The sequence below is a fragment of the Hyperoodon ampullatus genome (genome assembly GCF_949752795.1).
Source record: "Hyperoodon ampullatus genome assembly, chromosome: 2".
Classification (NCBI taxonomy): Eukaryota; Metazoa; Chordata; class Mammalia; order Artiodactyla; family Ziphiidae; genus Hyperoodon; species Hyperoodon ampullatus.
Window position 1 is genome coordinate 144,637,479 of NC_136915.1, and position 64,676 is coordinate 144,702,154.

A 64,676-nucleotide genomic window follows, 5' to 3' on the forward strand; every position below is an offset into this window, starting at 1 on the left:
ACAGTGGATTCTGTGATGTCAGCTGTGCCACAGTCTGAGACCCAGTGTCCAGGCAAGGGCAGCCCCACCTCACACGCATGCTCAGCGCCAACAGCAGTTGGCTTCCATCTGGCTTCCACTCCTTTCTGGCTTTGCCCCTCAGGGCCATGGCTCAAAGTCAGACTATGGTCTGGGAAGCTCTCCTTCACTAGCCCCCTATTCTTTCTGTTTTTTGTTTGTTTGTTTGTTTTTTGCGGTACGCGGGCCACTCACTGTTGTGGCCTCTCCCGTCACGGAGCACAGGCTCCGGACGAGCAGGCCCAGCGGCCATGGCTCACGGGCCCAGCCGCTCCGCGGCATGTGGGACCTACCAGGACCGGGGCACGAACTCATGTTCCCTGCATCCTCAGGTGGACTCTCAACCACTGCGCCACCAGGGAATCCCCCCTATTCTTTTTATAAACGCTTATTCCCCCTGAAGGTCTGTAAACAGAGCCAGAACAGGACTCATGTCCCCTCGGGCTATTCAGTGGACAGAAATAAGGGCGGCAGTATTAGCTAGCAATCAGAACAGCAAGCACTCTCATCTAGACTTAGCCGTTCCCTGCCCAGGTATATACCCTGGAGAAACACATATGTTCTAAGAAACAACTCTGAGAATGTTTAGAGCAAAAATAACTTAACAGCAAAAGACGGGAAACAGCCCAAATTTCCATCAGCAGAATTCATACAGCAGGATAGGATGAGATTGGAATATTCAATAGTGAAAAATAAATAAGCTACACACATTAGCATAGATCAACTTCTCATGATTTTTAAAAACATCAAAAGAATGGGATACAGTTCCACTCATGGAACCATTCTGAAACAAGCTCAAACAACAGATTGCATAGGGTACGTGTTTAAAACAACGGTAGCTAAAAATGAGGGAAGAGTAAACACAAAATTGAGGACAGTTTTCTCTAGGGTGGAAAGGCTAGGTCAAGGAGGTGGACACAAGGCTGTTAGTGCTGCTGGGAATTGTTCTGTCTCTTAAGCAAGATGGTAGGTACACAGGTGTTGTATTTTTCACATTTTACTAACTCTGAAATCAGGATGGTCCTACAATCACCGTGGCAGTTGTGAGGAAGTTATTGCCAATGCCTTTCTCTTTCTTTCACTTTTATTTATGCACAAAAGTGATGTCAGAAAGGCTTGGCATCTTTAAAGTACCTTTATTTAAGGTAAAGTACAAGAACACTTGTTTGGTTATTAGGAAAAGAAGGAACGATATGCCTATTTTACAGATGAGAACACTGAGGCTCAGAGAAGGTAACCTGCTCCAGTCGCACAATGGGATCTTTGCAGAACAGTGATCCACCAGCCCACTTCTCTATGCAAAGCCCTGTCTGTAGTTTGAGAAGGAAGCAAGCAAACAAGCCCGAGATAGGACCAGCACAAGAACCCGAGGCACCACCATTCTTACCATCATGTTCCAAAACTACAGAGATGAGCATCAATTTTACTAGATTGAGGGGAGGGAGGGGTGGGGGCTGGGAGCCGGTTTTCGAACTTCAGTGAGCTCACAGCTCTTAGCTGGCCTTTTCTCGAGAGCATCCAGTCCACCCTTGAGCTGTGTCTGGCTCCCAGGCTTCTACCTCTAGCCTCTGGCATGACCCGGGCTGCGGCCAGAAACAGGCTCCCACCTGGAATTCCAGCGTTCACTCCTGGAACGTCCAGCGTCCAGTCCTCCTCCAGCCACTAATTCAACTTTTCAATGCCCTGCTCAGAAGGGTTTCTCCACACCAAATCTGCAGGCACTTTTTTCTTCTGGGGCTCCAAAACCAAATCCTTAAACCTCACATGAGGGAGAGTATTTGTTAGGTCAGAGCATCCTTGTTGATTGGACCTCCAGTTTGTGACTTCCACAGACCTCATCACGGGAGGCTGGGGAGAGGTCTCTTCTGTTGGTGGACGGAATGGTGGGCACTTGGTGGGGAGCACTGCTGAGAAAGGGAGCCAGCCCAAGACCTACACATGTGCACTGTTTCCCCTGGCCAAACAAGGTTCCTGACCCCAGAATTAACCCAGAGTTTCCGAGAAGACTAGGAGCTGCAGGGAGCCGCAATTAATGCTTTACTCTCCACCAGCTTTTCCTTGGACCCAAGGAGGAGAAGTTACAAAAAGATCACATCACACTCCTTTGATCTTATGACTTCCACACAGGCAAGTGCAGGGAAACACTAGTCTGAAGGAAGAAAATGCATTAAAAACACGTGCATAGGGACTTCGCTGGTGGCGCAGTGGTTAAGAATCCGCCTGCCGACGCAGGGGACCCGGGTTCGAGCCCTGGTCCAGGAAGATCCCACATGCCACGGAGCAACTAAGCCCGTGCGCCACAACTACCGAGGCCCGCACGCCTAGAGCCCGTGCTCCCCAACAAGAGAAGCCAAAAATAAATAATAAAATAAATTTACAGAAAAAAGAAAACAAAAAAAACACGTGCATAGCCCTTAGCTGTTTATAAAGTTCTTGAATGTGTGTGCCCCCTTCTGATTCTCACGTCTTTCCATTTTGCAGATAAGCAAACGGAAGTTCAGAGCATTTAAAGGACTGGCTCAAGGTGGCAGGTGATGGTGCAGAGAGGGAGCTACCTCGGTGCAACAACTTTCAGACAGTGTGCCACCCCGGTCCCGCACAGAGGTACACAGATGGTGGAGGAGACAGGACAGCACGAGTAATGATCACAACTCTGAGTGACAAATACAATGAGAGGCGTGTGTTTGGGGACTGGATCTATTCAGAGGAGGGGGTCTGGGGCATGGGAAGGAGTTCTGGGTTAGGGAAGGCTTCACAGGGGAATTGGCACTCACCATCGTCCACGTTTACTGAGATTTTATGAAAGGACAGACTAAGGACCGCCACTGCCAACTCTGCCTTATTCGATACAATTAAACCACGAGCTTAAATGGTTCAAATTGATCCCATCATCTTACATTCCTATAGATTTCATCCAGTAGCTGAATTTGGGGGAGGAAAAGAAAAAGGACCCACACAAAACTTTCCCACTTGAAGACATTTTTATTTTGGTAACGCACCTGAGTCCCTGGCAGGATGGGCCTGTCCTCCGCGGGGGCAGTGGGGTGTTTGGGAGAGGATGGGGGCCCTGCCCTGAGGGGGCAGCTGGGGGATGAGGCAAAGGGCTTTGTGACAGTGATAGGTCACAAAGGGCTTTGTGACACTGATAGGTCACAAAGGGCATCAGAGGATAAATAGGCTGTGCCAGGGGGTTAGGCTGACAAAGTGGTTACTTCTCTCGCTAGGACGGAAGTTCACCACGGCCTCTTGGGGAGATAAAAACCCAGAAGCAGAAGTGAGGTGAGGCGGAGGGGGAGCCTACCGTACCTCTCGACACACTTGAAGAGAGTCAGCCTGGGCTCCAGGCGCCCTACAGCGTCCCCACTGTGATCATCTGTGCCCCTACTCACACCCCGGCCTCTGGGAGACCCTGAGGCAAACGTGGGGGCCTGTGGGGCGGGCTTGGAAGACCTGCCGTAGGGCCGCCTGTGTGACGCAGGAGCATCGCGGCTCGCTCTTCGGCCAGTGAGGCCGAGGGAGGGAAGAGCCAGGGACCCGCCTTAACCGCGCTGCCTGTCGTGATCAAAGACAGCCATGAGTGGGGACTCTCTGCTCCCGTATCACACGGCCCGGAGCAGCACCTGGGTGGACCTGTTCAACACCACCACGGGGAAGCTGCAGCAGCAACTGCACAAGGGCGAATACCACATATTCAAGTACGCAGCAATATTCGAGAGCGACTTCATCCAGGTCACGAAGAGGGGAGAAGCGATTGACGTGCACAACTGGGGTGGCATGGTGACCATGGGCATCACATCCACCAGCCCCGTCCTCCCGCTCCCAGACATCATGCTGCTGGCCCGACGGGCCACCGGCTGTGAAAAGCACGCCGAGCGCAGCCCGGCCACCAAGGGCAAGAGCCACAAGGCTGCAAAGACCTTAGAGCTCACCAGGCTCCTTCCCTTGGAGTTCGTGAGGATCTCCACTCACAATCGTGAGAAACAACAGCTGCGCGTGAAGCTTGCCACTGGCCGCTGCTTCTACCTGCAGCTGTGTCCCCCTCTGGACGCGCGGGAAGACCTCTTCGCCGAGTGGGAACAGCTGATTGACCTCCTGCGACCACCAGTGGACAGTGAAAGCAACACCTATGCCGTTCCCGTCTGGGACATGACCTGCGTGCCTGTGTTCGAGGAGGAGGAGGACGGGAGGAGCCCGGCCGTGGAGGATTTCCAAGGAAAGGGGCGTCAGGACCAGGTGAGCGTCAGCAGCCTCCACACGTGCCCTGAGGTGGCCGGGGCCACGTCTGCAGCTTTTGCGGGGGGCGAAGGGATCCAACTGGACTCCCACAAGCCCGATACCATGCCCGATGTGGCCACTGCGAAAGCAAAACCTACTACAGGGCTTGACAAAGCGTCCGCATCGCGGGCAACGACAAAGGTGGAGACAGCAGGGGTGGCAGGAGGCACCGCAGCGGGTGCTTTGAGCTCGGCAGTGATCAAGTCTCCTGCCGCTGAAGAGCAGAGCACGGCCATAGCAGCCACAGCCAGCGACGGGCCTGGAGGAAGCAAAACCAACATAGCCACTGGGGACACTGCCAGAACATCCCTGAGGAGCGGGAAAACGGCCTTGGCAGGTGCTGAGAACAATCCACAGTATGCTTCCAGCACGTCCACCAGCCTCTCCCCAGGGGCCGGCATGACTGTGGTCGGAGCAGAACCTACCAGCAAGACTGTCAAAGGAAGAGCCGACAAGGACGATGACGGGACCCTCGTCTCAAGCTTGCCACAGGAAGGCAAAGTGAGCGAACAGGATGGCAGCTCACAGAGAGTGTCCCAGGCCCACAAGGGAAGAAGGGAGAGGAGGGAGCACTGGGGAGAGGACAGAGCTCTTACGAGCCCCTCGCTCTGCAGTTCCGTGGAAAGCCACCACAAGGCAGCGGGGAGCAAGACAATCCCCAAAGCAGCTGGCCCAGGCTCAGGCGGCCGCAGAGCCACTACAGATGACCAAAAGGCCAAAGGCCACGGCAGCCCGGGGGGCAGCGAGCAGGGCACTGCTCCCAAAGGCATCAGCCGTGCTCCCATCACCAGTGAGTCCAAGACCTCGCACAGATCGGGCAGGAGCTTATCTCCAGCGCGTTCGGGTCCCACCACCAACATACTCAGCAGGATCAGCTCTTGCTTCAGGAATATGAGAGCCAGACTCACAAAAAAGACAGTGGCCTCGTCACGAAATAAACATGGGAGCATCCTGGCGAAGCCAGTGGAAGGGACCCGAATGGAGGCCATCACAGAGACAGCAGAGAGTGGCCAGGGGCTGGAAATCACTGGTGTGACATCTGAGACCATGGAGCCAGTGACCGTTGAAGCCCATCAATAGGACCTAGAGCTGGGAGCTGCAAAGGGGACCAGGGCTCTGGGAAATACCCCTGGAGAGCCCATTTCAGCTTCCTTACTGCAATTTAAATAAAAAAACATACAGTCTGAGAATGCACGCAGTGTTTTGTCTGAAGTTCTAGGTCCCGAAGCACAGCCGTAGCCTCACAGTGGATTCTGTGATGTCAGCTGTGCCACAGTCTGAGACCCAGTGTCCAGGCAAGGGCAGCCCCACCTCACACGCATGCTCAGCGCCAACAGCAGTTGGCTTCCATCTGGCTTCCACTCCTTTCTGGCTTTGCCCCTCAGGGCCATGGCTCAAAGTCAGACTATGGTCTGGGAAGCTCTCCTTCACTAGCCCCCTATTCTTTCTGTTTTTTGTTTGTTTGTTTGTTTTTTGCGGTACGCGGGCCACTCACTGTTGTGGCCTCTCCCGTCACGGAGCACAGGCTCCGGACGAGCAGGCCCAGCGGCCATGGCTCACGGGCCCAGCCGCTCCGCGGCATGTGGGACCTACCAGGACCGGGGCACGAACTCATGTTCCCTGCATCCTCAGGTGGACTCTCAACCACTGCGCCACCAGGGAATCCCCCCTATTCTTTTTATAAACGCTTATTCCCCCTGAAGGTCTGTAAACAGAGCCAGAACAGGACTCATGTCCCCTCGGGCTATTCAGTGGACAGAAATAAGGGCGGCAGTATTAGCTAGCAATCAGAACAGCAAGCACTCTCATCTAGACTTAGCCGTTCCCTGCCCACGTATATACCCTGGAGAAACACACATGTTCTAAGAAACAACTCTGAGAATGTTTAGAGCAAAAATAACTTAACAGCAAAACACGGGAAACAGCCCAAATTTCCATCAGCAGAATTCATACAGCAGGATAGGATGAGATTGGAATATTCAATAGTGAAAAATAAATGAGCTACACACATTAGCATAGATCAACTTCTCATGATTTTTAAAAACATCAAAAGAATGGGATACAGTTCCACTCATGGAACCATTCTGAAACAAGCTCAAACAACAGATTGCATAGGGTACGTGTTTAAAACAACGGTAGCTAAAAATGAGGGAAGAGTAAACACAAAATTGAGGACAGTTTTCTCTAGGGTGGAAAGGCTAGGTCAAGGAGGTGGACACAAGGCTGTTAGTGCTGCTGGGAATTGTTCTGTCTCTTAAGCAAGATGGTAGGTACACAGGTGTTGTATTTTTCACATTTTACTAACTCTGAAATCAGGATGGTCCTACAATCACCGTGGCAGTTGTGAGGAAGTTATTGCCAATGCCTTTCTCTTTCTTTCACTTTTATTTATGCACAAAAGTGATGTCAGAAAGGCTTGGCATCTTTAAAGTACCTTTATTTAAGGTAAAGTACAAGAACACTTGTTTGGTTATTAGGAAAAGAAGGAACGAGATGCCTATTTGACAGATGAGAACACTGAGGCTCAGAGAAGGTAACCTGCTCCAGTCGCACAATGGGATCTTTGCAGAACAGTGATCCACCAGCCCACTTCTCTATGCAAAGCCCTGTCTGTAGTTTGAGAAGGAAGCAAGCAAACAAGCCCGAGATAGGACCAGCACAAGAACCCGAGGCACCACCATTCTTACCATCATGTTCCAAAACTACAGAGATGAGCATCAATTTTACTAGATTGAGGGGAGGGAGGGGTGGGGGCTGGGAGCCGGTTTTCGAACTTCAGTGAGCTCACAGCTCTTAGCTGGCCTTTTCTCGAGAGCATCCAGTCCACCCTTGAGCTGTGTCTGGCTCCCAGGCTTCTACCTCTAGCCTCTGGCATGACCCGGGCTGCGGCCAGAAACAGGCTCCCACCTGGAATTCCAGCGTTCACTCCTGGAACGTCCAGCGTCCAGTCCTCCTCCAGCCACTAATTCAACTTTTCAATGCCCTGCTCAGAAGGGTTTCTCCACACCAAATCTGCAGGCACTTTTTTCTTCTGGGGCTCCAAAACCAAATCCTTAAACCTCACATGAGGGAGAGTATTTGTTAGGTCAGAGCATCCTTGTTGATTGGACCTCCAGTTTGTGACTTCCACAGACCTCATCACGGGAGGCTGGGGAGAGGTCTCTTCTGTTGGTGGACGGAATGGTGGGCACTTGGTGGGGAGCACTGCTGAGAAAGGGAGCCAGCCCAAGACCTACACATGTGCACTGTTTCCCCTGGCCAAACAAGGTTCCTGACCCCAGAATTAACCCAGAGTTTCCGAGAAGACTAGGAGCTGCAGGGAGCCGCAATTAATGCTTTACTCTCCACCAGCTTTTCCTTGGACCCAAGGAGGAGAAGTTACAAAAAGATCACATCACACTCCTTTGATCTTATGACTTCCACACAGGCAAGTGCAGGGAAACACTAGTCTGAAGGAAGAAAATGCATTAAAAACACGTGCATAGGGACTCCGCTGGTGGCGCAGTGGTTAAGAATCCGCCTGCCGACGCAGGGGACCCGGGTTCGAGCCCTGGTCCAGGAAGATCCCACATGCCACGGAGCAACTAAGCCCGTGCGCCACAACTACCGAGGCCCGCACGCCTAGAGCCCGTGCTCCCCAACAAGAGAAGCCAAAAATAAATAATAAAATAAATTTACAGAAAACAAAAAACAAAAAAACACGTGCATAGCCCTTAGCTGTTTATAAAGTTCTTGAATGTGTGTGCCCCCTTCCGATTCTCACGTCTTTCCATTTTGCAGATAAGCAAACGGAAGTTCAGAGCATTTAAAGGACTGGCTCAAGGTGGCAGGTGATGGTGCAGAGAGGGAGCTACCTCGGTGCAACAACTTTCAGACAGTGTGCCACCCCGGTCCCGCACAGAGGTACACAGATGGTGGAGGAGACAGGACAGCACGAGTAATGATCACAACTCTGAGTGACAAATACAATGAGAGGCGTGTGTTTGGGGACTGGATCTATTCAGAGGAGGGGGTCTGGGGCATGGGAAGGAGTTCTGGGTTAGGGAAGGCTTCACAGGGGAATTGGCACTCACCATCGTCCACGTTTACTGAGATTTTATGAAAGGACAGACTAAGGACCGCCACTGCCAACTCTGCCTTATTCGATACAATTAAACCACGAGCTTAAATGGTTCAAATTGATCCCATCATCTTACATTCCTATAGATTTCATCCAGTAGCTGAATTTGGGGGAGGAAAAGAAAAAGGACCCACACAAAACTTTCCCACTTGAAGACATTTTTATTTTGGTAACGCACCTGAGTCCCTGGCAGGATGGGCCTGTCCTCCGCGGGGGCAGTGGGGTGTTTGGGAGAGGATGGGGGCCCTGCCCTGAGGGGGCAGCTGGGGGATGAGGCAAAGGGCTTTGTGACAGTGATAGGTCACAAAGGGCTTTGTGACACTGATAGGTCACAAAGGGCATCAGAGGATAAATAGGCTGTGCCAGGGGGTTAGGCTGACAAAGTGGTTACTTCTCTCGCTAGGACGGAAGTTCACCACGGCCTCTTGGGGAGATAAAAACCCAGAAGCAGAAGTGAGGTGAGGCGGAGGGGGAGCCTACCGTACCTCTCGACACACTTGAAGAGAGTCAGCCTGGGCTCCAGGCGCCCTACAGCGTCCCCACTGTGATCATCTGTGCCCCTACTCACACCCCGGCCTCTGGGAGACCCTGAGGCAAACGTGGGGGCCTGTGGGGCGGGCTTGGAAGACCTGCCGTAGGGCCGCCTGTGTGACGCAGGAGCATCGCGGCTCGCTCTTCGGCCAGTGAGGCCGAGGGAGGGAAGAGCCAGGGACCCGCCTTAACCGCGCTGCCTGTCGTGATCAAAGACAGCCATGAGTGGGGACTCTCTGCTCCCGTATCACACGGCCCGGAGCAGCACCTGGGTGGACCTGTTCAACACCACCACGGGGAAGCTGCAGCAGCAACTGCACAAGGGCGAATACCACATATTCAAGTACGCAGCAATATTCGAGAGCGACTTCATCCAGGTCACGAAGAGGGGAGAAGCGATTGACGTGCACAACTGGGGCGGCATGGTGACCATGGGCATCACATCCACCAGCCCCGTCCTCCCGCTCCCAGACATCATGCTGCTGGCCCGACGGGCCACCGGCTGTGAAAAGCACGCCGAGCGCAGCCCGGCCACCAAGGGCAAGAGCCACAAGGCTGCAAAGACCTTAGAGCTCACCAGGCTCCTTCCCTTGGAGTTCGTGAGGATCTCCACTCACAATCGTGAGAAACAACAGCTGCGCGTGAAGCTTGCCACTGGCCGCTGCTTCTACCTGCAGCTGTGTCCCCCTCTGGACGCGCGGGAAGACCTCTTCGCCGAGTGGGAACAGCTGATTGACCTCCTGCGACCACCAGTGGACAGTGAAAGCAACACCTATGCCGTTCCCGTCTGGGACATGACCTGCGTGCCTGTGTTCGAGGAGGAGGAGGACGGGAGGAGCCCGGCCGTGGAGGATTTCCAAGGAAAGGGGCGTCAGGACCAGGTGAGCGTCAGCAGCCTCCACACGTGCCCTGAGGTGGCCGGGGCCACGTCTGCAGCTTTTGCGGGGGGCGAAGGGATCCAACTGGACTCCCACAAGCCCGATACCATGCCCGATGTGGCCACTGCGAAAGCAAAACCTACTACAGGGCTTGACAAAGCGTCCGCATCGCGGGCAACGACAAAGGTGGAGACAGCAGGGGTGGCAGGAGGCACCGCAGCGGGTGCTTTGAGCTCGGCAGTGATCAAGTCTCCTGCCGCTGAAGAGCAGAGCACGGCCATAGCAGCCACAGCCAGCGACGGGCCTGGAGGAAGCAAAACCAACATAGCCACTGGGGACACTGCCAGAACATCCCTGAGGAGCGGGAAAACGGCCTTGGCAGGTGCTGAGAACAATCCACAGTATGCTTCCAGCACGTCCACCAGCCTCTCCCCAGGGGCCGGCATGACTGTGGTCGGAGCAGAACCTACCAGCAAGACTGTCAAAGGAAGAGCCGACAAGGACGATGACGGGACCCTCGTCTCAAGCTTGCCACAGGAAGGCAAAGTGAGCGAACAGGATGGCAGCTCACAGAGAGTGTCCCAGGCCCACAAGGGAAGAAGGGAGAGGAGGGAGCACTGGGGAGAGGACAGAGCTCTTACGAGCCCCTCGCTCTGCAGTTCCGTGGAAAGCCACCACAAGGCAGCGGGGAGCAAGACAATCCCCAAAGCAGCTGGCCCAGGCTCAGGCGGCCGCAGAGCCACTAGAGATGACCAAAAGGCCAAAGGCCACGGCAGCCCGGGGGGCAGCGAGCAGGGCACTGCTCCCAAAGGCATCAGCCGTGCTCCCATCACCAGTGAATCCAAGACCTCGCACAGATCGGGCAGGAGCTTATCTCCAGCGCGTTCGGGTCCCACCACCAACATACTCAGCAGGATCAGCTCTTGCTTCAGGAATATGAGAGCCAGACTCACAAAAAAAACAGTGGCCTCGTCACGAAATAAACATGGGAGCATCCTGGCGAAGCCAGTGGAAGGGACCCGAATGGAGGCCATCACAGAGACAGCAGAGAGTGGCCAGGGGCTGGAAATCACTGGTGTGACATCTGAGACCATGGAGCCAGTGACCGTTGAAGCCCATCAATAGGACCTAGAGCTGGGAGCTGCAAAGGGGACCAGGGCTCTGGGAAATACCCCTGGAGAGCCCATTTCAGCTTCCTTACTGCAATTTAAATAAAAAAACATACAGTCTGAGAATGCACGCAGTGTTTTGTCTGAAGTTCTAGGTCCCGAAGCACAGCCGTAGCCTCACAGTGGATTCTGTGATGTCAGCTGTGCCACAGTCTGAGACCCAGTGTCCAGGCAAGGGCAGCCCCACCTCACACGCATGCTCAGCGCCAACAGCAGTTGGCTTCCATCTGGCTTCCACTCCTTTCTGGCTTTGCCCCTCAGGGCCATGGCTCAAAGTCAGACTATGGTCTGGGAAGCTCTCCTTCACTAGCCCCCTATTCTTTCTGTTTTTTGTTTGTTTGTTTGTTTTTTGCGGTACGCGGGCCACTCACTGTTGTGGCCTCTCCCGTCACGGAGCACAGGCTCCGGACGAGCAGGCCCAGCGGCCATGGCTCACGGGCCCAGCCGCTCCGCGGCATGTGGGACCTACCAGGACCGGGGCACGAACTCATGTTCCCTGCATCCTCAGGTGGACTCTCAACCACTGCGCCACCAGGGAATCCCCCCTATTCTTTTTATAAACGCTTATTCCCCCTGAAGGTCTGTAAACAGAGCCAGAACAGGACTCATGTCCCCTCGGGCTATTCAGTGGACAGAAATAAGGGCGGCAGTATTAGCTAGCAATCAGAACAGCAAGCACTCTCATCTAGACTTAGCCGTTCCCTGCCCACGTATATACCCTGGAGAAACACATATGTTCTAAGAAACAACTCTGAGAATGTTTAGAGCAAAAATAACTTAACAGCAAAACACGGGAAACAGCCCAAATTTCCATCAGCAGAATTCATACAGCAGGATAGGATGAGATTGGAATATTCAATAGTGAAAAATAAATGAGCTACACACATTAGCATAGATCAACTTCTCATGATTTTTAAAAACATCAAAAGAATGGGATACAGTTCCACTCATGGAACCATTCTGAAACAAGCTCAAACAACAGATTGCATAGGGTACGTGTTTAAAACAACGGTAGCTAAAAATGAGGGAAGAGTAAACACAAAATTGAGGACAGTTTTCTCTAGGGTGGAAAGGCTAGGTCAAGGAGGTGGACACAAGGCTGTTAGTGCTGCTGGGAATTGTTCTGTCTCTTAAGCAAGATGGTAGGTACACAGGTGTTGTATTTTTCACATTTTACTAACTCTGAAATCAGGATGGTCCTACAATCACCGTGGCAGTTGTGAGGAAGTTATTGCCAATGCCTTTCTCTTTCTTTCACTTTTATTTATGCACAAAAGTGATGTCAGAAAGGCTTGGCATCTTTAAAGTACCTTTATTTAAGGTAAAGTACAAGAACACTTGTTTGGTTATTAGGAAAAGAAGGAACGATATGCCTATTTTACAGATGAGAACACTGAGGCTCAGAGAAGGTAACCTGCTCCAGTCGCACAATGGGATCTTTGCAGAACAGTGATCCACCAGCCCACTTCTCTATGCAAAGCCCTGTCTGTAGTTTGAGAAGGAAGCAAGCAAACAAGCCCGAGATAGGACCAGCACAAGAACCCGAGGCACCACCATTCTTACCATCATGTTCCAAAACTACAGAGATGAGCATCAATTTTACTAGATTGAGGGGAGGGAGGGGTGGGGGCTGGGAGCCGGTTTGCGAACTTCAGTGAGCTCACAGCTCTTAGCTGGCCTTTTCTCGAGAGCATCCAGGCCACCCTTGAGCTGTGTCTGGCTCCCAGGCTTCTACCTCTAGCCTCTGGCATGTCCCGGGCTGCGGCCAGAAACAGGCTCCCACCTGGAATTCCAGCGTTCACTCCTGGAACGTCCAGCGTCCAGTCCTCCTCCAGCCACTAATTCAACTTTTCAATGCCCTGCTCAGAAGGGTTTCTCCACACCAAATCTGCAGGCACTTTTTTCTTCTGGGGCTCCAAAACCAAATCCTTAAACCTCACATGAGGGAGAGTATTTGTTAGGTCAGAGCATCCTTGTTGATTGGACCTCCAGTTTGTGACTTCCACAGACCTCATCACGGGAGGCTGGGGAGAGGTCTCTTCTGTTGGTGGACGGAATGGTGGGCACTTGGTGGGGAGCACTGCTGAGAAAGGGAGCCAGCCCAAGACCTACACATGTGCACTGTTTCCCCTGGCCAAACAAGGTTCCTGACCCCAGAATTAACCCAGAGTTTCCGAGAAGACTAGGAGCTGCAGGGAGCCGCAATTAATGCTTTACTCTCCACCAGCTTTTCCTTGGACCCAAGGAGGAGAAGTTACAAAAAGATCACATCACACTCCTTTGATCTTATGACTTCCACACAGGCAAGTGCAGGGAAACACTAGTCTGAAGGAAGAAAATGCATTAAAAACACGTGCATAGGGACTTCGCTGGTGGCGCAGTGGTTAAGAATCCGCCTGCCGACGCAGGGGACCCGGGTTCGAGCCCTGGTCCAGGAAGATCCCACATGCCACGGAGCAACTAAGCCCGTGCGCCACAACTACCGAGGCCCGCACGCCTAGAGCCCGTGCTCCCCAACAAGAGAAGCCAAAAATAAATAATAAAATAAATTTACAGAAAAAAGAAAACAAAAAAAACACGTGCATAGCCCTTAGCTGTTTATAAAGTTCTTGAATGTGTGTGCCCCCTTCCGATTCTCACGTCTTTCCATTTTGCAGATAAGCAAACGGAAGTTCAGAGCATTTAAAGGACTGGCTCAAGGTGGCAGGTGATGGTGCAGAGAGGGAGCTACCTCGGTGCAACAACTTTCAGACAGTGTGCCACCCCGGTCCCGCACAGAGGTACACAGATGGTGGAGGAGACAGGACAGCACGAGTAATGATCACAACTCTGAGTGACAAATACAATGAGAGGCGTGTGTTTGGGGACTGGATCTATTCAGAGGAGGGGGTCTGGGGCATGGGAAGGAGTTCTGGGTTAGGGAAGGCTTCACAGGGGAATTGGCACTCACCATCGTCCACGTTTACTGAGATTTTATGAAAGGACAGACTAAGGACCGCCACTGCCAACTCTGCCTTATTCGATACAATTAAACCACGAGCTTAAATGGTTCAAATTGATCCCATCATCTTACATTCCTATAGATTTCATCCAGTAGCTGAATTTGGGGGAGGAAAAGAAAAAGGACCCACACAAAACTTTCCCACTTGAAGACATTTTTATTTTGGTAACGCACCTGAGTCCCTGGCAGGATGGGCCTGTCCTCCGTGGGGGCAGTGGGGTGTTTGGGAGAGGATGGGGGCCCTGCCCTGAGGGGGCAGCTGGGGGATGAGGCAAAGGGCTTTGTGACAGTGATAGGTCACAAAGGGCTTTGTGACACTGATAGGTCACAAAGGGCATCAGAGGATAAATAGGCTGTGCCAGGGGGTTAGGCTGACAAAGTGGTTACTTCTCTCGCTAGGACGGAAGTTCACCACGGCCTCTTGGGGAGATAAAAACCCAGAAGCAGAAGTGAGGTGAGGCGGAGGGGGAGCCTACCGTACCTCTCGACACACTTGAAGAGAGTCAGCCTGGGCTCCAGGCGCCCTACAGCGTCCCCACTGTGATCATCTGTGCCTCTACTCACACCCCGGCCTCTGGGAGACCCTGAGGCAAACGTGGGGGCCTGTGGGGCGGGCTTGGAAGACCTGCCGTAGGGCCGCCTGTGTGACGCAGGAGCATCGCGGCTCGCTCTTCGGCCAGTGAGGCCGAGGGAGGGAAGAGCCAGGGACCCGCCTTAACCGCGCTGCCTGTCGTGATCAAAGACAGCCATGAGTGGGGACTCTCTGCTCCCGTATCACACGGCCCGGAGCAGCACCTGGGTGGACCTGTTCAACACCACCACGGGGAAGCTGCAGCAGCAACTGCACAAGGGCGAATACCACATATTCAAGTATGCAGCAATATTCGAGAGCGACTTCATCCAGGTCACGAAGAGGGGAGAAGCGATTGACGTGCACAACTGGGGCGGCATGGTGACCATGGGCATCACATCCACCAGCCCCGTCCTCCCGCTCCCAGACATCATGCTGCTGGCCCGACGGGCCACCGGCTGTGAAAAGCACGCCGAGCGCAGCCCGGCCACCAAGGGCAAGAGCCACAAGGCTGCAAAGACCTTAGAGCTCACCGGGCTCCTTCCCTTGGAGTTCGTGAGGATCTCCACTCACAATCGTGAGAAACAACAGCTGCGCGTGAAGCTTGCCACTGGCCGCTGCTTCTACCTGCAGCTGTGTCCCCCTCTGGACGCGCGGGAAGACCTCTTCGCCGAGTGGGAACAGCTGATTGACCTCCTGCGACCACCAGTGGACAGTGAAAGCAACACCTATGCCGTTCCCGTCTGGGACATGACCTGCGTGCCTGTGTTCGAGGAGGAGGAGGACGGGAGGAGCCCGGCCGTGGAGGATTTCCAAGGAAAGGGGCGTCAGGACCAGGTGAGCGTCAGCAGCCTCCACACGTGCCCTGAGGTGGCCGGGGCCACGTCTGCAGCTTTTGCGGGGGGCGAAGGGATCCAACTGGACTCCCACAAGCCCGATACCATGCCCGATGTGGCCACTGCGAAAGCAAAACCTACTACAGGGCTTGACAAAGCGTCCGCATCGCGGGCAACGACAAAGGTGGAGACAGCAGGGGTGGCAGGAGGCACCGCAGCGGGTGCTTTGAGCTCGGCAGTGATCAAGTCTCCTGCCGCTGAAGAGCAGAGCACGGCCATAGCAGCCACAGCCAGCGACGGGCCTGGAGGAAGCAAAACCAACATAGCCACTGGGGACACTGCCAGAACATCCCTGAGGAGCGGGAAAACGGCCTTGGCAGGTGCTGAGAACAATCCACAGTATGCTTCCAGCACGTCCACCAGCCTCTCCCCAGGGGCCGGCATGACTGTGGTCGGAGCAGAACCTACCAGCAAGACTGTCAAAGGAAGAGCCGACAAGGACGATGACGGGACCCTCGTCTCAAGCTTGCCACAGGAAGGCAAAGTGAGCGAACAGGATGGCAGCTCACAGAGAGTGTCCCAGGCCCACAAGGGAAGAAGGGAGAGGAGGGAGCACTGGGGAGAGGACAGAGCTCTTACGAGCCCCTCGCTCTGCAGTTCCGTGGAAAGCCACCACAAGGCAGCGGGGAGCAAGACAATCCCCAAAGCAGCTGGCCCAGGCTCAGGCGGCCGCAGAGCCACTAGAGATGACCAAAAGGCCAAAGGCCACGGCAGCCCGGGGGGCAGCGAGCAGGGCACTGCTCCCAAAGGCATCAGCCATGCTCCCATCACCAGTGAGTCCAAGACCTCGCACAGATCGGGCAGGAGCTTATCTCCAGCGCGTTCGGGTCCCACCACCAACATACTCAGCAGGATCAGCTCTTGCTTCAGGAATATGAGAGCCAGACTCACAAAAAAGACAGTGGCCTCGTCACGAAATAAACATGGGAGCATCCTGGCGAAGCCAGTGGAAGGGACCCGAATGGAGGCCATCACAGAGACAGCAGAGAGTGGCCAGGGGCTGGAAATCACTGGTGTGACATCTGAGACCATGGAGCCAGTGACCGTTGAAGCCCATCAATAGGACCTAGAGCTGGGAGCTGCAAAGGGGACCAGGGCTCTGGGAAATACCCCTGGAGAGCCCATTTCAGCTTCCTTACTGCAATTTAAATAAAAAAACATACAGTCTGAGAATGCACGCAGTGTTTTGTCTGAAGTTCTAGGTCCCGAAGCACAGCCGTAGCCTCACAGTGGATTCTGTGATGTCAGCTGTGCCACAGTCTGAGACCCAGTGTCCAGGCAAGGGCAGCCCCACCTCACACGCATGCTCAGCGCCAACAGCAGTTGGCTTCCATCTGGCTTCCACTCCTTTCTGGCTTTGCCCCTCAGGGCCATGGCTCAAAGTCAGACTATGGTCTGGGAAGCTCTCCTTCACTAGCCCCCTATTCTTTCTGTTTTTTGTTTGTTTGTTTGTTTTTTGCGGTACGCGGGCCACTCACTGTTGTGGCCTCTCCCGTCACGGAGCACAGGCTCCGGACGAGCAGGCCCAGCGGCCATGGCTCACGGGCCCAGCCGCTCCGCGGCATGTGGGATCTACCAGGACCGGGGCACGAACTCATGTTCCCTGCATCCTCAGGTGGACTCTCAACCACTGCGCCACCAGGGAATCCCCCCTATTCTTTTTATAAACGCTTATTCCCCCTGAAGGTCTGTAAACAGAGCCAGAACAGGACTCATGTCCCCTCGGGCTATTCAGTGGACAGAAATAAGGGCGGCAGTATTAGCTAGCAATCAGAACAGCAAGCACTCTCATCTAGACTTAGCCGTTCCCGGCCCAGGTATATACCCTGGAGAAACACATATGTTCTAAGAAACAACTCTGAGAATGTTTAGAGCAAAAATAACTTAACAGCAAAACACGGGAAACAGCCCAAATTTCCATCAGCAGAATTCATACAGCAGGATAGGATGAGATTGGAATATTCAATAGTGAAAAATAAATGAGCTACACACATTAGCATAGATCAACTTCTCATGATTTTTAAAAACATCAAAAGAATGGGATACAGTTCCACTCATGGAACCATTCTGAAACAAGCTCAAACAACAGATTGCATAGGGTACATGTTTAAAACAACGGTAGCTAAAAATGAGGGAAGAGTAAACACAAAATTGAGGACAGTTTTCTCTAGGGTGGAAAGGCTAGGTCAAGGAGGTGGACACAAGGCTGTTAGTGCTGCTGGGAATTGTTCTGTCTCTTAAGCAAGATGGTAGGTACACAGGTGTTGTATTTTTCACATTTTACTAACTCTGAAATCAGGATGGTCCTACAATCACCGTGGCAGTTGTGAGGAAGTTATTGCCAATGCCTTTCTCTTTCTTTCACTTTTATTTATGCACAAAAGTGATGTCAGAAAGGCTTGGCATCTTTAAAGTACCTTTATTTAAGGTAAAGTACAAGAACACTTGTTTGGTTATTAGGAAAAGAAGGAACGATATGCCTATTTTACAGATGAGAACACTGAGGCTCAGAGAAGGTAACCTGCTCCAGTCGCACAATGGGATCTTTGCAGAACAGTGATCCACCAGCCCACTTCTCTATGCAAAGCCCTGTCTGTAGTTTGAGAAGGAAGCAAGCAAACAAGCCCGAGATAGGACCAGCACAAGAACCCGAGGCACCACCATTCTTACCATCATGTTCCAAAACTACAGAGATGAGCATCAATTTTACTAGATTGAGGGGAGGGAGGGGTGGGGGCTGGGAGCCGGTTTTCGAACTTCAGTGAGCTCACAGCTCTTAGCTGGCCTTTTCTCGAGAGCATCCAGTCCACCCTTGAGCTGTGTCTGGCTCCCAGGCTTCTACCTCTAGCCTCTGGCATGACCCGGGCTGCGGCCAGAAACAGGCTCCCACCTGGAATTCCAGCGTTCACTCCTGGAACGTCCAGCGTCCAGTCCTCCTCCAGCCACTAATTCAACTTTTCAATGCCCTGCTCAGAAGGGTTTCTCCACACCAAATCTGCAGGCACTTTTTTCTTCTGGGGCTCCAAAACCAAATCCTTAAACCTCACATGAGGGAGAGTATTTGTTAGGTCAGAGCATCCTTGTTGATTGGACCTCCAGTTTGTGACTTCCATAGACCTCATCACGGGAGGCTGGGGAGAGGTCTCTTCTGTTGGTGGACGGAATGGTGGGCACTTGGTGGGGAGCACTGCTGAGAAAGGGAGCCAGCCCAAGACCTACACATGTGCACTGTTTCCCCTGGCCAAACAAGGTTCCTGACCCCAGAATTAACCCAGAGTTTCCGAGAAGACTAGGAGCTGCAGGGAGCCGCAATTAATGCTTTACTCTCCACCAGCTTTTCCTTGGACCCAAGGAGGAGAAGTTACAAAAAGATCACATCACACTCCTTTGATCTTATGACTTCCACACAGGCAAGTGCAGGGAAACACTAGTCTGAAGGAAGAAAATGCATTAAAAACACGTGCATAGGGACTTCGCTGGTGGTGCAGTGGTTAAGAATCCGCCTGCCGACGCAGGGGACCCGGGTTCGAGCCCTGGTCCAGGAAGATCCCACATGCCACGGAGCAACTAAGCCCGTGTGCCACAACTACCGAGGCCCGCACGCCTAGAGCCCGTGCTCCCCAACAAGAGAAGCCAAAAATAAATAATAAAATAAATTTACAGGAAAAAAAAAACAAAAAAACACTTGCATAGCCCTTAGCTGTTTATAAAGTTCTTGAATGTGTGTGCCCCCTTCCGATTCTCACGTCTTTCCATTCTGCAGATAAGCAAACGGAAGTTCAGAGCATTTAAAGGACTGGCTCAAGGTGGCAGGTGATGGTGCAGAGAGGGAGCTACCTCGGTGCAACAACTTTCAGACAGTGTGCCACCCCGGTCCCGCACAGAGGTACACAGATGGTGGAGGAGACAGGACAGCACGAGTAATGATCACAACTCTGAGTGACAAATACAATGAGAGGCGTGTGTTTGGGGACTGGATCTATTCAGAGGAGGGGGTCTGGGGCATGGGAAGGAGTTCTGGGTTAGGGAAGGCTTCACAGGGGAATTGGCACTCACCATCGTCCACGTTTACTGAGATTTTATGAAAGGACAGACTAAGGACCGCCACTGCCAACTCTGCCTTATTCGATACAATTAAACCACGAGCTTAAATGGTTCAAATTGATCCCATCATCTTACATTCCTATAGATTTCATCCAGTAGCTGAATTTGGGGGAGGAAAAGAAAAAGGACCCACACAAAACTTTCCCACTTGAAGACATTTTTATTTTGGTAACGCACCTGAGTCCCTGGCAGGATGGGCCTGTCCTCCGCGGGGGCAGTGGGGTGTTTGGGAGAGGATGGGGGCCCTGCCCTGAGGGGGCAGCTGGGGGATGAGGCAAAGGGCTTTGTGACAGTGATAGGTCACAAAGGGCTTTGTGACACTGATAGGTCACAAAGGGCATCAGAGGATAAATAGGCTGTGCCAGGGGGTTAGGCTGACAAAGTGGTTACTTCTCTCGCTAGGACGGAAGTTCACCACGGCCTCTTGGGGAGATAAAAACCCAGAAGCAGAAGTGAGGTGAGGCGGAGGGGGAGCCTACCGTACCTCTCGACACACTTGAAGAGAGTCAGCCTGGGCTCCAGGCGCCCTACAGCGTCCCCACTGTGATCATCTGTGCCCCTACTCACACCCCGGCCTCTGGGAGACCCTGAGGCAAACGTGGGGGCCTGTGGGGCGGGCTTGGAAGACCTGCCGTAGGGCCGCCTGTGTGACGCAGGAGCATCGCGGCTCGCTCTTCGGCCAGTGAGGCCGAGGGAGGGAAGAGCCAGGGACCCGCCTTAACCGCGCTGCCTGTCGTGATCAAAGACAGCCATGAGTGGGGACTCTCTGCTCCCGTATCACACGGCCCGGAGCAGCACCTGGGTGGACCTGTTCAACACCACCACGGGGAAGCTGCAGCAGCAACTGCACAAGGGCGAATACCACATATTCAAGTACGCAGCAATATTCGAGAGCGACTTCATCCAGGTCACGAAGAGGGGAGAAGCGATTGACGTGCACAACTGGGGCGGCATGGTGACCATGGGCATCACATCCACCAGCCCCGTCCTCCCGCTCCCAGACATCATGCTGCTGGCCCGACGGGCCACCGGCTGTGAAAAGCACGCCGAGCGCAGCCCGGCCACCAAGGGCAAGAGCCACAAGGCTGCAAAGACCTTAGAGCTCACCAGGCTCCTTCCCTTGGAGTTCGTGAGGATCTCCACTCACAATCGTGAGAAACAACAGCTGCGCGTGAAGCTTGCCACTGGCCGCTGCTTCTACCTGCAGCTGTGTCCCCCTCTGGACGCGCGGGAAGACCTCTTCGCCGAGTGGGAACAGCTGCTTGACCTCCTGCGACCACCAGTGGACAGTGAAAGCAACACCTATGCCGTTCCCGTCTGGGACATGACCTGCGTGCCTGTGTTCGAGGAGGAGGAGGACGGGAGGAGCCCGGCCGTGGAGGATTTCCAAGGAAAGGGGCGTCAGGACCAGGTGAGCGTCAGCAGCCTCCACACGTGCCCTGAGGTGGCCGGGGCCACGTCTGCAGCTTTTGCGGGGGGCGAAGGGATCCAACTGGACTCCCACAAGCCCGATACCATGCCCGATGTGGCCACTGCGAAAGCAAAACCTACTACAGGGCTTGACAAAGCGTCCGCATCGCGGGCAACGACAAAGGTGGAGACAGCAGGGGTGGCAGGAGGCACCGCAGCGGGTGCTTTGAGCTCGGCAGTGATCAAGTCTCCTGCCGCTGAAGAGCAGAGCACGGCCATAGCAGCCACAGCCAGCGACGGGCCTGGAGGAAGCAAAACCAACATAGCCACTGGGGACACTGCCAGAACATCCCTGAGGAGCGGGAAAACGGCCTTGGCAGGTGCTGAGAACAATCCACAGTATGCTTCCAGCACGTCCACCAGCCTCTCCCCAGGGGCCGGCATGACTGTGGTCGGAGCAGAACCTACCAGCAAGACTGTCAAAGGAAGAGCCGACAAGGACGATGACGGGACCCTCGTCTCAAGCTTGCCACAGGAAGGCAAAGTGAGCGAACAGGATGGCAGCTCACAGAGAGTATCCCAGGCCCACAAGGGAAGAAGGGAGAGGAGGGAGCACTGGGGAGAGGACAGAGCTCTTACGAGCCCCTCGCTCTGCAGTTCCGTGGAAAGCCACCACAAGGCAGCGGGGAGCAAGACAATCCCCAAAGCAGCTGGCCCAGGCTCAGGCGGCCGCAGAGCCACTAGAGATGACCAAAAGGCCAAAGGCCACGGCAGCCCGGGGGGCAGCGAGCAGGGCACTGCTCCCAAAGGCATCAGCCGTGCTCCCATCACCAGTGAGTCCAAGACCTCGCACAGATCGGGCAGGAGCTTATCTCCAGCGCGTTCGGGTCCCACCACCAACATACTCAGCAGGATCAGCTCTTGCTTCAGGAATATGAGAGCCAGACTCACAAAAAAGACAGTGGCCTCGTCACGAAATAAACATGGGAGCATCCTGGCGAAGCCAGTGGAAGGGACCCGAATGGAGGCCATCACAGAGACAGCAGAGAGTGGCCAGGGGCTGGAAATCACTGGTGTGACATCTGAGACCATGGAGCCAGTGACCGTTGAAGCCCATCAATAGGACCTAGAGCTGGGAGCTGCAAAGGGGACCAGGGCTCTGGGAAATACCCCTGGAGAGCCCATTTCAGCTTCCTTACTGCAATTTAAATAAAAAAACATACAGTCTGAGAATGCACGCAGTGTTTTGTCTGAAGTTCTAGGTCCCGAAGCACAGCCGTAGCCTCACAGTGGATTCTGTGATGTCAGCTGTGCCACAGTCTGAGACCCAGTGTCCAGGCAAGGGCAGCCCCACCTCACACGCATGCTCAGCGCCAACAGCAGTTGGCTTCCATCTGGCTTCCACTCCTTTCTGGCTTTGCCCCTCAGGGCCATGGCTCAAAGTCAGACTATGGTCTGGGAAGCTCTCCTTCACTAGCCCCCTATTCTTTCTGTTTTTTGTTTGTTTGTTTGTTTTTTGCGGTACGCGGGCCACTCACTGTTGTGGCCTCTCCCGTCACGGAGCACAGGCTCCGGACGAGCAGGCCCAGCGGCCATGGCTCACGGGCCCAGCCGCTCCGCGGCATGTGGGATCTACCAGGACCGGGGCACGAACTCATGTTCCCTGCATCCTCAGGTGGACTCTCAACCACTGCGCCACCAGGGAATCCCCCCTATTCTTTTTATAAACGCTTATTCCCCCTGAAGGTCTGTAAACAGAGCCAGAACAGGACTCATGTCCCCTCGGGCTATTCAGTGGACAGAAATAAGGGCGGCAGTATTAGCTAGCAATCAGAACAGCAAGCACTCTCATCTAGACTTAGCCGTTCCCTGCCCAGGTATATACCCTGGAGAAACACACATGTTCTAAGAAACAACTCTGAGAATGTTTAGAGCAAAAATAACTTAACAGCAAAACACGGGAAACAGCCCAAATTTCCATCAGCAGAATTCATACAGCAGGATAGGATGAGATTGGAATATTCAATAGTGAAAAATAAATGAGCTACACACATTAGCATAGATCAACTTCTCATGATTTTTAAAAACATCAAAAGAATGGGATACAGTTCCACTCATGGAACCATTCTGAAACAAGCTCAAACAACAGATTGCATAGGGTACATGTTTAAAACAACGGTAGCTAAAAATGAGGGAAGAGTAAACACAAAATTGAGGACAGTTTTCTCTAGGGTGGAAAGGCTAGGTCAAGGAGGTGGACACAAGGCTGTTAGTGCTGCTGGGAATTGTTCTGTCTCTTAAGCAAGATGGTAGGTACACAGGTGTTGTATTTTTCACATTTTACTAACTCTGAAATCAGGATGGTCCTACAATCACCGTGGCAGTTGTGATGAAGTTATGGCCAATGCCTTTCTCTTTCTTTCACTTTTATTTATGCACAAAAGTGATGTCAGAAAGGCTTGGCATCTTTAAAGTACCTTTATTTAAGGTAAAGTACAAGAACACTTGTTTGGTTATTAGGAAAAGAAGGAACGATATGCCTATTTTACAGATGAGAACACTGAGGCTCAGAGAAGGTAACCTGCTCCAGTCGCACAATGGGATCTTTGCAGAACAGTGATCCACCAGCCCACTTCTCTATGCAAAGCCCTGTCTGTAGTTTGAGAAGGAAGCAAGCAAACAAGCCCGAGATAGGACCAGCACAAGAACCCGAGGCACCACCATTCTTACCATCATGTTCCAAAACTACAGAGATGAGCATCAATTTTACTAGATTGAGGGGAGGGAGGGGTGGGGGCTGGGAGCCGGTTTGCGAACTTCAGTGAGCTCACAGCTCTTAGCTGGCCTTTTCTCGAGAGCATCCAGTCCACCCTTGAGCTGTGTCTGGCTCCCAGGCTTCTACCTCTAGCCTCTGGCATGACCCGGGCTGCGGCCAGAAACAGGCTCCCACCTGGAATTCCAGCGTTCACTCCTGGAACGTCCAGCGTCCAGTCCTCCTCCAGCCACTAATTCAACTTTTGAATGCCCTGCTCAGAAGGGTTTCTCCACACCAAATCTGCAGGCACTTTTTTCTTCTGGGGCTCCAAAACCAAATCCTTAAACCTCACATGAGGGAGAGTATTTGTTAGGTCAGAGCATCCTTGTTGATTGGACCTCCAGTTTGTGACTTCCACAGACCTCATCACGGGAGGCTGGGGAGAGGTCTCTTCTGTTGGTGGACGGAATGGTGGGCACTTGGTGGGGAGCACTGCTGAGAAAGGGAGCCAGCCCAAGACCTACACATGTGCACTGTTTCCCCTGGCCAAACAAGGTTCCTGACCCCAGAATTAACCCAGAGTTTCCGAGAAGACTAGGAGCTGCAGGGAGCCGCAATTAATGCTTTACTCTCCACCAGCTTTTCCTTGGACCCAAGGAGGAGAAGTTACAAAAAGATCACATCACACTCCTTTGATCTTATGACTTCCACACAGGCAAGTGCAGGGAAACACTAGTCTGAAGGAAGAAAATGCATTAAAAACACGTGCATAGGGACTTCGCTGGTGGTGCAGTGGTTAAGAATCCGCCTGCCGACGCAGGGGACCCGGGTTCGAGCCCTGGTCCAGGAAGATCCCACATGCCACGGAGCAACTAAGCCCGTGTGCCACAACTACCGAGGCCCGCACGCCTAGAGCCCGTGCTCCCCAACAAGAGAAGCCAAAAATAAATAATAAAATAAATTTACAGGAAAAAAAAAAACAAAAAAAAAACACGTGCATAGCCCTTAGCTGTTTATAAAGTTCTTGAATGTGTGTGCCCCCTTCCGATTCTCACGTCTTTCCATTCTGCAGATAAGCAAACGGAAGTTCAGAGCATTTAAAGGACTGGCTCAAGGTGGCAGGTGATGGTGCAGAGAGGGAGCTACCTCGGTGCAACAACTTTCAGACAGTGTGCCACCCCGGTCCCGCACAGAGGTACACAGATGGTGGAGGAGACAGGACAGCACGAGTAATGATCACAACTCTGAGTGACAAATACAATGAGAGGCGTGTGTTTGGGGACTGGATCTATTCAGAGGAGGGGGTCTGGGGCATGGGAAGGAGTTCTGGGTTAGGGAAGGCTTCACAGGGGAATTGGCACTCACCATCGTCCACGTTTACTGAGATTTTATGAAAGGACAGACTAAGGACCGCCACTGCCAACTCTGCCTTATTCGATACAATTAAACCACGAGCTTAAATGGTTCAAATTGATCCCATCATCTTACATTCCTATAGATTTCATCCAGTAGCTGAATTTGGGGGAGGAAAAGAAAAAGGACCCACACAAAACTTTCCCACTTGAAGACATTTTTATTTTGGTAACGCACCTGAGTCCCTGGCAGGATGGGCCTGTCCTCCGCGGGGGCAGTGGGGTGTTTGGGAGAGGATGGGGGCCCTGCCCTGAGGGGGCAGCTGGGGGATGAGGCAAAGGGCTTTGTGACAGTGATAGGTCACAAAGGGCTTTGTGACACTGATAGGTCACAAAGGGCATCAGAGGATAAATAGGCTGTGCCAGGGGGTTAGGCTGACAAAGTGGTTACTTCTCTCGCTAGGACGGAAGTTCACCACGGCCTCTTGGGGAGATAAAAACCCAGAAGCAGAAGTGAGGTGAGGCGGAGGGGGAGCCTACCGTACCTCTCGACACACTTGAAGAGAGTCAGCCTGGGCTCCAGGCACCCTACAGCGTCCCCACTGTGATCATCTGTGCCCCTACTCACACCCCGGCCTCTGGGAGACCCTGAGGCAAACGTGGGGGCCTGTGGGGCGGGCTTGGAAGACCTGCCGTAGGGCCGCCTGTGTGACGCAGGAGCATCGCGGCTCGCTCTTCGGCCAGTGAGGCCGAGGGAGGGAAGAGCCAGGGACCCGCCTTAACCGCGCTGCCTGTCGTGATCAAAGACAGCCATGAGTGGGGACTCTCTGCTCCCGTATCACACGGCCCGGAGCAGCACCTGGGTGGACCTGTTCAACACCACCACGGGGAAGCTGCAGCAGCAACTGCACAAGGGCGAATACCACATATTCAAGTACGCAGCAATATTCGAGAGCGACTTCATCCAGGTCACGAAGAGGGGAGAAGCGATTGACGTGCACAACTGGGGCGGCATGGTGACCATGGGCATCACATCCACCAGCCCCGTCCTCCCGCTCCCAGACATCATGCTGCTGGCCCGACGGGCCACCGGCTGTGAAAAGCACGCCGAGCGCAGCCCGGCCACCAAGGGCAAGAGCCACAAGGCTGCAAAGACCTTAGAGCTCACCAGGCTCCTTCCCTTGGAGTTCGTGAGGATCTCCACTCACAATCGTGAGAAACAACAGCTGCGCGTGAAGCTTGCCACTGGCCGCTGCTTCTACCTGCAGCTGTGTCCCCCTCTGGACGCGCGGGAAGACCTCTTCGCCGAGTGGGAACAGCTGATTGACCTCCTGCGACCACCAGTGGACAGTGAAAGCAACACCTATGCCGTTCCCGTCTGGGACATGACCTGCGTGCCTGTGTTCGAGGAGGAGGAGGACGGGAGGAGCCCGGCCGTGGAGGATTTCCAAGGAAAGGGGCGTCAGGACCAGGTGAGCGTCAGCCGCCTCCACACGTGCCCTGAGGTGGCCGGGGCCACGTCTGCAGCTTTTGCGGGGGGCGAAGGGATCCAACTGGACTCCCACAAGCCCGATACCATGCCCGATGTGGCCACTGCGAAAGCAAAACCTACTACAGGGCTTGACAAAGCGTCCGCATCGCGGGCAACGACAAAGGTGGAGACAGCAGGGGTGGCAGGAGGCACCGCAGCGGGTGCTTTGAGCTCGGCAGTGATCAAGTCTCCTGCCGCTGAAGAGCAGAGCACGGCCATAGCAGCCACAGCCAGCGACGGGCCTGGAGGAAGCAAAACCAACATAGCCACTGGGGACACTGCCAGAACATCCCTGAGGAGCGGGAAAACGGCCTTGGCAGGTGCTGAGAACAATCCACAGTATGCTTCCAGCACGTCCACCAGCCTCTCCCCAGGGGCCGGCATGACTGTGGTCGGAGCAGAACCTACCAGCAAGACTGTCAAAGGAAGAGCCGACAAGGACGATGACGGGACCCTCGTCTCAAGCTTGCCACAGGAAGGCAAAGTGAGCGAACAGGATGGCAGCTCACAGAGAGTGTCCCAGGCCCACAAGGGAAGAAGGGAGAGGAGGGAGCACTGGGGAGAGGACAGAGCTCTTACGAGCCCCTCGCTCTGCAGTTCCGTGGAAAGCCACCACAAGGCAGCGGGGAGCAAGACAATCCCCAAAGCAGCTGGCCCAGGCTCAGGCGGCCGCAGAGCCACTAGAGATGACCAAAAGGCCAAAGGCCACGGCAGCCCGGGGGGCAGCGAGCAGGGCACTGCTCCCAAAGGCATCAGCCGTGCTCCCATCACCAGTGAGTCCAAGACCTCGCACAGATCGGGCAGGAGCTTATCTCCAGCGCGTTCGGGTCCCACCACCAACATACTCAGCAGGATCAGCTCTTGCTTCAGGAATATGAGAGCCAGACTCACAAAAAAGACAGTGGCCTCGTCACGAAATAAACATGGGAGCATCCTGGCGAAGCCAGTGGAAGGGACCCGAATGGAGGCCATCACAGAGACAGCAGAGAGTGGCCAGGGGCTGGAAATCACTGGTGTGACATCTGAGACCATGGAGCCAGTGACCGTTGAAGCCCATCAATAGGACCTAGAGCTGGGAGCTGCAAAGGGGACCAGGGCTCTGGGAAATACCCCTGGAGAGCCCATTTCAGCTTCCTTACTGCAATTTAAATAAAAAAACATACAGTCTGAGAATGCACGCAGTGTTTTGTCTGAATTTCTAGGTCCCGAAGCACAGCCGTAGCCTCACAGTGGACTCTGTGATGTCAGCTGTGCCACAGTCTGAGACCCAGTGTCCAGGCAAGGGCAGCCCCACCTCACACGCATGCTCAGCGCCAACAGCAGTTGGCTTCCATCTGGCTTCCACTCCTTTCTGGCTTTGCCCCTCAGGGCCATGGCTCAAAGTCAGACTATGGTCTGGGAAGCTCTCCTTCACTAGCCCCCTATTCTTTCTGTTTTTTGTTTGTTTGTTTGTTTTTTGCGGTACGCGGGCCACTCACTGTTGTGGCCTCTCCCGTCACGGAGCACAGGCTCCGGACGAGCAGGCCCAGCGGCCATGGCTCACGGGCCCAGCCGATCCACGGCATGTGGGACCTACCAGGACCGGGGCACGAACTCATGTTCCCTGCATCCTCAGGTGGACTCTCAACCACTGCGCCACCAGGGAATCCCCCCTATTCTTTTTATAAACGCTTATTCCCCCTGAAGGTCTGTAAACAGAGCCAGAACAGGACTCATGTCCCCTCGGGCTATTCAGTGGACAGAAATAAGGGCGGCAGTATTAGCTAGCAATCAGAACAGCAAGCACTCTCATCTAGACTTAGCCGTTCCCTGCCCACGTATATACCCTGGAGAAACACACATGTTCTAAGAAACAACTCTGAGAATGTTTAGAGCAAAAATAACTTAAGAGCAAAACACGGGAAACAGCCCAAATTTCCATCAGCAGAATTCATACAGCAGGATAGGATGAGATTGGAATATTCAATAGTGAAAAATAAATGAGCTACACACATTAGCATAGATCAACTTCTCATGATTTTTAAAAACATCAAAAGAATGGGATACAGTTCCACTCATGGAACCATTCTGAAACAAGCTCAAACAACAGATTGCATAGGGTACATGTTTAAAACAACGGTAGCTAAAAATGAGGGAAGAGTAAACACAAAATTGAGGACAGTTTTCTCTAGGGTGGAAAGGCTAGGTCAAGGAGGTGGACACAAGGCTGTTAGTGCTGCTGGGAATTGTTCTGTCTCTTAAGCAAGATGGTAGGTACACAGGTGTTGTATTTTTCACATTTTACTAACTCTGAAATCAGGATGGTCCTACAATCACCGTGGCAGTTGTGATGAAGTTATTGCCAATGCCTTTCTCTTTCTTTCACTTTTATTTATGCACAAAAGTGATGTCAGAAAGGCTTGGCATCTTTAAAGTACCTTTATTTAAGGTAAAGTACAAGAACACTTGTTTGGTTATTAGGAAAAGAAGGAACGATATGCCTATTTTACAGATGAGAACACTGAGGCTCAGAGAAGGTAACCTGCTCCAGTCGCACAATGGGATCTTTGCAGAACAGTGATCCACCAGCCCACTTCTCTATGCAAAGCCCTGTCTGTAGTTTGAGAAGGAAGCAAGCAAACAAGCCCGAGATAGGACCAGCACAAGAACCCGAGGCACCACCATTCTTACCATCATGTTCCAAAACTACAGAGATGAGCATCAATTTTACTAGATTGAGGGGAGGGAGGGGTGGGGGCTGGGAGCCGGTTTTCGAACTTCAGTGAGCTCACAGCTCTTAGCTGGCCTTTTCTCGAGAGCATCCAGTCCACCCTTGAGCTGTGTCTGGCTCCCAGGCTTCTACCTCTAGCCTCTGGCATGACCCGGGCTGCGGCCAGAAACAGGCTCCCACCTGGAATTCCAGCGTTCACTCCTGGAACGTCCAGCGTCCAGTCCTCCTCCAGCCACTAATTCAACTTTTCAATGCCCTGCTCAGAAGGGTTTCTCCACACCAAATCTGCAGGCACTTTTTTCTTCTGGGGCTCCAAAACCAAATCCTTAAACCTCACATGAGGGAGAGTATTTGTTAGGTCAGAGCATCCTTGTTGATTGGACCTCCAGTTTGTGACTTCCACAGACCTCATCACGGGAGGCTGGGGAGAGGTCTCTTCTGTTGGTGGACGGAATGGTGGGCACTTGGTGGGGAGCACTGCTGAGAAAGGGAGCCAGCCCAAGACCTACACATGTGCACTGTTTCCCCTGGCCAAACAAGGTTCCTGACCCCAGAATTAACCCAGAGTTTCCGAGAAGACTAGGAGCTGCAGGGAGCCGCAATTAATGCTTTACTCTCCACCAGCTTTTCCTTGGACCCAAGGAGGAGAAGTTACAAAAAGATCACATCACACTCCTTTGATCTTATGACTTCCACACAGGCAAGTGCAGGGAAACACTAGTCTGAAGGAAGAAAATGCATTAAAAACACGTGCATAGGGACTTCGCTGGTGGCGCAGTGGTTAAGAATCCGCCTGCCGACGCAGGGGACCCGGGTTCGAGCCCTGGTCCAGGAAGATCCCACATGCCACGGAGCAACTAAGCCCGTGCGCCACAACTACCGAGGCCCGCACGCCTAGAGCCCGTGCTCCCCAACAAGAGAAGCCAAAAATAAATAATAAAATAAATTTACAGAAAAAAGAAAACAAAAAAAACACGTGCATAGCCCTTAGCTGTTTATAAAGTTCTTGAATGTGTGTGCCCCCTTCCGATTCTCACGTCTTTCCATTTTGCAGATAAGCAAACGGAAGTTCAGAGCATTTAAAGGACTGGCTCAAGGTGGCAGGTGATGGTGCAGAGAGGGAGCTACCTCGGTGCAACAACTTTCAGACAGTGTGCCACCCCGGTCCCGCACAGAGGTACACAGATGGTGGAGGAGACAGGACAGCACGAGTAATGATCACAACTCTGAGTGACAAATACAATGAGAGGCGTGTGTTTGGGGACTGGATCTATTCAGAGGAGGGGGTCTGGGGCATGGGAAGGAGTTCTGGGTTAGGGAAGGCTTCACAGGGGAATTGGCACTCACCATCGTCCACGTTTACTGAGATTTTATGAAAGGACAGACTAAGGACCGCCACTGCCAACTCTGCCTTATTCGATACAATTAAACCACGAGCTTAAATGGTTCAAATTGATCCCATCATCTTACATTCCTATAGATTTCATCCAGTAGCTGAATTTGGGGGAGGAAAAGAAAAAGGACCCACACAAAACTTTCCCACTTGAAGACATTTTTATTTTGGTAACGCACCTGAGTCCCTGGCAGGATGGGCCTGTCCTCCGCGGGGGCAGTGGGGTGTTTGGGAGAGGATGGGGGCCCTGCCCTGAGGGGGCAGCTGGGGGATGAGGCAAAGGGCTTTGTGACAGTGATAGGTCACAAAGGGCTTTGTGACACTGATAGGTCACAAAGGGCATCAGAGGATAAATAGGCTGTGCCAGGGGGTTAGGCTGACAAAGTGGTTACTTCTCTCGCTAGGACGGAAGTTCACCACGGCCTCTTGGGGAGATAAAAACCCAGAAGCAGAAGTGAGGTGAGGCGGAGGGGGAGCCTACCGTACCTCTCGACACACTTGAAGAGAGTCAGCCTGGGCTCCAGGCGCCCTACAGCGTCCCCACTGTGATCATCTGTGCCCCTACTCACACCCCGGCCTCTGGGAGACCCTGAGGCAAACGTGGGGGCCTGTGGGGCGGGCTTGGAAGACCTGCCGTAGGGCCGCCTGTGTGACGCAGGAGCATCGCGGCTCGCTCTTCGGCCAGTGAGGCCGAGGGAGGGAAGAGCCAGGGACCCGCCTTAACCGCGCTGCCTGTCGTGATCAAAGACAGCCATGAGTGGGGACTCTCTGCTCCCGTATCACACGGCCCGGAGCAGCACCTGGGTGGACCTGTTCAACACCACCACGGGGAAGCTGCAGCAGCAACTGCACAAGGGCGAATACCACATATTCAAGTACGCAGCAATATTCGAGAGCGACTTCATCCAGGTCACGAAGAGGGGAGAAGCGATTGACGTGCACAACTGGGGCGGCATGGTGACCATGGGCATCACATCCACCAGCCCCGTCCTCCCGCTCCCAGACATCATGCTGCTGGCCCGACGGGCCACCGGCTGTGAAAAGCACGCCGAGCGCAGCCCGGCCACCAAGGGCAAGAGCCACAAGGCTGCAAAGACCTTAGAGCTCACCAGGCTCCTTCCCTTGGAGTTCGTGAGGATCTCCACTCACAATCGTGAGAAACAACAGCTGCGCGTGAAGCTTGCCACTGGCCGCTGCTTCTACCTGCAGCTGTGTCCCCCTCTGGACGCGCGGGAAGACCTCTTCGCCGAGTGGGAACAGCTGATTGACCTCCTGCGACCACCAGTGGACAGTGAAAGCAACACCTATGCCGTTCCCGTCTGGGACATGACCTGCGTGCCTGTGTTCGAGGAGGAGGAGGACGGGAGGAGCCCGGCCGTGGAGGATTTCCAAGGAAAGGGGCGTCAGGACCAGGTGAGCGTCAGCAGCCTCCACACGTGCCCTGAGGTGGCCGGGGCCACGTCTGCAGCTTTTGCGGGGGGCGAAGGGATCCAACTGGACTCCCACAAGCCCGATACCATGCCCGATGTGGCCACTGCGAAAGCAAAACCTACTACAGGGCTTGACAAAGCGTCCGCATCGCGGGCAACGACAAAGGTGGAGACAGCAGGGGTGGCAGGAGGCACCGCAGCGGGTGCTTTGAGCTCGGCAGTGATCAAGTCTCCTGCCGCTGAAGAGCAGAGCACGGCCATAGCAGCCACAGCCAGCGACGGGCCTGGAGGAAGCAAAACCAACATAGCCACTGGGGACACTGCCAGAACATCCCTGAGGAGCGGGAAAACGGCCTTGGCAGGTGCTGAGAACAATCCACAGTATGCTTCCAGCACGTCCACCAGCCTCTCCCCAGGGGCCGGCATGACTGTGGTCGGAGCAGAACCTACCAGCAAGACTGTCAAAGGAAGAGCCGACAAGGACGATGACGGGACCCTCGTCTCAAGCTTGCCACAGGAAGGCAAAGTGAGCGAACAGGATGGCAGCTCACAGAGAGTGTCCCAGGCCCACAAGGGAAGAAGGGAGAGGAGGGAGCACTGGGGAGAGGACAGAGCTCTTACGAGCCCCTCGCTCTGCAGTTCCGTGGAAAGCCACCACAAGGCAGCGGGGAGCAAGACAATCCCCAAAGCAGCTGGCCCAGGCTCAGGCGGCCGCAGAGCCACTAGAGATGACCAAAAGGCCAAAGGCCACGGCAGCCCGGGGGGCAGCGAGCAGGGCACTGCTCCCAAAGGCATCAGCCGTGCTCCCATCACCAGTGAGTCCAAGACCTCGCACAGATCGGGCAGGAGCTTATCTCCAGCGCGTTCGGGTCCCACCACCAACATACTCAGCAGGATCAGCTCTTGCTTCAGGAATATGAGAGCCAGACTCACAAAAAAGACAGTGGCCTCGTCACGAAATAAACATGGGAGCATCCTGGCGAAGCCAGTGGAAGGGACCCGAATGGAGGCCATCACAGAGACAGCAGAGAGTGGCCAGGGGCTGGAAATCACTGGTGTGACATCTGAGACCATGGAGCCAGTGACCGTTGAAGCCCATCAATAGGACCTAGAGCTGGGAGCTGCAAAGGGGACCAGGGCTCTGGGAAATGCCCCCGGAGAGCCCATTTCAGCTTCCTTACTGCAATTTAAATAAAAAAAACATACAGTCTGAGAATGCACGCAGTGTTTTGTCTGAAGTTCTAGGTCCCGAAGCACAGCCGTAGCCTCACAGTGGATTCTGTGATGTCAGCTGTGCCACAGTCTGAGACCCAGTGTCCAGGCAAGGGCAGCCCCACCTCACACGCATGCTCAGCGCCAACAGCAGTTGGCTTCCATCTGGCTTCCACTCCTTTCTGGCTTTGCCCCTCAGGGCCATGGCTCAAAGTCAGACTATGGTCTGGGAAGCTCTCCTTCACTAGCCCCCTATTCTTTCTGTTTTTTGTTTGTTTGTTTGTTTTTTGTGGTACGCGGGCCACTCACTGTTGTGGCCTCTCCCGTCACGGAGCACAGGCTCCGGACGAGCAGGCCCAGCGGCCATGGCTCACGGGCCCAGACGCTCGGCGGCACGTGGGATCTTCCAGGACCGGGGCACCAACTCATGTTCCCTGCATCCTCAGGTGGACTCTCAACCACTGCGCCACCAGGGAATCCCCCCCTATTCTTTTTATAAACGCTTATTCCCCCTGAAGGTCTGTAAACAGAGCCAGAACAGGACTCATGTCCCCTCGGGCTATTCAGTGGACAGAAATAAGGGCGGCAGTATTAGCTAGCAATCAGAACAGCAAGCACTCTCATCTAGACTTAGCCGTTCCCTGCCCACGTATATACCCTGGAGAAACACACATGTTCTAAGAAACAACTCTGAGAATGTTTAGAGCAAAAATAACTTAACAGCAAAACACGGGAAACAGCCCAAATTTCCATCAGCAGAATTCATACAGCAGGATAGGATGAGATTGGAATATTCAATAGTGAAAAATAAATGAGCTACACACATTAGCATAGATCAACTTCTCATGATTTTTAAAAACATCAAAAGAATGGGATACAGTTCCACTCATGGAACCATTCTGAAACAAGCTCAAACAACAGATTGCATAGGGTACATGTTTAAAACAACGGTAGCTAAAAATGAGGGAAGAGTAAACACAAAATTGAGGACAGTTTTCTCTAGGGTGGAAAGGCTAGGTCAAGGAGGTGGACACAAGGCTGTTAGTGCTGCTGGGAATTGTTCTGTCTCTTAAGCAAGATGGTAGGTACACAGGTGTTGTATTTTTCACATTTTACTAACTCTGAAATCAGGATGGTCCTACAATCACCGTGGCAGTTGTGAGGAAGTTATTGCCAATGCCTTTCTCTTTCTTTCACTTTTATTTATGCACAAAAGTGATGTCAGAAAGGCTTGGCATCTTTAAAGTACCTTTATTTAAGGTAAAGTACAAGAACACTTGTTTGGTTATTAGGAAAAGAAGGAACGATATGCCTATTTTACAGATGAGAACACTGAGGCTCAGAGAAGGTAACCTGCTCCAGTCGCACAATGGGATCTTTGCAGAACAGTGATCCACCAGCCCACTTCTCTATGCAAAGCCCTGTCTGTAGTTTGAGAAGGAAGCAAGCAAACAAGCCCGAGATAGGACCAGCACAAGAACCCGAGGCACCACCATTCTTACCATCATGTTCCAAAACTACAGAGATGAGCATCAATTTTACTAGATTGAGGGGAGGGAGGGGTGGGGGCTGGGAGCCGGTTTGCGAACTTCAGTGAGCTCACAGCTCTTAGCTGGCCTTTTCTCGAGAGCATCCAGTCCACCCTTGAGCTGTGTCTGGCTCCCAGGCTTCTACCTCTAGCCTCTGGCATGACCCGGGCTGCGGCCAGAAACAGGCTCCCACCTGGAATTCCAGCGTTCACTCCTGGAACGTCCAGCGTCCAGTCCTCCTTCAGCCACTAATTCAACTTTTCAATGCCCTGCTCAGAAGGGTTTCTCCACACCAAATCTGCAGGCACTTTTTTCTTCTGGGGCTCCAAAACCAAATCCTTAAACCTCACATGAGGGAGAGTATTTGTTAGGTCAGAGCATCCTTGTTGATTGGACCTCCAGTTTGTGACTTCCACAGACCTCATCACGGGAGGCTGGGGAGAGGTCTCTTCTGTTGGTGGACGGAATGGTGGGCACTTGGTGGGGAGCACTGCTGAGAAAGGGAGCCAGCCCAAGACCTACACATGTGCACTGTTTCCCCTGGCCAAACAAGGTTCCTGACCCCAGAATTAACCCAGAGTTTCCGAGAAGACTAGGAGCTGCAGGGAGCCGCAATTAATGCTTTACTCTCCACCAGCTTTTCCTTGGACCCAAGGAGGAGAAGTTACAAAAAGATCACATCACACTCCTTTGATCTTATGACTTCCACACAGGCAAGTGCAGGGAAACACTAGTCTGAAGGAAGAAAATGCATTAAAAACACGTGCATAGGGACTTCGCTGGTGGCGCAGTGGTTAAGAATCCGCCTGCCGACGCAGGGGACCCGGGTTCGAGCCCTGGTCCAGGAAGATCCCACATGCCACGGAGCAACTAAGCCCGTGCGCCACAACTACCGAGGCCCGCACGCCTAGAGCCCGTGCTCCCCAACAAGAGAAGCCAAAAATAAATAATAAAATAAATTTACAGGAAAAAAAAAAACAAAAAAAAACACGTGCATAGCCCTTAGCTGTTTATAAAGTTCTTGAATGTGTGTGCCCCCTTCCGATTCTCACGTCTTTCCATTTTGCAGATAAGCAAACGGAAGTTCAGAGCATTTAAAGGACTGGCTCAAGGTGGCAGGTGATGGTGCAGAGAGGAAGCTACCTCGGTGCAACAACTTTCAGACAGTGTGCCACCCCGGTCCCGCACAGAGGTACACAGATGGTGGAGGAGACAGGACAGCACGAGTAATGATCACAACTCTGAGTGACAAATACAATGAGAGGCGTGTGTTTGGGGACTGGATCTATTCAGAGGAGGGGGTCTGGGGCATGGGAAGGAGTTCTGGGTTAGGGAAGGCTTCACAGGGGAATTGGCACTCACCATCGTCCACGTTTACTGAGATTTTATGAAAGGACAGACTAAGGACCGCCACTGCCAACTCTGCCTTATTCGATACAATTAAACCACGAGCTTAAATGGTTCAAATTGATCCCATCATCTTACATTCCTATAGATTTCATCCAGTAGCTGAATTTGGGGGAGGAAAAGAAAAAGGACCCACACAAAACTTTCCCACTTGAAGACATTTTTATTTTGGTAACGCACCTGAGTCCCTGGCAGGATGGGCCTGTCCTCCGCGGGGGCAGTGGGGTGTTTGGGAGAGGATGGGGGCCCTGCCCTGAGGGGGCAGCTGGGGGATGAGGCAAAGGGCTTTGTGACAGTGATAGGTCACAAAGGGCTTTGTGACACTGATAGGTCACAAAGGGCATCAGAGGATAAATAGGCTGTGCCAGGGGGTTAGGCTGACAAAGTGGTTACTTCTCTCGCTAGGACGGAAGTTCACCACGGCCTCTTGGGGAGATAAAAACCCAGAAGCAGAAGTGAGGTGAGGCGGAGGGGGAGCCTACCGTACCTCTCGACACACTTGAAGAGAGTCAGCCTGGGCTCCAGGCGCCCTACAGCGTCCCCACTGTGATCATCTGTGCCCCTACTCACACCCCGGCCTCTGGGAGACCCTGAGGCAAACGTGGGGGCCTGTGGGGCGGGCTTGGAAGACCTGCCGTAGGGCCGCCTGTGTGACGCAGGAGCATCGCGGCTCGCTCTTCGGCCAGTGAGGCCGAGGGAGGGAAGAGCCAGGGACCCGCCTTAACCGCGCTGCCTGTCGTGATCAAAGACAGCCATGAGTGGGGACTCTCTGCTCCCGTATCACACGGCCCGGAGCAGCACCTGGGTGGACCTGTTCAACACCACCACGGGGAAGCTGCAGCAGCAACTGCACAAGGGCGAATACCACATATTCAAGTACGCAGCAATATTCGAGAGCGACTTCATCCAGGTCACGAAGAGGGGAGAAGCGATTGACGTGCACAACTGGGGCGGCATGGTGACCATGGGCATCACATCCACCAGCCCCGTCCTCCCGCTCCCAGACATCATGCTGCTGGCCCGACGGGCCACCGGCTGTGAAAAGCACGCCGAGCGCAGCCCGGCCACCAAGGGCAAGAGCCACAAGGCTGCAAAGACCTTAGAGCTCACCAGGCTCCTTCCCTTGGAGTTCGTGAGGATCTCCACTCACAATCGTGAGAAACAACAGCTGCGCGTGAAGCTTGCCACTGGCCGCTGCTTCTACCTGCAGCTCTGTCCCCCTCTGGACGCGCGGGAAGACCTCTTCACCGAGTGGGAACAGCTGATTGACCTCCTGCGACCACCAGTGGACAGTGAAAGCAACACCTATGCCGTTCCCGTCTGGGACATGACCTGCGTGCCTGTGTTCGAGGAGGAGGAGGACGGGAGGAGCCCGGCCGTGGAGGATTTCCAAGGAAAGGGGCGTCAGGACCAGGTGAGCGTCAGCAGCCTCCACACGTGCCCTGAGGTGGCCGGGGCCACGTCTGCAGCTTTTGCGGGGGGCGAAGGGATCCAACTGGACTCCCACAAGCCCGATACCATGCCCGATGTGGCCACTGCGAAAGCAAAACCTACTACAGGGCTTGACAAAGCGTCCGCATCGCGGGCAACGACAAAGGTGGAGACAGCAGGGGTGGCAGGAGGCACCGCAGCGGGTGCTTTGAGCTCGGCAGTGATCAAGTCTCCTGCCGCTGAAGAGCAGAGCACGGCCATAGCAGCCACAGCCAGCGACGGGCCTGGAGGAAGCAAAACCAACATAGCCACTGGGGACACTGCCAGAACATCCCTGAGGAGCGGGAAAACGGCCTTGGCAGGTGCTGAGAACAATCCACAGTATGCTTCCAGCACGTCCACCAGCCTCTCCCCAGGGGCCGGCATGACTGTGGTCGGAGCAGAACCTACCAGCAAGACTGTCAAAGGAAGAGCCGACAAGGACGATGACGGGACCCTCGTCTCAAGCTTGCCACAGGAAGGCAAAGTGAGCGAACAGGATGGCAGCTCACAGAGAGTGTCCCAGGCCCACAAGGGAAGAAGGGAGAGGAGGGAGCACTGGGGAGAGGACAGAGCTCTTACGAGCCCCTCGCTCTGCAGTTCCGTGGAAAGCCACCACAAGGCAGCGGGGAGCAAGACAATCCCCAAAGCAGCTGGCCCAGGCTCAGGCGGCCGCAGAGCCACTAGAGATGACCAAAAGGCCAAAGGCCACGGCAGCCCGGGGGGCAGCGAGCAGGGCACTGCTCCCAAAGGCATCAGCCGTGCTCCCATCACCAGTGAGTCCAAGACCTCGCACAGATCGGGCAGGAGCTTATCTCCAGCGCGTTCGGGTCCCACCACCAACATACTCAGCAGGATCAGCTCTTGCTTCAGGAATATGAGAGCCAGACTCACAAAAAAGACAGTGGCCTCGTCACGAAATAAACATGGGAGCATCCTGGCGAAGCCAGTGGAAGGGACCCGAATGGAGGCCATCACAGAGACAGCAGAGAGTGGCCAGGGGCTGGAAATCACTGGTGTGACATCTGAGACCATGGAGCCAGTGACCGTTGAAGCCCATCAATAGGACCTAGAGCTGGGAGCTGCAAAGGGGACCAGGGCTCTGGGAAATGCCCCTGGAGAGCCCATTTCAGCTTCCTTACTGCAATTTAAATAAAAAAAACATACAGTCTGAGAATGCACGCAGTGTTTTGTCTGAAGTTCTAGGTCCCGAAGCACAGCCGTAGCCTCACAGTGGATTCTGTGATGTCAGCTGTGCCACAGTCTGAGACCCAGTGTCCAGGCAAGGGCAGCCCCACCTCACACGCATGCTCAGCGCCAACAGCAGTTGGCTTCCATCTGGCTTCCACTCCTTTCTGGCTTTGCCCCTCAGGGCCATGGCTCAAAGTCAGACTATGGTCTGGGAAGCTCTCCTTCACTAGCCCCCTATTCTTTCTGTTTTTTGTTTGTTTGTTTGTTTTTTGCGGTACGCGGGCCACTCACTGTTGTGGCCTCCCCCGTCACGGAGTACAGGCTCCGGACGAGCAGGCCCAGCGGCCATGGCTCACGGGCCCAGCCGCTCCGCGGCATGTGGGACCTACCAGGACCGGGGCACGAACTCATGTTCCCTGCATCCTCAGGTGGACTCTCAACCACTGCGCCACCAGGGAATCCCCCCTATTCTTTTTATAAACGCTTATTCCCCCTGAAGGTCTGTAAACAGAGCCAGAACAGGACTCATGTCCCCTCGGGCTATTCAGTGGACAGAAATAAGGGCGGCAGTATTAGCTAGCAATCAGAACAGCAAGCACTCTCATCTAGACTTAGCCGTTCCCTGCCCAGGTATATACCCTGGAGAAACACACATGTTCTAAGAAACAACTCTGAGAATGTTTAGAGCAAAAATAACTTAAGAGCAAAACACGGGAAACAGCCCAAATTTCCATCAGCAGAATTCATACAGCAGGATAGGATGAGATTGGAATATTCAATAGTGAAAAATAAATGAGCTACACACATTAGCATAGATCAACTTCTCATGATTTTTAAAAACATCAAAAGAATGGGATACAGTTCCACTCATGGAACCATTCTGAAACAAGCTCAAACAACAGATTGCATAGGGTACATGTTTAAAACAACGGTAGCTAAAAATGAGGGAAGAGTAAACACAAAATTGAGGACAGTTTTCTCTAGGGTGGAAAGGCTAGGTCAAGGAGGTGGACACAAGGCTGTTAGTGCTGCTGGGAATTGTTCTGTCTCTTAAGCAAGATGGTAGGTACACAGGTGTTGTATTTTTCACATTTTACTAACTCTGAAATCAGGATGGTCCTACAATCACCGTGGCAGTTGTGATGAAGTTATTGCCAATGCCTTTCTCTTTCTTTCACTTTTATTTATGCACAAAAGTGATGTCAGAAAGGCTTGGCATCTTTAAAGTACCTTTATTTAAGGTAAAGTACAAGAACACTTGTTTGGTTATTAGGAAAAGAAGGAACGATATGCCTATTTTACAGATGAGAACACTGAGGCTCAGAGAAGGTAACCTGCTCCAGTCGCACAATGGGATCTTTGCAGAACAGTGATCCACCAGCCCACTTCTCTATGCAAAGCCCTGTCTGTAGTTTGAGAAGGAAGCAAGCAAACAAGCCCGAGATAGGACCAGCACAAGAACCCGAGGCACCACCATTCTTACCATCATGTTCCAAAACTACAGAGATGAGCATCAATTTTACTAGATTGAGGGGAGGGAGGGGTGGGGGCTGGGAGCCGGTTTTCGAACTTCAGTGAGCTCACAGCTCTTAGCTGGCCTTTTCTCGAGAGCATCCAGTCCACCCTTGAGCTGTGTCTGGCTCCCAGGCTTCTACCTCTAGCCTCTGGCATGACCCGGGCTGCGGCCAGAAACAGGCTCCCACCTGGAATTCCAGCGTTCACTCCTGGAACGTCCAGCGTCCAGTCCTCCTCCAGCCACTAATTCAACTTTTCAATGCCCTGCTCAGAAGGGTTTCTCCACACCAAATCTGCAGGCACTTTTTTCTTCTGGGGCTCCAAAACCAAATCCTTAAACCTCACATGAGGGAGAGTATTTGTTAGGTCAGAGCATCCTTGTTGATTGGACCTCCAGTTTGTGACTTCCACAGACCTCATCACGGGAGGCTGGGGAGAGGTCTCTTCTGTTGGTGGATGGAATGGTGGGCACTTGGTGGGGAGCACTGCTGAGAAAGGGAGCCAGCCCAAGACCTACACATGTGCACTGTTTCCCCTGGCCAAACAAGGTTCCTGACCCCAGAATTAACCCAGAGTTTCCGAGAAGACTAGGAGCTGCAGGGAGCCGCAATTAATGCTTTACTCTCCACCAGCTTTTCCTTGGACCCAAGGAGGAGAAGTTACAAAAAGATCACATCACACTCCTTTGATCTTATGACTTCCACACAGGCAAGTGCAGGGAAACACTAGTCTGAAGGAAGAAAATGCATTAAAAACACGTGCATAGGGACTTCGCTGGTGGCGCAGTGGTTAAGAATCCGCCTGCCGACGCAGGGGACCCGGGTTCGAGCCCTGGTCCAGGAAGATCCCACATGCCACGGAGCAACTAAGCCCGTGCGCCACAACTACCGAGGCCCGCACGCCTAGAGCCCGTGCTCCCCAACAAGAGAAGCCAAAAATAAATAATAAAATAAATTTACAGAAAAAAGAAAACAAAAAAACACGTGCATAGCCCTTAGCTGTTTATAAAGTTCTTGAATGTGTGTGCCCCCTTCCGATTCTCACGTCTTTCCATTTTGCAGATAAGCAAACGGAAGTTCAGAGCATTTAAAGGACTGGCTCAAGGTGGCAGGTGATGGTGCAGAGAGGGAGCTACCTCGGTGCAACAACTTTCAGACAGTGTGCCACCCCGGTCCCGCACAGAGGTACACAGATGGTGGAGGAGACAGGACAGCACGAGTAATGATCACAACTCTGAGTGACAAATACAATGAGAGGCGTGTGTTTGGGGACTGGATCTATTCAGAGGAGGGGGTCTGGGGCATGGGAAGGAGTTCTGGGTTAGGGAAGGCTTCACAGGGGAATTGGCACTCACCATCGTCCACGTTTACTGAGATTTTATGAAAGGACAGACTAAGGACCGCCACTGCCAACTCTGCCTTATTCGATACAATTAAACCACGAGCTTAAATGGTTCAAATTGATCCCATCATCTTACATTCCTATAGATTTCATCCAGTAGCTGAATTTGGGGGAGGAAAAGAAAAAGGACCCACACAAAACTTTCCCACTTGAAGACATTTTTATTTTGGTAATGCACCTGAGTCCCTGGCAGGATGGGCCTGTCCTCCGCGGGGGCAGTGGGGTGTTTGGGAGAGGATGGGGGCCCTGCCCTGAGGGGGCAGCTGGGGGATGAGGCAAAGGGCTTTGTGACAGTGATAGGTCACAAAGGGCTTTGTGACACTGATAGGTCACAAAGGGCATCAGAGGATAAATAGGCTGTGCCAGGGGGTTAGGCTGACAAAGTGGTTACTTCTCTCGCTAGGACGGAAGTTCACCACGGCCTCTTGGGGAGATAAAAACCCAGAAGCAGAAGTGAGGTGAGGTGGAGGGGGAGCCTACCGTACCTCTCGACACACTTGAAGAGAGTCAGCCTGGGCTCCAGGCGCCCTACAGCGTCCCCACTGTGATAATCTGTGCCCCTACTCACACCCCGGCCTCTGGGAGACCCTGAGGCAAACGTGGGGGCCTGTGGGGCGGGCTTGGAAGACCTGCCGTAGGGCCGCCTGTGTGACGCAGGAGCATCGCGGCTCGCTCTTCGGCCAGTGAGGCCGAGGGAGGGAAGAGCCAGGGACCCGCCTTAACCGCGCTGCCTGTCGTGATCAAAGACAGCCATGAGTGGGGACTCTCTGCTCCCGTATCACACGGCCCGGAGCAGCACCTGGGTGGACCTGTTCAACACCACCACGGGGAAGCTGCAGCAGCAACTGCACAAGGGCGAATACCACATATTCAAGTACGCAGCAATATTCGAGAGCGACTTCATCCAGGTCACGAAGAGGGGAGAAGCGATTGACGTGCACAACTGGGGCGGCATGGTGACCATGGGCATCACATCCACCAGCCCCGTCCTCCCGCTCCCAGACATCATGCTGCTGGCCCGACGGGCCACCGGCTGTGAAAAGCACGCCGAGCGCAGCCCGGCCACCAAGGGCAAGAGCCACAAGGCTGCAAAGACCTTAGAGCTCACCAGGCTCCTTCCCTTGGAGTTCGTGAGGATCTCCACTCACAATCGTGAGAAACAACAGCTGCGCGTGAAGCTTGCCACTGGCCGCTGCTTCTACCTGCAGCTCTGTCCCCCTCTGGACGCGCGGGAAGACCTCTTCGCCGAGTGGGAACAGCTGATTGACCTCCTGCGACCACCAGTGGACAGTGAAAGCAACACCTATGCCGTTCCCGTCTGGGACATGACCTGCGTGCCTGTGTTCGAGGAGGAGGAGGACGGGAGGAGCCCGGCCGTGGAGGATTTCCAAGGAAAGGGGCGTCAGGACCAGGTGAGCGTCAGCAGCCTCCACACGTGCCCTGAGGTGGCCGGGGCCACGTCTGCAGCTTTTGCGGGGGGCGAAGGGATCCAACTGGACTCCCACAAGCCCGATACCATGCCCGATGTGGCCACTGCGAAAGCAAAACCTACTACAGGGCTTGACAAAGCGTCCGCATCGTGGGCAACGACAAAGGTGGAGACAGCAGGGGTGGCAGGAGGCACCGCAGCGGGTGCTTTGAGCTCGGCAGTGATCAAGTCTCCTGCCGCTGAAGAGCAGAGCACGGCCATAGCAGCCACAGCCAGCGACGGGCCTGGAGGAAGCAAAACCAACATAGCCACTGGGGACACTGCCAGAACATCCCTGAGGAGCGGGAAAACGGCCTTGGCAGGTGCTGAGAACAATCCACAGTATGCTTCCAGCACGTCCACCAGCCTCTCCCCAGGGGCCGGCATGACTGTGGTCGGAGCAGAACCTACCAGCAAGACTGTCAAAGGAAGAGCCGACAAGGACGATGACGGGACCCTCGTCTCAAGCTTGCCACAGGAAGGCAAAGTGAGCGAACAGGATGGCAGCTCACAGAGAGTGTCCCAGGCCCACAAGGGAAGAAGGGAGAGGAGGGAGCACTGGGGAGAGGACAGAGCTCTTACGAGCCCCTCGCTCTGCAGTTCCGTGGAAAGCCACCACAAGGCAGCGGGGAGCAAGACAATCCCCAAAGCAGCTGGCCCAGGCTCAGGCGGCCGCAGAGCCACTAGAGATGACCAAAAGGCCAAAGGCCACGGCAGCCCGGGGGGCAGCGAGCAGGGCACTGCTCCCAAAGGCATCAGCCGTGCTCCCATCACCAGTGAGTCCAAGACCTCGCACAGATCGGGCAGGAGCTTATCTCCAGCGCGTTCGGGTCCCACCACCAACATACTCAGCAGGATCAGCTCTTGCTTCAGGAATATGAGAGCCAGACTCACAAAAAAGACAGTGGCCTCGTCACGAAATAAACATGGGAGCATCCTGGCGAAGCCAGTGGAAGGGACCCGAATGGAGGCCATCACAGAGACAGCAGAGAGTGGCCAGGGGCTGGAAATCACTGGTGTGACATCTGAGACCATGGAGCCAGTGACCGTTGAAGCCCATCAATAGGACCTAGAGCTGGGAGCTGCAAAGGGGACCAGGGCTCTGGGAAATGCCCCTGGAGAGCCCATTTCAGCTTCCTTACTGCAATTTAAATAAAAAAAACATACAGTCTGAGAATGCACGCAGTGTTTTGTCTGAAGTTCTAGGTCCCGAAGCACAGCCGTAGCCTCACAGTGGATTCTGTGATGTCAGCTGTGCCACAGTCTGAGACCCAGTGTCCAGGCAAGGGCAGCCCCACCTCACACGCATGCTCAGCGCCAACAGCAGTTGGCTTCCATCTGGCTTCCACTCCTTTCTGGCTTTGCCCCTCAGGGCCATGGCTCAAAGTCAGACTATGGTCTGGGAAGCTCTCCTTCACTAGCCCCCTATTCTTTCTGTTTTTTGTTTGTTTGTTTGTTTTTTGCGGTACGCGGGCCACTCACTGTTGTGGCCTCCCCCGTCACGGAGTACAGGCTCCGGACGAGCAGGCCCAGCGGCCATGGCTCACGGGCCCAGCCGCTCCGCGGCATGTGGGACCTACCAGGACCGGGGCACGAACTCATGTTCCCTGCATCCTCAGGTGGACTCTCAACCACTGCGCCACCAGGGAATCCCCCCTATTCTTTTTATAAACGCTTATTCCCCCTGAAGGTCTGTAAACAGAGCCAGAACAGGACTCATGTCCCCTCGGGCTATTCAGTGGACAGAAATAAGGGCGGCAGTATTAGCTAGCAATCAGAACAGCAAGCACTCTCATCTAGACTTAGCCGTTCCCTGCCCACGTATATACCCTGGAGAAACACACATGTTCTAAGAAACAACTCTGAGAATGTTTAGAGCAAAAATAACTTAACAGCAAAACACGGGAAACAGCCCAAATTTCCATCAGCAGAATTCATACAGCAGGATAGGATGAGATTGGAATATTCAATAGTGAAAAATAAATGAGCTACACACATTAGCATAGATCAACTTCTCATGATTTTTAAAAACATCAAAAGAATGGGATACAGTTCCACTCATGGAACCATTCTGAAACAAGCTCAAACAACAGATTGCATAGGGTACATGTTTAAAACAACGGTAGCTAAAAATGAGGGAAGAGTAAACACAAAATTGAGGACAGTTTTCTCTAGGGTGGAAAGGCTAGGTCAAGGAGGTGGACACAAGGCTGTTAGTGCTGCTGGGAATTGTTCTGTCTCTTAAGCAAGATGGTAGGTACACAGGTGTTGTATTTTTCACATTTTACTAACTCTGAAATCAGGATGGTCCTACAATCACCGTGGCAGTTGTGAGGAAGTTATTGCCAATGCCTTTCTCTTTCTTTCACTTTTATTTATGCACAAAAGTGATGTCAGAAAGGCTTGGCATCTTTAAAGTACCTTTATTTAAGGTAAAGTACAAGAACACTTGTTTGGTTATTAGGAAAAGAAGGAACGATATGCCTATTTTACAGATGAGAACACTGAGGCTCAGAGAAGGTAACCTGCTCCAGTCGCACAATGGGATCTTTGCAGAACAGTGATCCACCAGCCCACTTCTCTATGCAAAGCCCTGTCTGTAGTTTGAGAAGGAAGCAAGCAAACAAGCCCGAGATAGGACCAGCACAAGAACCCGAGGCACCACCATTCTTACCATCATGTTCCAAAACTACAGAGATGAGCATCAATTTTACTAGATTGAGGGGAGGGAGGGGTGGGGGCTGGGAGCCGGTTTTCGAACTTCAGTGAGCTCACAGCTCTTAGCTGGCCTTTTCTCGAGAGCATCCAGTCCACCCTTGAGCTGTGTCTGGCTCCCAGGCTTCTACCTCTAGCCTCTGGCATGACCCGGGCTGCGGCCAGAAACAGGCTCCCACCTGGAATTCCAGCGTTCACTCCTGGAACGTCCAGCGTCCAGTCCTCCTCCAGCCACTAATTCAACTTTTGAATGCCCTGCTCAGAAGGGTTTCTCCACACCAAATCTGCAGGCACTTTTTTCTTCTGGGGCTCCAAAACCAAATCCTTAAACCTCACATGAGGGAGAGTATTTGTTAGGTCAGAGCATCCTTGTTGATTGGACCTCCAGTTTGTGACTTCCACAGACCTCATCACGGGAGGCTGGGGAGAGGTCTCTTCTGTTGGTGGATGGAATGGTGGGCACTTGGTGGGGAGCACTGCTGAGAAAGGGAGCCAGCCCAAGACCTACACATGTGCACTGTTTCCCCTGGCCAAACAAGGTTCCTGACCCCAGAATTAACCCAGAGTTTCCGAGAAGACTAGGAGCTGCAGGGAGCCGCAATTAATGCTTTACTCTCCACCAGCTTTTCCTTGGACCCAAGGAGGAGAAGTTACAAAAAGATCACATCACACTCCTTTGATCTTATGACTTCCACACAGGCAAGTGCAGGGAAACACTAGTCTGAAGGAAGAAAATGCATTAAAAACACGTGCATAGGGACTTCGCTGGTGGCGCAGTGGTTAAGAATCCGCCTGCCGACGCAGGGGACCCGGGTTCGAGCCCTGGTCCAGGAAGATCCCACATGCCACGGAGCAACTAAGCCCGTGCGCCACAACTACCGAGGCCCGCACGCCTAGAGCCCGTGCTCCCCAACAAGAGAAGCCAAAAATAAATAATAAAATAAATTTACAGGAAAAAAAAAAAAACAAAAAAAAACACGTGCATAGCCCTTAGCTGTTTATAAAGTTCTTGAATGTGTGTGCCCCCTTCCGATTCTCACGTCTTTCCATTTTGCAGATAAGCAAACGGAAGTTCAGAGCATTTAAAGGACTGGCTCAAGGTGGCAGGTGATGGTGCAGAGAGGGAGCTACCTCGGTGCAACAACTTTCAGACAGTGTGCCACCCCGGTCCCGCACAGAGGTACACAGATGGTGGAGGAGACAGGACAGCACGAGTAATGATCACAACTCTGAGTGACAAATACAAAGAGAGGCGTGTGTTTGGGGACTGGATCTATTCAGAGGAGGGGGTCTGGGGCATGGGAAGGAGTTCTGGGTTAGGGAAGGCTTCACAGGGGAATTGGCACTCACCATCGTCCACGTTTACTGAGATTTTATGAAAGGACAGACTAAGGACCGCCACTGCCAACTCTGCCTTATTCGATACAATTAAACCACGAGCTTAAATGGTTCAAATTGATCCCATCATCTTACATTCCTATAGATTTCATCCAGTAGCTGAATTTGGGGGAGGAAAAGAAAAAGGACCCACACAAAACTTTCCCACTTGAAGACATTTTTATTTTGGTAACGCACCTGAGTCCCTGGCAGGATGGGCCTGTCCTCCGCGGGGGCAGTGGGGTGTTTGGGAGAGGATGGGGGCCCTGCCCTGAGGGGGCAGCTGGGGGATGAGGCAAAGGGCTTTGTGACAGTGATAGGTCACAAAGGGCTTTGTGACACTGATAGGTCACAAAGGGCATCAGAGGATAAATAGGCTGTGCCAGGGGGTTAGGCTGACAAAGTGGTTACTTCTCTCGCTAGGACGGAAGTTCACCACGGCCTCTTGGGGAGATAAAAACCCAGAAGCAGAAGTGAGGTGAGGCGGAGGGGGAGCCTACCGTACCTCTCGACACACTTGAAGAGAGTCAGCCTGGGCTCCAGGCGCCCTACAGCGTCCCCACTGTGATCATCTGTGCCCCTACTCACACCCCGGCCTCTGGGAGACCCTGAGGCAAACGTGGGGGCCTGTGGGGCGGGCTTGGAAGACCTGCCGTAGGGCCGCCTGTGTGACGCAGGAGCATCGCGGCTCGCTCTTCGGCCAGTGAGGCCGAGGGAGGGAAGAGCCAGGGACCCGCCTTAACCGCGCTGCCTGTCGTGATCAAAGACAGCCATGAGTGGGGACTCTCTGCTCCCGTATCACACGGCCCGGAGCAGCACCTGGGTGGACCTGTTCAACACCACCACGGGGAAGCTGCAGCAGCAACTGCACAAGGGCGAATACCACATATTCAAGTACGCAGCAATATTCGAGAGCAACTTCATCCAGGTCACGAAGAGGGGAGAAGCGATTGACGTGCACAACTGGGGCGGCATGGTGACCATGGGCATCACATCCACCAGCCCCGTCCTCCCGCTCCCAGACATCATGCTGCTGGCCCGACGGGCCACCGGCTGTGAAAAGCACGCCGAGCGCAGCCCGGCCACCAAGGGCAAGAGCCACAAGGCTGCAAAGACCTTAGAGCTCACCAGGCTCCTTCCCTTGGAGTTCGTGAGGATCTCCACTCACAATCGTGAGAAACAACAGCTGCGCGTGAAGCTTGCCACTGGCCGCTGCTTCTACCTGCAGCTCTGTCCCCCTCTGGACGCGCGGGAAGACCTCTTCGCCGAGTGGGAACAGCTGATTGACCTCCTGCGACCACCAGTGGACAGTGAAAGCAACACCTATGCCGTTCCCGTCTGGGACATGACCTGCGTGCCTGTGTTCGAGGAGGAGGAGGACGGGAGGAGCCCGGCCGTGGAGGATTTCCAAGGAAAGGGGCGTCAGGACCAGGTGAGCGTCAGCAGCCTCCACACGTGCCCTGAGGTGGCCGGGGCCACGTCTGCAGCTTTTGCGGGGGGCGAAGGGATCCAACTGGACTCCCACAAGCCCGATACCATGCCCGATGTGGCCACTGCGAAAGCAAAACCTACTACAGGGCTTGACAAAGCGTCCGCATCGCGGGCAACGACAAAGGTGGAGACAGCAGGGGTGGCAGGAGGCACCGCAGCGGGTGCTTTGAGCTCGGCAGTGATCAAGTCTCCTGCCGCTGAAGAGCAGAGCACGGCCATAGCAGCCACAGCCAGCGACGGGCCTGGAGGAAGCAAAACCAACATAGCCACTGGGGACACTGCCAGAACATCCCTGAGGAGCGGGAAAACGGCCTTGGCAGGTGCTGAGAACAATCCACAGTATGCTTCCAGCACGTCCACCAGCCTCTCCCCAGGGGCCGGCATGACTGTGGTCGGAGCAGAACCTACCAGCAAGACTGTCAAAGGAAGAGCCGACAAGGACGATGACGGGACCCTCGTCTCAAGCTTGCCACAGGAAGGCAAAGTAAGCGAACAGGATGGCAGCTCACAGAGAGTGTCCCAGGCCCACAAGGGAAGAAGGGAGAGGAGGGAGCACTGGGGAGAGGACAGAGCTCTTACGAGCCCCTCGCTCTGCAGTTCCGTGGAAAGCCACCACAAGGCAGCGGGGAGCAAGACAATCCCCAAAGCAGCTGGCCCAGGCTCAGGCGGCCGCAGAGCCACTAGAGATGACCAAAAGGCCAAAGGCCACGGCAGCCCGGGGGGCAGCGAGCAGGGCACTGCTCCCAAAGGCATCAGCCGTGCTCCCATCACCAGTGAGTCCAAGACCTCGCACAGATCGGGCAGGAGCTTATCTCCAGCGCGTTCGGGTCCCACCACCAACATACTCAGCAGGATCAGCTCTTGCTTCAGGAATATGAGAGCCAGACTCACAAAAAAGACAGTGGCCTCGTCACGAAATAAACATGGGAGCATCCTGGCGAAGCCAGTGGAAGGGACCCGAATGGAGGCCATCACAGAGACAGCAGAGAGTGGCCAGGGGCTGGAAATCACTGGTGTGACATCTGAGACCATGGAGCCAGTGACCGTTGAAGCCCATCAATAGGACCTAGAGCTGGGAGCTGCAAAGGGGACCAGGGCTCTGGGAAATGCCCCTGGAGAGCCCATTTCAGCTTCCTTACTGCAATTTAAATAAAAAAAACATACAGTCTGAGAATGCACGCAGTGTTTTGTCTGAAGTTCTAGGTCCCGAAGCACAGCCGTAGCCTCACAGTGGATTCTGTGATGTCAGCTGTGCCACAGTCTGAGACCCAGTGTCCAGGCAAGGGCAGCCCCACCTCACACGCATGCTCAGCGCCAACAGCAGTTGGCTTCCATCTGGCTTCCACTCCTTTCTGGCTTTGCCCCTCAGGGCCATGGCTCAAAGTCAGACTATGGTCTGGGAAGCTCTCCTTCACTAGCCCCCTATTCTTTCTGTTTTTTGTTTGTTTGTTTGTTTTTTGCGGTATGCGGGCCACTCACTGTTGTGGCCTCTCCCGTCACGGAGCACAGGCTCCGGACGAGCAGGCCCAGCGGCCATGGCTCACGGGCCCAGCCGCTCCGCGGCATGTGGGACCTACCAGGACCGGGGCACGAACTCATGTTCCCTGCATCCTCAGGTGGACTCTCAACCACTGCGCCACCAGGGAATCCCCCCTATTCTTTTTATAAACGCTTATTCCCCCTGAAGGTCTGTAAACAGAGCCAGAACAGGACTCATGTCCCCTCGGGCTATTCAGTGGACAGAAATAAGGGCGGCAGTATTAGCTAGCAATCAGAACAGCAAGCACTCTCATCTAGACTTAGCCGTTCCCTGCCCACGTATATACCCTGGAGAAACACACATGTTCTAAGAAACAACTCTGAGAATGTTTAGAGCAAAAATAACTTAACAGCAAAACATGGGAAACAGCCCAAATTTCCATCAGCAGAATTCATACAGCAGGATAGGATGAGATTGGAATATTCAATAGTGAAAAATAAATGAGCTACACACATTAGCATAGATCAACTTCTCATGATTTTTAAAAACATCAAAAGAATGGGATACAGTTCCACTCATGGAACCATTCTGAAACAAGCTCAAACAACAGATTGCATAGGGTACATGTTTAAAACAACGGTAGCTAAAAATGAGGGAAGAGTAAACACAAAATTGAGGACAGTTTTCTCTAGGGTGGAAAGGCTAGGTCAAGGAGGTGGACACAAGGCTGTTAGTGCTGCTGGGAATTGTTCTGTCTCTTAAGCAAGATGGTAGGTACACAGGTGTTGTATTTTTCACATTTTACTAACTCTGAAATCAGGATGGTCCTACAATCACCGTGGCAGTTGTGAGGAAGTTATTGCCAATGCCTTTCTCTTTCTTTCACTTTTATTTATGCACAAAAGTGATGTCAGAAAGGCTTGGCATCTTTAAAGTACCTTTATTTAAGGTAAAGTACAAGAACACTTGTTTGGTTATTAGGAAAAGAAGGAACGATATGCCTATTTTACAGATGAGAACACTGAGGCTCAGAGAAGGTAACCTGCTCCAGTCGCACAATGGGATCTTTGCAGAACAGTGATCCACCAGCCCACTTCTCTATGCAAAGCCCTGTCTGTAGTTTGAGAAGGAAGCAAGCAAACAAGCCCGAGATAGGACCAGCACAAGAACCCGAGGCACCACCATTCTTACCATCATGTTCCAAAACTACAGAGATGAGCATCAATTTTACTAGATTGAGGGGAGGGAGGGGTGGGGGCTGGGAGCCGGTTTTCGAACTTCAGTGAGCTCACAGCTCTTAGCTGGCCTTTTCTCGAGAGCATCCAGTCCACCCTTGAGCTGTGTCTGGCTCCCAGGCTTCTACCTCTAGCCTCTGGCATGACCCGGGCTGTGGCCAGAAACAGGCTCCCACCTGGAATTCCAGCGTTCACTCCTGGAACGTCCAGCGTCCAGTCCTCCTCCAGCCACTAATTCAACTTTTCAATGCCCTGCTCAGAAGGGTTTCTCCACACCAAATCTGCAGGCACTTTTTTCTTCTGGGGCTCCAAAACCAAATCCTTAAACCTCACATGAGGGAGAGTATTTGTTAGGTCAGAGCATCCTTGTTGATTGGACCTCCAGTTTGTGACTTCCACAGACCTCATCACGGGAGGCTGGGGAGAGGTCTCTTCTGTTGGTGGACGGAATGGTGGGCACTTGGTGGGGAGCACTGCTGAGAAAGGGAGCCAGCCCAAGACCTACACATGTGCACTGTTTCCCCTGGCCAAACAAGGTTCCTGACCCCAGAATTAACCCAGAGTTTCCGAGAAGACTAGGAGCTGCAGGGAGCCGCAATTAATGCTTTACTCTCCACCAGCTTTTCCTTGGACCCAAGGAGGAGAAGTTACAAAAAGATCACATCACACTCCTTTGATCTTATGACTTCCACACAGGCAAGTGCAGGGAAACACTAGTCTGAAGGAAGAAAATGCATTAAAAACACGTGCATAGGGACTTCGCTGGTGGCGCAGTGGTTAAGAATCCGCCTGCCGACGCAGGGGACCCGGGTTCGAGCCCTGGTCCAGGAAGATCCCACATGCCACGGAGCAACTAAGCCCGTGCGCCACAACTACCGAGGCCCGCACGCCTAGAGCCCGTGCTCCCCAACAAGAGAAGCCAAAAATAAATAATAAAATAAATTTACAGGAAAAAAAAAACAAAAAAAAACACGTGCATAGCCCTTAGCTGTTTATAAAGTTCTTGAATGTGTGTGCCCCCTTCCGATTCTCACGTCTTTCCATTTTGCAGATAAGCAAACGGAAGTTCAGAGCATTTAAAGGACTGGCTCAAGGTGGCAGGTGATGGTGCAGAGAGGGAGCTACCTCGGTGCAACAACTTTCAGACAGTGTGCCACCCCGGTCCCGCACAGAGGTACACAGATGGTGGAGGAGACAGGACAGCACGAGTAATGATCACAACTCTGAGTGACAAATACAAAGAGAGGCGTGTGTTTGGGGGCTGGATCTATTCAGAGGAGGGGGTCTGGGGCATGGGAAGGAGTTCTGGGTTAGGGAAGGCTTCACAGGGGAATTGGCACTCACCATCGTCCACGTTTACTGAGATTTTATGAAAGGACAGACTAAGGACCGCCACTGCCAACTCTGCCTTATTCGATACAATTAAACCACGAGCTTAAATGGTTCAAATTGATCCCATCATCTTACATTCCTATAGATTTCATCCAGTAGCTGAATTTGGGGGAGGAAAAGAAAAAGGACCCACACAAAACTTTCCCACTTGAAGACATTTTTATTTTGGTAACGCACCTGAGTCCCTGGCAGGATGGGCCTGTCCTCCGCGGGGGCAGTGGGGTGTTTGGGAGAGGATGGGGGCCCTGCCCTGAGGGGGTAGCTGGGGGATGAGGCAAAGGGCTTTGTGACAGTGATAGGTCACAAAGGGCTTTGTGACACTGATAGGTCACAAAGGGCATCAGAGGATAAATAGGCTGTGCCAGGGGGTTAGGCTGACAAAGTGGTTACTTCTCTCGCTAGGACGGAAGTTCACCACGGCCTCTTGGGGAGATAAAAACCCAGAAGCAGAAGTGAGGTGAGGCGGAGGGGGAGCCTACCGTACCTCTCGACACACTTGAAGAGAGTCAGCCTGGGCTCCAGGCGCCCTACAGCGTCCCCACTGTGATCATCTGTGCCCCTACTCACACCCCGGCCTCTGGGAGACCCTGAGGCAAACGTGGGGGCCTGTGGGGCGGGCTTGGAAGACCTGCCGTAGGGCCGCCTGTGTGACGCAGGAGCATCGCGGCTCGCTCTTCGGCCAGTGAGGCCGAGGGAGGGAAGAGCCAGGGACCCGCCTTAACCGCGCTGCCTGTCGTGATCAAAGACAGCCATGAGTGGGGACTCTCTGCTCCCGTATCACACGGCCCGGAGCAGCACCTGGGTGGACCTGTTCAACACCACCACGGGGAAGCTGCAGCAGCAACTGCACAAGGGCGAATACCACATATTCAAGTACGCAGCAATATTCGAGAGCGACTTCATCCAGGTCACGAAGAGGGGAGAAGCGATTGACGTGCACAACTGGGGCGGCATGGTGACCATGGGCATCACATCCACCAGCCCCGTCCTCCCGCTCCCAGACATCATGCTGCTGGCCCGACGGGCCACCGGCTGTGAAAAGCACGCCGAGCGCAGCCCGGCCACCAAGGGCAAGAGCCACAAGGCTGCAAAGACCTTAGAGCTCACCAGGCTCCTTCCCTTGGAGTTCGTGAGGATCTCCACTCACAATCGTGAGAAACAACAGCTGCGCGTGAAGCTTGCCACTGGCCGCTGCTTCTACCTGCAGCTCTGTCCCCCTCTGGACGCGCGGGAAGACCTCTTCGCCGAGTGGGAACAGCTGATTGACCTCCTGCGACCACCAGTGGACAGTGAAAGCAACACCTATGCCGTTCCCGTCTGGGACATGACCTGCGTGCCTGTGTTCGAGGAGGAGGAGGACGGGAGGAGCCCGGCCGTGGAGGATTTCCAAGGAAAGGGGCGTCAGGACCAGGTGAGCGTCAGCAGCCTCCACACGTGCCCTGAGGTGGCCGGGGCCACGTCTGCAGCTTTTGCGGGGGGCGAAGGGATCCAACTGGACTCCCACAAGCCCGATACCATGCCCGATGTGGCCACTGCGAAAGCAAAACCTACTACAGGGCTTGACAAAGCGTCCGCATCGCGGGCAACGACAAAGGTGGAGACAGCAGGGGTGGCAGGAGGCACCGCAGCGGGTGCTTTGAGCTCGGCAGTGATCAAGTCTCCTGCCGCTGAAGAGCAGAGCACGGCCATAGCAGCCACAGCCAGCGACGGGCCTGGAGGAAGCAAAACCAACATAGCCACTGGGGACACTGCCAGAACATCCCTGAGGAGCGGGAAAACGGCCTTGGCAGGTGCTGAGAACAATCCACAGTATGCTTCCAGCACGTCCACCAGCCTCTCCCCAGGGGCCGGCATGACTGTGGTCGGAGCAGAGCCTACCAGCAAGACTGTCAAAGGAAGAGCCGACAAGGACGATGACGGGACCCTCGTCTCAAGCTTGCCACAGGAAGGCAAAGTGAGCGAACAGGATGGCAGCTCACAGAGAGTGTCCCAGGCCCACAAGGGAAGAAGGGAGAGGAGGGAGCACTGGGGAGAGGACAGAGCTCTTACGAGCCCCTCGCTCTGCAGTTCCGTGGAAAGCCACCACAAGGCAGCGGGGAGCAAGACAATCCCCAAAGCAGCTGGCCCAGGCTCAGGCGGCCGCAGAGCCACTAGGGATGACCAAAAGGCCAAAGGCCACGGCAGCCCGGGGGGCAGCGAGCAGGGCACTGCTCCCAAAGGCATCAGCCGTGCTCCCATCACCAGTGAGTCCAAGACTTCGCACAGATCGGGCAGGAGCTTATCTCCAGCGCGTTCGGGTCCCACCACCAACATACTCAGCAGGATCAGCTCTTGCTTCAGGAATATGAGAGCCAGACTCACAAAAAAGACAGTGGCCTCGTCACGAAATAAACATGGGAGCATCCTGGCGAAGCCAGTGGAAGGGACCCGAATGGAGGCCATCACAGAGACAGCAGAGAGTGGCCAGGGGCTGGAAATCACTGGTGTGACATCTGAGACCATGGAGCCAGTGACCGTTGAAGCCCATCAATAGGACCTAGAGCTGGGAGCTGCAAAGGGGACCAGGGCTCTGGGAAATACCCCTGGAGAGCCCATTTCAGCTTCCTTACTGCAATTTAAATAAAAAAACATACAGTCTGAGAATGCACGCAGTGTTTTGTCTGAAGTTCTAGGTCCCGAAGCACAGCCGTAGCCTCACAGTGGATTCTGTGATGTCAGCTGTGCCACAGTCTGAGACCCAGTGTCCAGGCAAGGGCAGCCCCACCTCACACGCATGCTCAGCGCCAACAGCAGTTGGCTTCCATCTGGCTTCCACTCCTTTCTGGCTTTGCCCCTCAGGGCCATGGCTCAAAGTCAGACTATGGTCTGGGAAGCTCTCCTTCACTAGCCCCCTATTCTTTCTGTTTTTTGTTTGTTTGTTTGTTTTTTGCGGTACGCGGGCCACTCACTGTTGTGGCCTCTCCCGTCACGGAGCACAGGCTCCGGACGAGCAGGCCCAGCGGCCATGGCTCACGGGCCCAGCCGCTCCGCGGCATGTGGGACCTACCAGGACCGGGGCACGAACTCATGTTCCCTGCATCCTCAGGTGGACTCTCAACCACTGTGCCACCAGGGAATCCCCCCTATTCTTTTTATAAACGCTTATTCCCCCTGAAGGTCTGTAAACAGAGCCAGAACAGGACTCATGTCCCCTCGGGCTATTCAGTGGACAGAAATAAGGGCGGCAGTATTAGCTAGCAATCAGAACAGCAAGCACTCTCATCTAGACTTAGCCGTTCCCTGCCCAGGTACATACCCTGGAGAAACACACATGTTCTAAGAAACAACTCTGAGAATGTTTAGAGCAAAAATAACTTAACAGCAAAACACGGGAAACAGCCCAAATTTCCATCAGCAGAATTCATACAGCAGGATAGGATGAGATTGGAATATTCAATAGTGAAAAATAAATGAGCTACACACATTAGCATAGATCAACTTCTCATGATTTTTAAAAACATCAAAAGAATGGGATACAGTTCCACTCATGGAACCATTCTGAAACAAGCTCAAACAACAGATTGCATAGGGTACATGTTTAAAACAACGGTAGCTAAAAATGAGGGAAGAGTAAACACAAAATTGAGGACAGTTTTCTCTAGGGTGGAAAGGCTAGGTCAAGGAGGTGGACACAAGGCTGTTAGTGCTGCTGGGAATTGTTCTGTCTCTTAAGCAAGATGGTAGGTACACAGGTGTTGTATTTTTCACATTTTACTAACTCTGAAATCAGGATTGTCCTACAATCACCGTGGCAGTTGTGATGAAGTTATTGCCAATGCCTTTCTCTTTCTTTCACTTTTATTTATGCACAAAAGTGATGTCAGAAAGGCTTGGCATCTTTAAAGTACCTTTATTTAAGGTAAAGTACAAGAACACTTGTTTGGTTATTAGGAAAAGAAGGAACGATATGCCTATTTTACAGATGAGAACACTGAGGCTCAGAGAAGGTAACCTGCTCCAGTCGCACAATGGGATCTTTGCAGAACAGTGATCCACCAGCCCACTTCTCTATGCAAAGCCCTGTCTGTAGTTTGAGAAGGAAGCAAGCAAACAAGCCCGAGATAGGACCAGCACAAGAACCCGAGGCACCACCATTCTTACCATCATGTTCCAAAACTACAGAGATGAGCATCAATTTTACTAGATTGAGGGGAGGGAGGGGTGGGGGCTGGGAGCCGGTTTTCGAACTTCAGTGAGCTCACAGCTCTTAGCTGGCCTTTTCTCGAGAGCATCCAGTCCACCCTTGAGCTGTGTCTGGCTCCCAGGCTTCTACCTCTAGCCTCTGGCATGACCCGGGCTGCGGCCAGAAACAGGCTCCCACCTGGAATTCCAGCGTTCACTCCTGGAACGTCCAGCGTCCAGTCCTCCTCCAGCCACTAATTCAACTTTTCAATGCCCTGCTCAGAAGGGTTTCTCCACACCAAATCTGCAGGCACTTTTTTCTTCTGGGGCTCCAAAACCAAATCCTTAAACCTCACATGAGGGAGAGTATTTGTTAGGTCAGAGCATCCTTGTTGATTGGACCTCCAGTTTGTGACTTCCACAGACCTCATCACGGGAGGCTGGGGAGAGGTCTCTTCTGTTGGTGGACGGAATGGTGGGCACTTGGTGGGGAGCACTGCTGAGAAAGGGAGCCAGCCCAAGACCTACACATGTGCACTGTTTCCCCTGGCCAAACAAGGTTCCTGACCCCAGAATTAACCCAGAGTTTCCGAGAAGACTAGGAGCTGCAGGGAGCCGCAATTAATGCTTTACTCTCCACCAGCTTTTCCTTGGACCCAAGGAGGAGAAGTTACAAAAAGATCACATCACACTCCTTTGATCTTATGACTTCCACACAGGCAAGTGCAGGGAAACACTAGTCTGAAGGAAGAAAATGCATTAAAAACACGTGCATAGGGACTCCGCTGGTGGCGCAGTGGTTAAGAATCCGCCTGCCGACGCAGGGGACCCGGGTTCGAGCCCTGGTCCAGGAAGATCCCACATGCCACGGAGCAACTAAGCCCGTGCGCCACAACTACCGAGGCCCGCACGCCTAGAGCCCGTGCTCCCCAACAAGAGAAGCCAAAAATAAATAATAAAATAAATTTACAGAAAACAAAAAACAAAAAAACACGTGCATAGACCTTAGCTGTTTATAAAGTTCTTGAATGTGTGTGCCCCCTTCCGATTCTCACGTCTTTCCATTTTGCAGATAAGCAAACGGAAGTTCAGAGCATTTAAAGGACTGGCTCAAGGTGGCAGGTGATGGTGCAGAGAGGGAGCTACCTCGGTGCAACAACTTTCAGACAGTGTGCCACCCCGGTCCCGCACAGAGGTACACAGATGGTGGAGGAGACAGGACAGCACGAGTAATGATCACAACTCTGAGTGACAAATACAATGAGAGGCGTGTGTTTGGGGACTGGATCTATTCAGAGGAGGGGGTCTGGGGCATGGGAAGGAGTTCTGGGTTAGGGAAGGCTTCACAGGGGAATTGGCACTCACCATCGTCCACGTTTACTGAGATTTTATGAAAGGACAGACTAAGGACCGCCACTGCCAACTCTGCCTTATTCGATACAATTAAACCACGAGCTTAAATGGTTCAAATTGATCCCATCATCTTACATTCCTATAGATTTCATCCAGTAGCTGAATTTGGGGGAGGAAAAGAAAAAGGACCCACACAAAACTTTCCCACTTGAAGACATTTTTATTTTGGTAACGCACCTGAGTCCCTGGCAGGATGGGCCTGTCCTCCGTGGGGGCAGTGGGGTGTTTGGGAGAGGATGGGGGCCCTGCCCTGAGGGGGCAGCTGGGGGATGAGGCAAAGGGCTTTGTGACAGTGATAGGTCACAAAGGGCTTTGTGACACTGATAGGTCACAAAGGGCATCAGAGGATAAATAGGCTGTGCCAGGGGGTTAGGCTGACAAAGTGGTTACTTCTCTCGCTAGGACGGAAGTTCACCACGGCCTCTTGGGGAGATAAAAACCCAGAAGCAGAAGTGAGGTGAGGCGGAGGGGGAGCCTACCGTACCTCTCGACACACTTGAAGAGAGTCAGCCTGGGCTCCAGGCGCCCTACAGCGTCCCCACTGTGATCATCTGTGCCTCTACTCACACCCCGGCCTCTGGGAGACCCTGAGGCAAACGTGGGGGCCTGTGGGGCGGGCTTGGAAGACCTGCCGTAGGGCCGCCTGTGTGACGCAGGAGCATCGCGGCTCGCTCTTCGGCCAGTGAGGCCGAGGGAGGGAAGAGCCAGGGACCCGCCTTAACCGCGCTGCCTGTCGTGATCAAAGACAGCCATGAGTGGGGACTCTCTGCTCCCGTATCACACGGCCCGGAGCAGCACCTGGGTGGACCTGTTCAACACCACCACGGGGAAGCTGCAGCAGCAACTGCACAAGGGCGAATACCACATATTCAAGTACGCAGCAATATTCGAGAGCGACTTCATCCAGGTCACGAAGAGGGGAGAAGCGATTGACGTGCACAACTGGGGCGGCATGGTGACCATGGGCATCACATCCACCAGCCCCGTCCTCCCGCTCCCAGACATCATGCTGCTGGCCCGACGGGCCACCGGCTGTGAAAAGCACGCCGAGCGCAGCCCGGCCACCAAGGGCAAGAGCCACAAGGCTGCAAAGACCTTAGAGCTCACCAGGCTCCTTCCCTTGGAGTTCGTGAGGATCTCCACTCACAATCGTGAGAAACAACAGCTGCGCGTGAAGCTTGCCACTGGCCGCTGCTTCTACCTGCAGCTGTGTCCCCCTCTGGACGCGCGGGAAGACCTCTTCGCCGAGTGGGAACAGCTGATTGACCTCCTGCGACCACCAGTGGACAGTGAAAGCAACACCTATGCCGTTCCCGTCTGGGACATGACCTGCGTGCCTGTGTTCGAGGAGGAGGAGGACGGGAGGAGCCCGGCCGTGGAGGATTTCCAAGGAAAGGGGCGTCAGGACCAGGTGAGCGTCAGCAGCCTCCACACGTGCCCTGAGGTGGCCGGGGCCACGTCTGCAGCTTTTGCGGGGGGCGAAGGGATCCAACTGGACTCCCACAAGCCCGATACCATGCCCGATGTGGCCACTGCGAAAGCAAAACCTACTACAGGGCTTGACAAAGCGTCCGCATCGCGGGCAACGACAAAGGTGGAGACAGCAGGGGTGGCAGGAGGCACCGCAGCGGGTGCTTTGAGCTCGGCAGTGATCAAGTCTCCTGCCGCTGAAGAGCAGAGCACGGCCATAGCAGCCACAGCCAGCGACGGGCCTGGAGGAAGCAAAACCAACATAGCCACTGGGGACACTGCCAGAACATCCCTGAGGAGCGGGAAAACGGCCTTGGCAGGTGCTGAGAACAATCCACAGTATGCTTCCAGCACGTCCACCAGCCTCTCCCCAGGGGCCGGCATGACTGTGGTCGGAGCAGAGCCTACCAGCAAGACTGTCAAAGGAAGAGCCGACAAGGACGATGACGGGACCCTCGTCTCAAGCTTGCCACAGGAAGGCAAAGTGAGCGAACAGGATGGCAGCTCACAGAGAGTGTCCCAGGCCCACAAGGGAAGAAGGGAGAGGAGGGAGCACTGGGGAGAGGACAGAGCTCTTACGAGCCCCTCGCTCTGCAGTTCCGTGGAAAGCCACCACAAGGCAGCGGGGAGCAAGACAATCCCCAAAGCAGCTGGCCCAGGCTCAGGCGGCCGCAGAGCCACTAGAGATGACCAAAAGGCCAAAGGCCACGGCAGCCCGGGGGGCAGCGAGCAGGGCACTGCTCCCAAAGGCATCAGCCGTGCTCCCATCACCAGTGAGTCCAAGACCTCGCACAGATCGGGCAGGAGCTTATCTCCAGCGCGTTCGGGTCCCACCACCAACATACTCAGCAGGATCAGCTCTTGCTTCAGGAATATGAGAGCCAGACTCACAAAAAAGACAGTGGCCTCGTCACGAAATAAACATGGGAGCATCCTGGCGAAGCCAGTGGAAGGGACCCGAATGGAGGCCATCACAGAGACAGCAGAGAGTGGCCAGGGGCTGGAAATCACTGGTGTGACATCTGAGACCATGGAGCCAGTGACCGTTGAAGCCCATCAATAGGACCTAGAGCTGGGAGCTGCAAAGGGGACCAGGGCTCTGGGAAATACCCCTGGAGAGCCCATTTCAGCTTCCTTACTGCAATTTAAATAAAAAAACATACAGTCTGAGAATGCACGCAGTGTTTTGTCTGAATTTCTAGGTCCCGAAGCACAGCCGTAGCCTCACAGTGGATTCTGTGATGTCAGCTGTGCCACAGTCTGAGACCCAGTGTCCAGGCAAGGGCAGCCCCACCTCACACGCATGCTCAGCGCCAACAGCAGTTGGCTTCCATCTGGCTTCCACTCCTTTCTGGCTTTGCCCCTCAGGGCCATGGCTCAAAGTCAGACTATGGTCTGGGAAGCTCTCCTTCACTAGCCCCCTATTCTTTCTGTTTTTTGTTTGTTTGTTTTTTGCGGTACGCGGGCCACTCACTGTTGTGGCCTCTCCCGTCACGGAGCACAGGCTCCGGATGAGCAGGCCCAGCGGCCATGGCTCACGGGCCCAGCCGCTCCGCGGCATGTGGGACCTACCAGGACCGGGGCACGAACTCATGTTCCCTGCATCCTCAGGTGGACTCTCAACCACTGCGCCACCAGGGAATCCCCCCTATTCTTTTTATAAACGCTTATTCCCCCTGAAGGTCTGTAAACAGAGCCAGAACAGGACTCATGTCCCCTCGGGCTATTCAGTGGACAGAAATAAGGGCGGCAGTATTAGCTAGCAATCAGAACAGCAAGCACTCTCATCTAGACTTAGCCGTTCCCTGCCCACGTATATACCCTGGAGAAACACACATGTTCTAAGAAACAACTCTGAGAATGTTTAGAGCAAAAATAACTTAACAGCAAAACACGGGAAACAGCCCAAATTTCCATCAGCAGAATTCATACAGCAGGATAGGATGAGATTGGAATATTCAATAGTGAAAAATAAATGAGCTACACACATTAGCATAGATCAACTTCTCATGATTTTTAAAAACATCAAAAGAATGGGATACAGTTCCACTCATGGAACCATTCTGAAACAAGCTCAAACAACAGATTGCATAGGGTACATGTTTAAAACAACGGTAGCTAAAAATGAGGGAAGAGTAAACACAAAATTGAGGACAGTTTTCTCTAGGGTGGAAAGGCTAGGTCAAGGAGGTGGACACAAGGCTGTTAGTGCTGCTGGGAATTGTTCTGTCTCTTAAGCAAGATGGTAGGTACACAGGTGTTGTATTTTTCACATTTTACTAACTCTGAAATCAGGATGGTCCTACAATCACCGTGGCAGTTGTGAGGAAGTTATTGCCAATGCCTTTCTCTTTCTTTCACTTTTATTTATGCACAAAAGTGATGTCAGAAAGGCTTGGCATCTTTAAAGTACCTTTATTTAAGGTAAAGTACAAGAACACTTGTTTGGTTATTAGGAAAAGAAGGAACGAGATGCCTATTTGACAGATGAGAACACTGAGGCTCAGAGAAGGTAACCTGCTCCAGTCGCACAATGGGATCTTTGCAGAACAGTGATCCACCAGCCCACTTCTCTATGCAAAGCCCTGTCTGTAGTTTGAGAAGGAAGCAAGCAAACAAGCCCGAGATAGGACCAGCACAAGAACCCGAGGCACCACCATTCTTACCATCATGTTCCAAAACTACAGAGATGAGCATCAATTTTACTAGATTGAGGGGAGGGAGGGGTGGGGGCTGGGAGCCGGTTTTCGAACTTCAGTGAGCTCACAGCTCTTAGCTGGCCTTTTCTCGAGAGCATCCAGTCCACCCTTGAGCTGTGTCTGGCTCCCAGGCTTCTACCTCTAGCCTCTGGCATGACCCGGGCTGCGGCCAGAAACAGGCTCCCACCTGGAATTCCAGCGTTCACTCCTGGAACGTCCAGCGTCCAGTCCTCCTCCAGCCACTAATTCAACTTTTCAATGCCCTGCTCAGAAGGGTTTCTCCACACCAAATCTGCAGGCACTTTTTTCTTCTGGGGCTCCAAAACCAAATCCTTAAACCTCACATGAGGGAGAGTATTTGTTAGGTCAGAGCATCCTTGTTGATTGGACCTCCAGTTTGTGACTTCCACAGACCTCATCACGGGAGGCTGGGGAGAGGTCTCTTCTGTTGGTGGACGGAATGGTGGGCACTTGGTGGGGAGCACTGCTGAGAAAGGGAGCCAGCCCAAGACCTACACATGTGCACTGTTTCCCCTGGCCAAACAAGGTTCCTGACCCCAGAATTAACCCAGAGTTTCCGAGAAGACTAGGAGCTGCAGGGAGCCGCAATTAATGCTTTACTCTCCACCAGCTTTTCCTTGGACCCAAGGAGGAGAAGTTACAAAAAGATCACATCACACTCCTTTGATCTTATGACTTCCACACAGGCAAGTGCAGGGAAACACTAGTCTGAAGGAAGAAAATGCATTAAAAACACGTGCATAGGGACTTCGCTGGTGGCGCAGTGGTTAAGAATCCGCCTGCCGACGCAGGGGACCCGGGTTCGAGCCCTGGTCCAGGAAGATCCCACATGCCACGGAGCAACTAAGCCCGTGCGCCACAACTACCGAGGCCCGCACGCCTAGAGCCCGTGCTCCCCAACAAGAGAAGCCAAAAATAAATAATAAAATAAATTTACAGAAAAAAAAAAAACAAAAAAACACGTGCATAGCCCTTAGCTGTTTATAAAGTTCTTGAATGTGTGTGCCCCCTTCCGATTCTCACGTCTTTCCATTTTGCAGATAAGCAAACGGAAGTTCAGAGCATTTAAAGGACTTGCTCAAGGTGGCAGGTGATGGTGCAGAGAGGGAGCTACCTCGGTGCAACAACTTTCAGACAGTGTGCCACCCCGGTCCCGCACAGAGGTACACAGATGGTGGAGGAGACAGGACAGCACGAGTAATGATCACAACTCTGAGTGACAAATACAATGAGAGGCGTGTGTTTGGGGACTGGATCTATTCAGAGGAGGGGGTCTGGGGCATGGGAAGGAGTTCTGGGTTAGGGAAGGCTTCACAGGGGAATTGGCACTCACCATCGTCCACGTTTACTGAGATTTTATGAAAGGACAGACTAAGGACCGCCACTGCCAACTCTGCCTTATTCGATACAATTAAACCACGAGCTTAAATGGTTCAAATTGATCCCATCATCTTACATTCCTATAGATTTCATCCAGTAGCTGAATTTGGGGGAGGAAAAGAAAAAGGACCCACACAAAACTTTCCCACTTGAAGACATTTTTATTTTGGTAACGCACCTGAGTCCCTGGCAGGATGGGCCTGTCCTCCGCGGGGGCAGTGGGGTGTTTGGGAGAGGATGGGGGCCCTGCCCTGAGGGGGCAGCTGGGGGATGAGGCAAAGGGCTTTGTGACAGTGATAGGTCACAAAGGGCTTTGTGACACTGATAGGTCACAAAGGGCATCAGAGGATAAATAGGCTGTGCCAGGGGGTTAGGCTGACAAAGTGGTTACTTCTCTCGCTAGGACGGAAGTTCACCACGGCCTCTTGGGGAGATAAAAACCCAGAAGCAGAAGTGAGGTGAGGCG

General features: G+C 53.4%; 9 protein-coding genes across 9 annotated transcripts; all 9 read left to right on the plus strand.

Moving 5' to 3' along the window:
* Nucleotides 1-9,204: 9,204 nt before the first annotated feature.
* Nucleotides 9,205-10,844, plus strand: LOC307065848 (Golgi-associated RAB2 interactor protein 4-like; the record flags this gene model as incomplete). Its single annotated transcript, XM_079722828.1, has 2 exons — nucleotides 9,205-9,978; nucleotides 10,794-10,844. 2 exons carry the CDS (start codon nucleotides 9,205-9,207, stop codon nucleotides 10,842-10,844), a joined length of 825 nt encoding a protein of 274 aa, XP_079578954.1.
* Nucleotides 10,845-14,779: 3,935 nt separating this feature from the next.
* LOC307065855 (Golgi-associated RAB2 interactor protein 4-like) lies at nucleotides 14,780-16,561 on the plus strand (the record flags this gene model as incomplete). Its single annotated transcript, XM_079722845.1, has 2 exons — nucleotides 14,780-15,508; nucleotides 15,851-16,561. 2 exons carry the CDS (start codon nucleotides 14,780-14,782, stop codon nucleotides 16,559-16,561), a joined length of 1,440 nt encoding a protein of 479 aa, XP_079578971.1.
* Nucleotides 16,562-20,353: 3,792 nt separating this feature from the next.
* Nucleotides 20,354-22,135, plus strand: LOC307065862 (Golgi-associated RAB2 interactor protein 4-like; the record flags this gene model as incomplete). The annotated part of the gene is made up of 2 exons (XM_079722854.1): nucleotides 20,354-21,082; nucleotides 21,425-22,135. The coding sequence occupies 2 exons, from the start codon at nucleotides 20,354-20,356 to the stop codon at nucleotides 22,133-22,135; spliced, it is 1,440 nt and encodes a 479-aa protein (XP_079578980.1).
* Nucleotides 22,136-25,931: 3,796 nt separating this feature from the next.
* On the plus strand, nucleotides 25,932-27,713 carry LOC307065870 (Golgi-associated RAB2 interactor protein 4-like; the record flags this gene model as incomplete). The annotated part of the gene is made up of 2 exons (XM_079722865.1): nucleotides 25,932-26,660; nucleotides 27,003-27,713. 2 exons carry the CDS (start codon nucleotides 25,932-25,934, stop codon nucleotides 27,711-27,713), a joined length of 1,440 nt encoding a protein of 479 aa, XP_079578991.1.
* A 3,793-nt stretch (nucleotides 27,714-31,506) lies between these two features.
* LOC307065878 (Golgi-associated RAB2 interactor protein 4-like) lies at nucleotides 31,507-33,288 on the plus strand (the record flags this gene model as incomplete). The annotated part of the gene is made up of 2 exons (XM_079722876.1): nucleotides 31,507-32,235; nucleotides 32,578-33,288. 2 exons carry the CDS (start codon nucleotides 31,507-31,509, stop codon nucleotides 33,286-33,288), a joined length of 1,440 nt encoding a protein of 479 aa, XP_079579002.1.
* Nucleotides 33,289-37,085: 3,797 nt separating this feature from the next.
* On the plus strand, nucleotides 37,086-37,897 carry LOC307065887 (Golgi-associated RAB2 interactor protein 4-like; the record flags this gene model as incomplete). Its single annotated transcript, XM_079722890.1, has 2 exons — nucleotides 37,086-37,840; nucleotides 37,891-37,897. The coding sequence occupies 2 exons, from the start codon at nucleotides 37,086-37,088 to the stop codon at nucleotides 37,895-37,897; spliced, it is 762 nt and encodes a 253-aa protein (XP_079579016.1).
* Nucleotides 37,898-42,660: 4,763 nt separating this feature from the next.
* LOC307065897 (Golgi-associated RAB2 interactor protein 4-like) lies at nucleotides 42,661-44,442 on the plus strand (the record flags this gene model as incomplete). Its single annotated transcript, XM_079722898.1, has 2 exons — nucleotides 42,661-43,389; nucleotides 43,732-44,442. 2 exons carry the CDS (start codon nucleotides 42,661-42,663, stop codon nucleotides 44,440-44,442), a joined length of 1,440 nt encoding a protein of 479 aa, XP_079579024.1.
* A 3,798-nt stretch (nucleotides 44,443-48,240) lies between these two features.
* On the plus strand, nucleotides 48,241-50,022 carry LOC307065904 (Golgi-associated RAB2 interactor protein 4-like; the record flags this gene model as incomplete). The annotated part of the gene is made up of 2 exons (XM_079722912.1): nucleotides 48,241-48,987; nucleotides 49,312-50,022. 2 exons carry the CDS (start codon nucleotides 48,241-48,243, stop codon nucleotides 50,020-50,022), a joined length of 1,458 nt encoding a protein of 485 aa, XP_079579038.1.
* A 3,795-nt stretch (nucleotides 50,023-53,817) lies between these two features.
* Nucleotides 53,818-55,599, plus strand: LOC307065912 (Golgi-associated RAB2 interactor protein 4-like; the record flags this gene model as incomplete). Its single annotated transcript, XM_079722923.1, has 2 exons — nucleotides 53,818-54,594; nucleotides 54,889-55,599. The coding sequence occupies 2 exons, from the start codon at nucleotides 53,818-53,820 to the stop codon at nucleotides 55,597-55,599; spliced, it is 1,488 nt and encodes a 495-aa protein (XP_079579049.1).
* Nucleotides 55,600-64,676: the final 9,077 nt, after the last annotated feature.